This window comes from Vespa velutina, chromosome 20 (genome assembly GCF_912470025.1).
Source record: "Vespa velutina chromosome 20, iVesVel2.1, whole genome shotgun sequence".
In the NCBI taxonomy this organism is placed as follows: domain Eukaryota; kingdom Metazoa; phylum Arthropoda; class Insecta; order Hymenoptera; family Vespidae; genus Vespa; species Vespa velutina.
The window spans coordinates 561,671-633,759 of NC_062207.1; the positions used below are offsets into that span (position 1 = coordinate 561,671).

Consider the following 72,089-nt stretch of genomic DNA (forward strand, 5'->3'; position numbering starts at 1 on the left):
CTGTCCAGTAGGAACAAATTCAAACGAGGAAGAATTATCCAAGAATAAACAAGCGCACCCTCAAGATAGGAAAGCGAACGATAGGACACATGAAACCACTCAAGCCCCACTTGACGTAAACAAAGAAACAGACGACACGAACGACGAAACATACTCGCACGTCAATAGAAAAATTATAGAAATAAAGGATAGAATAATTATGCACAATGGCAACATTGCCTTCTTCACAACGACGAACAGAACATCGGTAGATATGTATATAGTGCAAAAGAACTCGCTGACAATAACAAGCTACCCACCATTACCGACGCAACTCTCGGTAGAGTGAAAATTACTAAAATGGGTAGAAGATATCTAATAGCATTACCTGTCAAGGAGAGAATATCGCTTTCAATTCAATTAGAAAACTTAGATGAAGTCTTTCACTCTCTTCTTGACGCGGCAATAGAATTACAGTTAAAAACCATTGCAATCACTAAAGGACCAATGAGTGATATACTCTGGGCCAATGTAAAACAAAAAATTCATTCAATCTTCTTAGAAAGCGAGACGAAAATTATTGTACTAATGCATGAAATAGTAATACCTAAGGAGATTGAACAAATAGGTATTATATATGATAACCACTCGACATCGTTAGGTGGACACAAAGGTGTTTCTAAAATTTATCTAAGAATTAGACAGAAGTATTATTGGCTAAACCTGAAACGGGACATACAAAATTTCGTACAACAATGTAAAAGCTGTCAAACGAAGAAACTTGTGAGACTAAAAACTCACCAACCAATGACTATCATCGATACGCCCGGGAAGGCGTTCGATAAAATATTAATGGATATCGTAAGTCCACTATCGACCACGAAATCCGGGAAAAGCTACATTTTAATTATTCAAGATCTTCTTGCAAAATATTCGATGGCAATTCCTCTTCGACAAGCTTCTTCGGAAGAAATAGCAGATGCGTTTATAAAAAACATAATATGCCGATTTGGCTCTCTAAAAGGCATCTTAACTGATCAAGGTTCTAACTTTCTGTCAGAATTGATGAAAGCAGTAGCTAAGAAAGAAATTTCAAATACATCAGTACCAGACAAGTAAGTATCACCCACAATCGAACGATTCAATCGAACGATCGCATCTCGTTCTTATTGAATTCTTAAAACATTTCATTACCGATAATAGTGAATGGGATAAATGGATTGAAATAGCTATATTTTCATACAACACGAGTGTATACAAAGGAACATTATACACACAGTATAAATTAATATTCGGTCAACTAGCATGAACACCTAATGAATCTACATATAACAACCTACAAAACGAAACTTATGCACATTACTTAGGGACTTTAAATGAACAAATAAATAAATCTCAAGAACCCACTAAACAAAATTAACGCTAAGTACAGGTCGAAAAAGTACTATGATAAAAAGCAGAGAGTCGTAGATTTCAAGGTATGAAACAAAGTGTATCTTCAAAAAGGGTCACAAATGGATAAATTCGACGACAAATACATAGGACCATTCGAGATAGTAGAAATATTAAGCAAGCATAATATAAAAATACGTACCGACATTAGCGACCGTGTGGTACACGCAAATAGACTTAAAGTCGATAAGTCGAAGTGGGAATCGACATCATGGAAAACTACGATATCGATAAACGGATCTTTTCAGCGCAGCATGGCGCAACGATCGCTCTCTCTTCCATGATGATAGTTGGTAAAGATAGTTTCCCACCATAAACTAAAAAATTAGAATATAAGAAACTGTGAATGTACCAACGGCATCAGTTGCCTTTTCGACATTCCACGTGATAAAATAACTCAAAGATCAACCCACAATGTACTCAATATGAACTTATATTCTTATACTTACTTTAGCGAGATCAACGCTAGGATATTAGTAGGATATGATTGCCCCACGCAATCCTTAAACATTATATCGTACTCTCTATTGGATATCATCGATACACTCATCCACGGTTATGCCCTGCATGACATATACGGATGGAGCTTACATCTCTTAGGAGCACTATGGAGCTCGGTGACACATCTTCTTCTCCACCTAGGAAAAAGAGAAAAGAAAGAAGAAACTCCAATAAGTACGGCACCCGAGGCTACCACCATCGACGAAAAAAGAGGAGGGTACGCTGCTGATGAAAAACGTAACACATTCTACGAACTAAATACTTATTTGAGTAAAGAAAGAAGTTAAAATGCACGTATAATTACACACATTTTTTAATAAGGGGGGAAGTGTTACATCCCGCCCCCTTCTCACACTTAACAACTAAAAACTGTAAATAAAACTTTCTTATATTATTAAATATAGGAGTAAATGGGGACACCTTACGCTTACGTACTATATAAATTTTTTTCAAACTTTTATTAATCAAGAAACCGTATAAACGAAGATCCTTACATATATATAACTAACACAATTATATGACACATTTGAGCCCGATGTAAAGGGAGTTTCTATTATCACAAACTAATACTATTATAGAGCACACAATAGCAAATAAGTAATAAACATGTAAGCGATAAAATAAGGAGACAAAAAGAAAAGTAAAAAAGTCATAAAAAGCGATGCCGAACTCCGAAGAAAGTAAAAGAGACGCAGGAGCTCAAAGAATTCGAAGAAGCGAAACTACTGCTCAACGTACGTGTTCTCCGGATGGTAATATCTAAAATTTCGTCCCCACAAAGCGATGCCAAACTCTGAAAAAGGAGAAGAAACGCAGAAATCTAAAGAAGTAAGAAAACGAAGCCACCACCCGTCGTACGTGGTTTCCGCATAGGAATCTCCAAAATTTCCATTCCCACCACGGGACCATGGCAGCGGCAGATTCATCCTTACTACGCACGGCGGCTTCATCCTGACGGCAGCGCCACTTCGAGCCGCCTACCGCAGATCGACGGACGATATAAGCGGCTACATCGCTCGTCTCCGCTGTTATATTGATCCGCCTCTCGACGCTATAACAACGGTCTTAACCGCGGTTATATTGCTTCATCTCTCAACGATTAAACTTCTCTTCGCGACTAAACATTGGTCTTAACTTCGATCACACTAATGCACTGTTAGCCTTGTTTTATACTTTAAAAATTTCGTCTACACACTGTACCTGACAATTTTAATAAATTAGTTTTGTTAAATTTTAAATTCAGTGTTCGTTCAATTAAACCCGGCTGTGCTTCCCAGGCAACCTCGCGTAAATCTAAATTAAAGTCACTAAATTCTCTCGCGAGTCTCAAGATCTTCCTACTACACAGTCGACAAGTTCAAAGCTAAAGCTTCCATTATTCAAATGAAAACCTTTTCACCTTAGTTATCCTTTACTAGAAGTGCGTACGAATCGCACGAGTAAAGGCAATAACATCTTTACCCGATAACTAGAGGTGCGTACGAATCGCACGAGTTATCATAACCTTGTCCAATACCCGACGACTAGAGGTGCATACGAATCGTACGTGTTGCCGTAACTTCATCCAATCCCCGATAACTAGAGGTGCATACGAATTGCACGAGTTATTGTAACCATCCTTTAAATAATAACTTAAGTTATTATTCTCCATTCCTAACCCTCATCTATCTTTATGCTAAGTACACGACGTGGTGGTAGGAAGTATCACCTACAGCGGATACTCGCGCATATTACGATCCGTCTCATTATCACGGAGACTTAAGAATCGCGTCATTCAAGAACACGGACAAACGCGTAATAATTCCATACCGTCTCGTGCCTATCACTACTAAAGAAATCATCTATATCCCAAGGGACTTAGCACCATCCGATCCGAGGGCGAAGAACAGCCTGGAGTTTCCTGTCAACGTTGCCGAGCCAGACGACGAAGGAGGAAGATTTACAATACTTTTTGGAATATAATGTAAACATATCTAGTAATTTTTTATCACTAAATAATATTATCACCAGTTTATTATTATAATGAATTGTTTCAAGTAGATGCAAAAAATGATGTACGTAACCTTTATCAAGAATGAAAAGAGTACCAACGTCTATTTACAAATCGCACGTTTCGTTTCTTTTACGGAATACGTATTCCACAATCCTTTATACTAGTTGTTCTGTAAAAATTAGGAAACATACATGGATGTTTCATTATCAGTTCTGCGCGCCGTACTTCTTATACAAACGTACATACCAATTCGATAATTCGGGAGAAACGTGAGTTTTCTTAATGCGCATTTTGTTCTTTTTTCGCATTATCGCTGAAGTCATACATCTTAAACGATATTGGACAAACAACTTTGTGTTTAATCGTTTCTTGCCATTATCTGGTAATTTTCAAGAATTAATTTCACACCGATACATGAAAGCCTGTTTTCTTTATTTTGCGATACAGTATGTGAATTGTTTGCAAATGTTTCTGAGGAGTAAGAAGAATTGCTTGTACCAAATAGATCACAATGACATATAGGGCTAAGAAGATGTGGTCCTATAACGTGGAAGGATTGTGAAAAAATATTGTTAACGCACCGTATCATGTTTTTGGCCATCATGCCACTTGCGTGATTAGAGAATATTTTTGCAACGGAAATTAATTTACTTTACGTGACTCATTAGTAGTATAAATTCGAATGGAGCACATAAATTATCAAATAAAGATCTGAGCATATATTAACACATAACGTATGAATATTTGTAAATATCTTTTTATAAGTAAATTTTTAAACATCTGTTTATATATCTTGTAATAAAGTTGTAAATATTTTTGTATTTATTGTATATAATCAAACTAACGTACGTTGTACATCTACATAGATTTGATTCTATAGTCTTAAAACTAACAGAAAATTCGTCACTTTAGCAGGAAAACATATTTTACAATATAAAACAAATATACCTATTAATTTCTTCAAAATAATGTATTGCAATAACTAGCGTAACTTTATTATTATATGTATTTGATAATAATAGCAATATGAGGGAAAACGAAGAATTACAATACTTTTTGCAAGTAGATATAAGTGTATCAATCAGATCATTCTAAATAATATTTTCACCAGTTTATTATTATAACACATTATTTTTGACAAGAAGAACAATATGATAAAATTAACGACGTTGACTAGATTTAACGTAAACCTATTTGTTCTTTGTCAATAAAACGAATAATTTTGAGTATATTTGCATTATTATTTGCGCTTATTGTATATATGAACTACTCACTTGCCAAATCGATTAACTCCATAAAACAAAAACTGGAGAAATATGGAGAAATAATATAAGTTGCTTTTTAAAATTTTCTTTGAAGTATACATTTAAATAAACATTGTAAAATGTATAAATGCAAACGTAGCTTTTATTTAACAACGTATAAAATGAATAAGATAGAACAGTCTTAGAATAATTGTTAAAAATAAATTATTTTTTATTTCAGTAATAACAGTATTAAATAACGGAAATTAAAGAAATTTATTATGAATATAAAAAATGAAGACTGCATCAAGTGCTTTAACACATAAATTTGAAAACATTCAAAAAGTGGAGTTAATCGAATTAGCTCGTATATATATATTGTATACATTAAGTTTATATTGTGTCAATGTATTATAATAAGATTTTTTCAATTTGATCCTGCGCTTTCATCAAACATTTTGTTCATTGGTCTTTTTTTTAATAATACTGCCTCTTGTCAATCGTTTGCAATTTGTTGACCAAAAATAGCCAAATTACATGATCTTGGTTACCAAATAATGTGATCACTTCGCAAAATAATGAATTCTTTGAATTTTTCAGCCAGTAAGTCACTTGACGATTGATGAGAGGCCAATATCACTCGTGTTATTGATGGAATTAAGTCCTATTTGTTCGAGAATGTAATCGAAAATTAGACTAAGAGAATGCACGTGATCATACAGAGCCAAGGTGGTCACTTGACCGTTATTATTTTTCATACATAATGATATCAGCTGAATGTATTTTAAAATGAAGTAAAAAATACTACAATGTCACAAATATAATTTGCTTTAATTTAATTCAACCCTTATCACTCCAAGTGTGTTTATCAGGCATTATACTGAATATTTTATTCTTCATTAACTTTACTTTTCGACCACTCAATTGTGTCTCTAAATTCCGTATAATCTTTATTTGTATCTTAGTTAATCTTTTTTTTATTTTATTCTAAATGCATCCATTTCACTTTAATGACAAAAAAGAAAAAAATTATTTGCTGCTAATTTGGGAAGATAAGCGAATTGTAATCATAGAAAAAGTTTCAAAATCAAATATGACTATTGATTATTATCGAAATTATATTTTTCTTGAAAATTGTTTTAAAATGATTTGAAGATTATTACTTGCGTGTTATGGTCGCATTTAAAGTAAGATATTCCAAACTTAATACGCAAGCATATATCAAAGATAAATTAGAGTTGCCGATCGTTAATTGCATTAAATAATCGGAGTGATAATAGTTAAAGTTTGTTATAAGTTCTTAATGGAAAATCCTATTTTAAATTATTACCTTTCTAATAGCCTCTGAATACTTTGCATAAAATAATGCTATCTTTAATTAAATTCCCTATTTTATAATATATATATTGTAAAATTTCGTAATATTTACAATATAATATATTGTATAACCCCTGTGTTACCACTTTTAAATATAAGTTATTAGAAGTGATAATACAGGATTTTAGATATAAAGATTTTAAATATAAATTATAGAAAATTGTTTATTATTTATAAAATATAAACTGTATTTATACAAAAAAAACCTATCAAAGCATAATTTTATATCTTTTACATTTTATAAATAAATCAAGATAAATATAAAATTCTACACAATATTTATATTGCCTATTTACACGATATAAATATAATAATAATATAAAAGATATAAATTATTTTTAATTGTCCGATTCTAATTGTTAATTTTCATTTTGAGCAGTTACACTAGAAATTTTTTGATTTATCCACGCTTTCGCTAATGCCAAGAAGTTAAGATTTGCTCTTTGGTATTCGTCTTCTGAGAATAGGAAGTCGAATTCTTTTTCCCGAAGCCAAATATCTTCTAATTAATATAGATTATTTTTAATACAAATTAAGAATACTTCTTTTTAATTTAAATTCTTCCAAAACTATTATTTAATGTTATTGAACTATTTAATGTATGTTATAAAAACTACATACTCCATCTTCTTCAACTATTCCTCTTCTTCGTTTAATTCTTCTAGGCATTTTGACAATAATTTTAATCTAACTCTGTCTCCTTTCTCATTTTCGAAATCTCTCCATGCTCCCAAAAGTAATATTCTCCTTTCTTTGTCACAGTTTGCAAATAATGCATAATTCCCAAGTTCAAAAATTCTACTAACTAATTCAAATTTAGCATAAGCTGTCCAAACGCGTGTATTATAATGTAAGAAGATTAATAAATTAAGTTTTTTATATACATATATATAATCATACCATGAAATCAAGCTTACTTTGACATGAACAATTCGTTCTAATAATCTCTCAAATAGTTGTCTAGTATTTTCTATTTCATAGACATATAGACATTATAATAATTACATAAATATAAGTACAATAAAACATAAGATAAATGTAACTATAAGAAAAGTAGTTTACTTTCATTCACGTTGTGCAGTTTTGAGGTGGAAATTCAAGTAATTTTTCATACAGAATCCTGCATCTGTCAAATTCTCTAGATTGTGTCTCTAAATCATTGTAACCACTATAGAATTTTTCTTTGGGATAAACACCCAATACCATACCTTGAAATAAATGAAATTAAATATTTAAAAATACAATAATTTAATACTTATAAAAAAAAAATTGTTATAATAATAACATACCAATGTTTTTCTCACCATAGTCAAATTTTTTTGTTGTATTTCAACAAAGCTATATTTTAGAAAATGTGAAATATTGAAATATGGAATAAGATCTAAACAGATTCTGAAAAATAACAAAAATATTATAAAGTTTTATTTTTATATGTAACAATAAAATATTATAAATTTATATCTTCATATATAACAATAATTTTATATAAGATAAACTGTATCTGAAATTTGACATCTACTTATAACTTCCATGTCAATTTCTTTGTACAAAGCATAACTTATCTACAAATAGATATATCGTTTCCATGCTCCTCCTGTAAAAAATTTATTTTATAGAAAGGAACTTCAATTTGACTTCAGAATTGTTAAAAAGTAAATATTCATTACCTTAGTAGGACGGACATTTGCTATAGCTCGTTCATACGCTCTTACAACATTGATTTCCTTCGGATTTTACTAATTTCAGATAGTCAAATCAAGCATCATTAGAAGGATTTTCCTTGACTTCTTTATTATTTATATATATGCATTATGTATTTCTTTTGTTCTTTCTTTTGAAGTATTGTTTAAAGCATACTTAGAAATTATTCTTGCTCTATCATGCTATCAAAGAAATATTAAAATTATACTTATTATAACAGAGAAACTGAATATATTGTTATCTTAAAATAATACTTCTCTCTGTCCTTCTTCAAATCTTGCAAATGCTATAAATAGCTTTTCATCTAAGTTCTTATCTCCGAAAAAGTTTGTAGCATCTTCATAAACTTTGTGTCCTCCATTTATTACAAAACTATATATCTCCCTAAATAATTATATATCTCTACCTTGCTCTTTGTATTTCTTTATATCGTAATTCAAATTTAATATATGTTTGCCATATCTGTTAGTCAGGTTCCCATTCCAACCATCGCTCAAAAACTTGACGTGTTTCTATAATAAATCTATAAAAAATCAAGTTACATAATAAAAAATAATCCCTCATTTTATATCACATCTTACCAGTAATATTTTCTAACATTTCTTCCATATATGTGTATTTGTATTAAAATTGATTTATTCTACGTAAAATTGTGACTGCACGATATAATAAATTTCTGGCATAATTTATTTACTTATTGTGCATTTTTATTACAATATGATATAGCCATAATGTAATGTTTCTATGATCAACATCTAACGCACGTTCATATACAGATTTAAAATAAATTGGACATATAAAACCTTGAAATATTTCTAATACAACTAAGACTATAAAATGTACTATTTTTTGTATTTAAAGTACCTTGCTCTCTGCATTGTTTCTGACTTTCTTCCCATCGGGCATATTTCATCAGATTCGTTATAACCATATGATTCTTACACATATTGTCGTCATAGATATTTCATTTTCCATGTTGATAATCAGCCAATTTATGAGGATTCTATATTTTCTGCTTAGGTGACTAAAAGGAAATACTTACAAATGAATTGTTCTCTATGAAAAATTATAGATAGGTTTAACATTATTAACATTATATATATATAAAGACTTTTTTTTTTGCTTCTCTTAATAGTTGTTTTGCTATGATTTAAATTTTCTCGGGTGCTTTGTTTCTCACTTAAAAAAATTTTAATTGTGAATAAATATTACAATTATAAGTTGTGTATGCTATAATTTATAATTATAAAATAAAATATACTAATGTATAATAATCATTTTACTTTAGCCACTTTGGACATTTTTTGTGATTTTTCCGTGACAATGGTTAATCGTTATTCTAACCAAATAAACACAAATTCGTCTACGCTCACGTGAAAACAGTCTGGCAACTGGTTTGTTCTACGCCGTATATACTGCATATGATCTTTTAACCTTTTAGCTACTAAATGCCATCGTGAAGAAATAATTTGGAAACAAATACGTAACGACCATAAGGTACTAAACTATGATAGTGGATGGAAACCTACTTTTCATGATATGTTGTTTTCTTCTCCACTGCGTTGTTGTCGCTGCGGCTTCAATTATAAACTATATTGTATTTTTATACATATAGGGAGATATTTTGGCATCTGCTTATTCTAATTAATCTGATGAAATACTCCTGAAGTAGGTGGTAGCTCATTGTAAAAACAACTTAGAATTGCTAAAAGGTCTTATTAAAAATTGCTTAAAATGCAAAGGGTTAGTCTTATCTATCGTTGGATAGTCTCGGTTGAAATTATCAAGGACAGGATTTGTTGAGAGTTCGCGCATAAAATCATCACATAAAATGACGTTCTTTATTCCTTTTGTTACCATAAATTACCGTCAGCATATGTGTCATGATGTATATAATATAAGTATATTTTTCTATTTTTTCCTATTACTATTCTTATTATTATATTATTATATTACATATTACTATTATAGTAATAGTACTAGTAATAGTAATAATATGAAATGAACTTCTACAGAGGGAACCATAACAAAATAGCACTAGGAGAAAAATCTTGTAATGTGCCACTCGTTACATTAACCACGAGAACAGGAATAATTTTTGACCAATTTTAATGAATGAGGTCTTATTTTAAACATGAATCTGGCATATATCTTTCTCGAATTTTTGGAAAATCTTTTTATTTGTTTATAAACTATTCTTAAAAAAATACTATTTTTAACACGATTTTCTTTTAATAAAATAAAGCTTCTTCAAAAATTCGGAAAAATTATGTCTTAGATTAATCCTTCGTCTTTAAAATGCGACCTTATTCATCGGTCAAGAATTACACCTGTTCCCATGGATTACGTAAATCATTATAATGTTTAATGAACATCCTTAAACTAAAAAAATGTATATCTATTTTATTACAAGTGCTTTTTTATCAAAAGAGCAATATTTTTATACAAAATATCTATTAATAATTGCAAAAATTTATGAGTTAGATTCAAGTACATGTCAATTAATAGTAAATGTAGATCATGTTAATGTATTTGGCAAACGAAAATAGGCATTGCTACTTATAGCATATGTAAAATCACACTAGGATAGATTAACTTGCAATTAAAATGTTCACTCTCCTTGTCGAGTCAAAAGCGATGTGTATATTTATTTGTTAAATAATACTTTTGAAACAAAATAAAGAGTTGAAAATTGTATATTATTATATGTTTTATATTATTGGTTACATTTGTTGTAGATGATGGTTATACCGTAATAAACAATAAACACAGATTTATGAGTGTTTTAAATGAAACTGAAAAATTTGAATACAAATACCAGTAATTCTGAAGACAATAAAAGTATTACATACATTTTATTACAAAACACAAAATATTACTCTTTGTTTTTATATCACTATCATCATATATTATCGTAAACAAAATTGTTAAGTTAATCTGTTATGGAAAATCTCAGTTGCATAAAAGTCATAAATAATTGCTTTTTATTGATCATCTACAAAGTAGAGTTTTGTCTGAGCTGGAAAGATTAGGTTTTGAACCTCAAAGTTTACATACCATATGTTCCGCTTCATATATGTTTTCTAAGATTGTAGATCATTATTATCATTACTATAATTTTTATTTATTATAAATAAAAACATGATAAAATATAAATACAATACATAAGTTACAAATTTATGTTCGTTATCATGAGAAAACGTGGGCTTTCCCAACAGACGGATGTATCTTTGAACCAGATATCCTTTGATTCTAATATAAGTATGTAAATGTTTAAAACATATTCCATTGCATAGAGTAATCTAATTAATACATTTATATAAATAATTAATATTGTTTTGAAATATCATCATAAATTTCACTTGAAAATAAATTAGATTTTTGTTACTTTGCGACTTATGCTACAGTTGTCTGTAAAGTTTCAAATTTTCTATAAGGAAATGTTAAAAAATATGAAATTGCAAGGCCAATACTTTGGCCCATATATTAAAACCAGAAAAGTCGTTTCACTGGTAAAAAAATAAAAACAATTTCTTATATAGCCGCATATTTTCTTTTTAACGTATTTCATTCCCTTTTTTAAATACAACCTTTTTTCCATTTTTAATTTAATACCACGTTCAGAATTATTAATTTTACTGTATTAATGATGAATATTTTATAAAATTATACGTCAATTTCATATATTAGTGCGCTGCGAATTCTTATACAGTCGTATTTTTATACTTTGAAAATTATCTTCTTAAAGATGTTTTGACAATATATAATCATAGGATAACTCTTTAACAATTTGTTACATAAAATGACAAATTAACTTTGTGTTCTTTAACAGTAAAATATATATAAATAAATAATCTTGTAAAAATGCAGAATTTTTGAAGATGTGTGTATATAGAGTGATTGATGAGTAAAAACTTCATAATTTGACAATAAAAATATCTCATCTATGAAATCACATAAGAAAATTATAAAATAATAATAATGATTGAAATAACACGAAATACAATTATAAAATATTAAAATGTTTTTGATGTGTCAATTGTTAAGACAATATGGACCAATGAGAAGATATCTCACATTTTCTACGTACTAAGCAAGAGTGGTATTATGAGTTAGTAGATTAGTAATAAAAGTTAATAATTAAAAATTCTGCCAGATTAATCGTAATATTTTTAATTTATATAGAATATTTCAAATGCGTGATATTAAAAATAAAATAACATATAAAGTTTTTCCTTACGAAGTTTCAAATATTGCTCTATGTACAGATCACTTACATTATAAACAAAAGAAGTGAAATGCGCTATGTTTGCAGGCTATGTGGAGTTTCGTTTTATTTACTAAATATCATATTTTAAAAAGATTTTAGTACGCACAATTTATATCAAAAACGCGTATAATTTTAAAATATTTGTTGAAAACAAATATTAATATGACGATGTTAGAGATTTAAAAATTTTTTATGCGAAAAAAGATGGTTAGTAATAAGATGTCTGATCCGTAATATGTTAAAATGATTTAATATTATGACATATTGTGTTTTCAATTTCTGATAAACAGATTTTAGTATAAAGTGTAATTGAAAATTTTAAACATTTTATTGTTAAAAATATTTTTATAATATCATTTAGAATAGAATAAAATAGTAAGCAAGTGTATAATATTAATTCTTTATTCATTCATATAATTAATGTTTTATAGTATTAGATAGCATTACGTAAAGCTTATACGAGAATATGTATCTTATTTTCTCCTTCGATTGCCGATTTAATGATGTTTTACCGATTTTTTTCTTCTTTCATATTTCACCTTCACCGCAGATTGTAAATAGCAATTTTAATTTCCTCACAACGTTCAAAAAAATGACCTATTTGATCTTGAGTTGTCATTGTATTATTTCTTGTAGACAAGGCGAAATTTTTTTACACTCGTGTACACGCGCGATGAGTGTATATATATATATATATATATATATATATATATATATATATATATAACATAGATTAATGAAGCCATATATGTAAATTCGTCTGCTAAGTCAAATTCTTGTCAAGTAAATTTTGCATTCTTTTCAAAATTATTTATTATAACAATCACTTTTTATTCTTAGTTTCTTTTATTGTATTTTTTTCTTAGATATGTTTATAACGAGTGTTTTATGAGTCAACAGGCATTTTTCTTTGTAAGATTTTTTTCTAAGTACCTAATGTGATTTAGAGGGCAATGAAGGATGGATTCTTCGAAATGGAGACTAATAGTGTAACAATATGAATATTTTATGTAATACATTATATACATTGATGTAAAAATATACAGAAATGAATTATTGTATGTGTGTGTGTATACATATATAATAAATCGGATAGGCAAGGTGAGGTAATAAACGAAAATAAGTTTCTCTAACAAAGAAACGACAATTTCCGTTTATTATTTACATTGGTTAAATTTCACAATAAACTCTCGTGCTACTTCTTTTGTGGCGTTCTCTTTCTTTCTGTCCGTTTCTCTCCCAAAATCTTCAAGGCTCGATTTGTAGGTAACAAAAGAATTTGTAGATAACAAAAGACAAAGGAAGGGCGGAGCAAATCTACCTAAAAAAAGTATACTTTCTTTACACACACATATATATATATATATATATATATATATATATATGTATATATATATATATGTATATATATATATATATATATATATATATATCTTTCTATTATATATATCTATATATATATGTATCTTATACTGTGACGTACACGTGTGTCCCTCAGTTATTCATAGTACTTTCTCTTAAGGGTCATATATACATATTATTATTCGAAATATCTGCTTTTGGGAACTCCTTGAATACTCCCTAAGAATAAACATAGATAAAAAAACATATTACCATCTTTGTTCGAGTTTTGACATTTTTAGTCAAGTACTTAGTCTTCAATAATATGTCGAAATGGGCAATAAATAACCTGTGGAAATAGACTTTTAGGTGCGACGAGTCAAGGGTTTGTCTGGCACTTATTCTTCAAATATCAATGCAACTCTCATGAGTCCACATAGTCACCAGGACAAAGGATCACACATGAGACTGTTTAAACATTTCGAATAAACTATCTTGACACGCTCACGGTCAATAAGGGTGTTGCTTTCCCTTTCCTAACATTTTTTACTTAAACTCCTTTCTTCCCATTTTCCTTTCCTAATTCATTAATGCGTTCGTGGATAGTTCGGAAGAAATCTACAGGCAATCACATCAAAGCATTTTCACTTAGCAGTAAAATAATCGAGTCTTATCAATATCACTGGCTATGCCTCAATCGGGGCTATCCAGCACAATCTAAACAGCAACAACATAAGTACACGTTATTATAGAAGAGCAACAACTGTATTTTATTTCAACAAATATACTGTGATAACTACAATTCACACTATATTTGTTATCTACCTCACAAGCTCCATGGGATCCTACAAACGAATGCGCGTTCTCCTATTAATTTGCATTAATAAACTCCGGTGATATCCTAGCCTTGTGCTGACTCTTATTCATAGCAACCAGTTAATCTATAACTCTGACGATTAGGAAGGACGGGGAAAGTAAGATTTGTAAGATTCTCCGTACAAATCAATTATTATCGCTGATCTAATCTCTGTTAGAGACGCGTATTTAGAAAAGCTCTCGTAATTGCTCCACACACGACGCAATATACACATATAAGATGATACATTTCTATATTGTATATATATATATATATATATATATATATATATATATACATACATACATACATACATACATACATACATACATACATAGAATGATACACACACATTTACATATATATATAATAAAGAACATACAAGTGACTGAATAGAACACGCGCGCGTGCGTGTACGTGCGGACATGTGTGCGATGTTGGTGCGCATGTGCGGCCAATCAGTTGGGCTCTTTGTTCTTCTCATCATCTGTTCATGCTTATTTTAGTTCTGAAGGTCCACAAGAAGTGTCGTCAGTACTGTCGTCAGTTACTATCAGTTGTAAGGACGAAGAAGATGGTAGAAGAAAGAAGAAATAATTTCATGATGTAACTTTGAACAAATAGCAGGTGTTTTATTTTTTTTTCTCTTCATATATAGTAAAAGCAGGTAAGTATATATGTATAAAAATACTGGTCCAAGAAAGTAGATTAGTTATTTTTTTGGGTAGGACATTAATTTATTAAAACTTTCTTTTTGCATATTTTTTGCCATTAATTCTCTGCAACGTTTTATAACTTTAAAATTATATTTAACGTTCATCTGTATTTTGAAAATTTCATTTTATTTCATCAGTAAAAAAGAAATTCTTACTTTATATGTAAAACTTTTCATATGTTTAATAAATATGTGTTATACTTAGTATATATATATATATATATATATATATATATATATATATATTTTAATATATATATATATATAATAATATAATTGTTTGCATATAATATTAATTGTGTATATATAATAGTATAGTTATAGAAGTAATATTATAATTTTTACATTACACAATTCTGTTTATATATACGAAGAAGAAATCGATTTGTAGAGGATGAAGTTAAAGAAAAAGGATCACAGTAAAAAAATTAAATGTCGAACAAATGCATTATATGTAATGAAGGTTTTGTGTAAGTCTTTATTCTTTTAGATTATTCTTTTAGAGAGACACAGTTATTTATTGAAAATTATTAATTCTTCACGAAAAGCATCTTTCTTTCAGAAACCGATTAAACATTTCTGATGATACCGAATTCTAATATTTTATTTCAATTATATAATATTTTAAATATAATATACAATTTAACTATACTATACTATTATAGCTATATTATTAAACCCTTATAGATAAAAATGAATAGATAGAGATATTGTTTCTTTAGAATATTTACAAGAGATTCAAATTTATTACATAGATAATTTTGTTATTATTCGATTTATTATTTGCTTGTATATTAGTATAAAATGTTTAAAAGGTGATGCTCCATAGATAGGTCTTCGTCATTCTTGTTGCCGAGATCGCTGAGATCAGTTTGGATCCGTATGTGATAACGAAGTTTTATCATCTCGTAATTACAGGTAATCAAAATTTCTTTTTCTAAGTTACTTATTCGTCCAATATACACATAATCGATCACCAAACATAAGATTTCTACGACATAGTGTTTGAAAGTCAAGAAAATATTGCGTTTTTGAAATGTTGGCGAAAATAAAATTACCGTTTACATGTTTTCATCGCCGTGCTATTGCGTCATATTTTTATCGAATTTCTGACCTTTATTTTTGTGGTATATTTGTTTTTCTTGTTTTAAGATAATTTAGTCCGTGTCCTTTTCAAAAAGTCGAATAAAAATAAACAAAACATTCGTTTGCTAGGCACGTGATAGATGCGATGGACAATAGCCATTGGCTGTTGAACTACTATTGATAGTCAATTGTAAAATTTAGGATTGAAAATGGATTTTTATTAGCTAGTTTCGATTTCTCGGGTTTACTAGACGGATGACGGATTACTAGAAAATTGTGGAAGAAGAATCTGAAAGTTGTAAATACGGTTCTGTTCTGATCACGCATGTTTATTTCTACTGATGACTCGTTGAACGGAATATAATTTATCAATTATTAATCTTGACTGATCGTATTAAGTGTTATATTTAATTTTTATCTAAATCGTATATATTCGTGTACATACATATGTGTACTTAATATATCGTACATATAATATATATACATGTGTGTATATTCCTGATAGGTACTAATATGAATACTAATACTATATATATGCATACATATATCACACGTACACGTTGTGTATATAACTCGTCATGGATAAATATATGTATGTTCATACATTTATTACAGATACGCACATGTACATATGTAGAATTCTCAAAATTAAGACATTTCTTTGTCATATCAGCGAACGAGTGACCTGTTTCGTTCGGAATTGTTATTGTCAAGCGCATGATATAATACATAGGACAGCGAATGCTATCTTATTTATAATATAAATTAAGGATAAATATATGTAAATAGGTCGGAAGAAAATGGTAGGATTTGAAAGACAAGAAAGGACATTTTGTAAGAGCTTGTGTTGTCAAAAGAATAGTATATTACTGTTTATAAGTTATAATACATACTACGTATATTGGGTACTATATGTTATATGTAACATACATACATATTTTGTATATATACAATAATACATAAAATTCTATGTATCTACGAAGTTGGAAACACAGTGAAGGTCGTGTATTATATTTTGTTGTTTTTCTTATGTAGCCGAGGTAAGCTAAGTGTGCTATTAAAAAAAAAGGTCAAATATGTTTTGATGTATGAGGGCACATTAAATATGAATAAATCTTCTATTACGTCCTAGGAAATGATATCAGTAATTGTTCTCGGAAATTTGTTTTCGTGTACAAACTTACGAGAGATTTGTAGCAGGGATGGATATAGGTGACCTCTCTTTCTCAGAATGATACGATACCTACTCGCAATAACATTCTCGGCTATTTTTCTGTTGTATAAGTATTTGCATGTTAATTATTTTGTTATCGTTACAATGTTTTTGTTTATATCATTGTTACTTTTTGTTAGTAAGAATTTAAGTAATCTTTTATTTTTTGACTTTATACTTTTAACAATTTTTTTGTATTGTACAATGATATTGACATTGTTTTTATTTTCAGATTATGATTGCAGTTGTTCGTGCAGCTATAGATGAATCGATCTTTGTTTCGATAAAATAAAGAAGGAATTGTGAAGTAGATTTGTTGTTAATGTTTTTCGGTTAATTTAAATTTGTTTGCGTTTTATGATGTTAAAAAGCTTTTAGGAATATCTGTATGAATAATTTGTTCAAAGCAGTCATAGAGTCAATATTTGTTCGTATAAAATTTTATTTTTCTTTTTTTCTACAATCAGATATACTATAGATACTTATATATAAAACAAGCAATAGATATTCGCGAATTAAATTCATTGTTTGCCTCTTAATTATTAAATAATTATTGCGCATTTGAGTCAGTGCATCATGGAAGATGATCAAGGACCTATTACACTTCTGTAGAAGAATATTGGTAAATAAATGTTTAAATTTAATAGCTAATATAATTCTACATTTTCTTTTATTACGATAAATTTAATAAAAATTGTGTTTAATCCTTTTTCAGATTTGCATTGTCATTAAGTCAATGTACTACAAATTCAATCTAATTAATTTTCCATCTACGTCGATTTATTTCATTTTGGACTTATTACGGAACAGTTTACATTAATTTCGAGCTACAACGGGGCGAATGTTTTGGAGTTACTGTGGATCTTAAGCAGTGAGTGAACAAATTTAAGTCCCTCCAGTATATATTATGTCGAGAATGAAATATTTGACTTGACATGAGTTACTAGTTGTAATTTTTTCTATTAATTGTTGACGAATAGCTATTAATAATTAACTTTTTGGATTTACTCTTGAATGGTACAGTTTTAATTGTTTTTTTATTGGCCATAGTCTAGTTTCATTAGTTTAGGATAGTATTTTCTTGTTTTATTAATGAGTCATTTAATTAATACGAGTCATGTAACAACTCTTTGCAGTGTGATTTAAATGCAATTGGTTGTCACAATTGGTGACGAAGGCGCTCACACGTTGGTTTCTGCAGTTTTTTGACTATGCGTACTTGAACATGTGCCAATTATGTGGATGTTAATGAAATTTATTATTATAAAAACCATATAATCTGATTAATTTGAATAAATATGTTTTTGCACATGCATTTAAACGTTATAATATAATCAAATATCATAAGACAAAAAGTAAGCCTTTTGAGATCTTCTTTAGATGCAATAATCGAGAACAATTTATCCAGTAAAATGAAATAATTTTTGGCCTAGAAGTACTAGTAACATTTTATTTCAATTTGTGAAGATAAGCTTATTTTTAATTTCTATCGTTTAGAAAAAATTAATAATCGTGTGATATCTTTCAATGCAGTATGGTGCATCTAGCACAATTTGGCATCTTTTGTATTTCCATGTTATTTCAATGCATTTCTTATATTTTTCACTAATTTTATAAGCTCTTATTTATTTTTTGGTATTGTTAAATTGTTTTTTATTTTCTTGTTTTTTTTTATTGTTTTTTTATATTCTTTGAAAAATGAGTCCAATGTTGCATCTATAGTTTTCGTGATGTTTATTGCTATTCAATAAGTTATTTTGAGTTGTTTTTCATAATCCACTAATTATGCAATTTTTAATAATAATTCTATAATATTTATTCTATATTCAGTGTAACTTGTTTTTTTTCTTTATTAATTGTTTCGTATAGTATATATCTATTAAAAAGTGCCTTGTCGAATGTATATAAGAAAAATTTTCTATATATTTTCATATATTATCTCATAATACGAAAAGAGATTAGCGATTAATTCCAATCATGCTTTTATAATATTCAGTGACATATTTTGGTTTCAAAATACGATTGAATTGAGTTTATTCTTGCCTATAATCAGTTATTCCTGCTGTTTTGTACTTTGTAGAAATGGCATAAACGTTTCATTTATTTTCTTATTTCAGTTAAATTTTCCCGTTTTTAATTTTGTACCGACAAAATCTCGGTATATTGGCTTTATTAGAACGCATAATTCCAGTGGCATGTGTTTTATTTTTAATTATTTTTAAAAACAGTTTAGGCGACGCATAATATTTTTCAACATATAAAATAATTTATTGAAAATTGATTGAGATAATTCCATAATTTTTTGGTGCGTTATTATTAGAATTTATTTTGTCATTACCTATATATATCATAAAATGATAGCAATAATTTCACGCTGATTCACATCATTTATAAATTATTATGCCAAATCTTTGTAAGTTGGATTATATTGTTTATATGGAATAAGTCTCTTAAATTGCGTTAATGATTTATTAATGGTGACATCCATGTGTATATATTTTTGAATTTATGAATAAACAAATTTATTATAACTTTTATTTTACATAATCAGTCTATATTGTCAACTATATTATTATTTGTTAAATGCAAAAATCTAATAATTTGTAAAAATCTTATGAATGGTATAATCTTTCCGAATATTGACTATTTTGCAATGACTCTTTCAGAGCAGTCATTTGAATTTTTATTTTTACTTTTTCTTCAATCTTAATTATTATTATACATAATATAATTTTATTTCATCACGATTTACAGGAACTTCAAGTGCGTTACAATTTTGCTAATTTTGCTTAAAATCAAAAATGAAAAATTAATTTTTATCAAATCTTCTATCTATCGATATATTGCACTAAAGCATTTCAAACATAAATGTAGCTGATCGTTGCAATCTGGGAAGTATATAGGTTTTTGTCTGAATTTTAGCACTTTTTGTTCTAAAACTTGCCAAATTTTTTTGCTAACATTGAAAAATTTTCGGATCGGGTATGCTAGTCCTACCTTCTTTTACATTTCATGGTTTACTCTTCTTCGGATAGATATATTTGATGGCCCTAATGTTCCTACATCATGGCACTGTGAGAGTTGAATTGACAGTTCCATTCTAGAGTCAGAGATCTTTATTTTTCTTTTTTCGATGTCAGTTTATATAATAGCGCATTTGTAACTGATGTATTTAATAATAATTCGATAACAAATTTCATATACCGCATGAGGGTTTTTCTGTGTGGTGTAGAATATCCTATCATCTGATTGGACAAATCTAAAGCACATTTTCCTATATTGTAATCCAAAACTACTGTTAGTTTTTCACGTGTGTAATTATTTTTGCATACAGTTACTGTTTCCGCCAAATGTTTTGTGGAAATTATTAAAATATCTCTTCTCTCTTTCCATTTAAGAACCATAATCCCTTTCCTATTTTGCATTGCAATCAATTTGTCTTGTTTTAATTTTTTTAGTTTAACTTCTACGGATATTCTTTTTCGGTTTTTTCTTATAGTTTCTACCAGATGAGTGTTACAAGCAATTAATTTTTCAACTAAATTGGTATTGGTATACCAATTGTCTGCATAAATTGTGTGGCCTTTATAGGGTATATTGTTACACATGCTCATTACAAGACTTGTTAGTGTTAAACATGGTGCGTTTGATTTTTTTCCGGAATATATTTGAAATTGGTATGTATATCCTGGATTATAAAATAATTTAAATAGTTTAATATTGTATTACTGACGCTTCTGTTTTAAAAAGTATTTGAGAATTATGCAATTCTCTTCAATGGTACTAATGATTCATTAATACATACATCAACTACTTCATCGAGATCGTAATATTTACAAAAATTTTGATTCGATACATCCCCAAGTCTGCTTATCTTATGTAACCTTCTAGTTATGTTTAATTTTGTTTGCTATCTGGTTATTATTAATTTTATACCAAAAATCTCGATGCAATTCCAGATCTTTGATTTATTACTTTTTCCTTGACTCAAATCCATTGTCTGATGATTGATGACTAGTATCTTCTTTATTATCGTTAGACTCTGGATGTTTATGCACGATAAATATGAAACATATGATATTTATGTACGAAAAATATGGAAATATTTGGTATGTAAGTATTAACAATATATTTTGCAATTATTGTGATATATTATATTTCGAATTATAATATATTACAAGCATCTTTCCCTTATTCGATAGTGTCAATTGGGGACGTTCATCTATAAAAATTAACATATTCGAAGAATGACCGTTATACCTTTTGATATTCTTTGATAGGTATAATGTTTTGCATTTTTGATTTTATGGGTTCTTTATTGTTCTTCTATATATTTTCACGTTTTCAACTTGAATTTTTTAATTATTATCTGAGGATCGTAGTGTATATGTATTCGATTTCAAGTTACTTTTAAGTATTTTCATTCATAGAACGCTTCAATACGAATGTTTTTAAAAATATTTTCTGCACAGGTAATATTAGTATATTAATAACTGGAAAACAGAATCGCACTCAGCTATCTTCAGCTGTCCTGTGTAGACTATACACTACATATATAACATGTATCATGTTTGCAAAAAATAATTTTGATTTCTTCCCTGCTTCTTCCCCATACAATGTATGGTGTTGCATTCATTGTAAGTAATTCACTATCGCTTGGTAACAAAATTCTTAAGACTGAATTTATAAAGTGAAATATAGTTGCATAATTTATTTCTTCTGTTATTTTAGAACACAGTAAGTGTAATTTTGTCGTTTCATCCTTACAAAGCTATGCTACTATTAAATTTATACGACCAATATATAATTACTACTAATAAAATTATAACGACCAATGCAATATATTGCCCTATTGCATTGGTCGTTTCGTTTACAGAAATCCATATGTAATATTCTCCTATATCTTCTCTAATGGCCTCAATACTTGAATTATAGCAATCATCTAAGTAATTTTTGCATAATGTAGATTCATCCGAAACCAAATAATCTATGTATTTTGCAAAAAAATTTTTCCATGTATGGTTATTTAAAGAACTTCACGGTATATTACCAGCAACCATTACTTGCATTAAATCTTTGTAAAATTCGATGTTATTTTAATTTGATGGTTGGTGTTCACTTCCTCTTTCACATGGATTATCTCATTTTTCAACATTTCTTTTATGTTTAAATGTATTTATATGTTGCACTAACTATGTTTTTCTTTCATATTTTTACTATAGATTTCATAATAAATACTTTTTTTATTATTTTTATGAATAACTTTCACTTAATGATATTCTATTAATTATATTAGTTTTTATTATATTATATTCTATTTATATTAGTTTTCATTTCAGGCCCTTAAATAGGATTTGAATATAGGATATAAATATATAAGTGGAATCTCATTTGATATAATCTTTATATGGCTTATTATCATTACCAGTTCATAATCTTTACTATATAATGTAACATAATATAATATATGTTTTAATATTTATAATATATGTTTTAATTATATAATACATGCTTTAATATTTATATATAATAATATATATAATATATAACCCCACTTAGCAAATAATGAGCATTATACTAAATTAAATTAAATTAAATTAAATTATTAAATCAAATTGAACTGATTAATTCAAACATCATATTTTCATTTCCACTATTATGTTAATATTCCGATTAACTTACATTTGCAATACTTCGTTAAAATAAATTATATCACTTCCAAATTAAGATCAAGTGTTTTGGCCTTTTCAATCTTTACTACACCCTGCACATCTTTTTATGAATTTGCACCTAGTTTTAGTTGGATACAGTTGTTTATTAATGGTTAGATTCATTGTCAGCTTCTAACAATTTGAGCTATTTTCAATAAATTTATTTCATACTTCAGAAATCAAAGAATATTTATCAGTTTGTAGACATTGGCTTCGGATACTTTTTTCATCAAATAAATTAAAAAATTTTTATAAAACAATTCTTGGTTGTCGTGTTTGAAAAAATGTAGTCTCCCATTTCTTATTCCACAAATATGAAATGTTCAAATTTTTTTCTTCATATACTCTACGTGCTTACAAAATAACAAGAAATGTATCTAATTCTGTTGGAGGTAGGTTCCATGTAATTCCTAACACTCGATTTGCTTCTAGTTCTGTACATTTTCGCATGAGTTCAATAATAATTATCAAGGCAAATATAGTTCTTACCTGATCCTTTATAATGCTTTTTTTGTGTATACCGTTGGATTTAGTAATGGCTGTACAAATCTTGAACCCTTTTATATTTCTTCCCATATAATTTCATCAATAGCAACTTCAATGTCCTGGTCATTTCCTTCAGTCTCGTTTTCAGAACTTGACGGAAATCCTCTTCCTTTTTATCTCCTGTTTGTTCAAAATGTTCCTTTCTTCATCCTCATTATTTAAGCATTTATTATCAGTTTCGAATAAAATATATCCAATTAAAATTTGGTCATCTTCAATTTTAAAAAATTTCCCTTCATCGTCTTCTAAACACCCCTCATTTATATCGTTTATCTCTTTCACTGGTATCTTCTTTACTGAACATCTTGTTTAGGAGTAAATATTAAAAATATTAGTAAATAATAGAACAATACAGTAAAATAAAATGTAAACTAACTATTAAGTTTTGTTCACTTTCTCTTTCCTTATTATTTTCACGCTGTAATGCTCTGTTTAGAACTTTCAAAATTAGACTTTTTTGATGTAACAGTATGTACGATAATAATATTCGAGGATAATTTGAATGATTTTATTTAGATCAAATCTCATACGTCTACTTTATTGTCGTTTTTTCAAATGGTCATTTAATTGGTTGCAGTAGATATGACAAGGTTTATATTTTTCTCAGAATAAACAAAACAAAAGCAAGTGTAAATATTTATAAATTTATTAAATGGATATTATAGAAATTATAATTATATTAATATAGGAATTATAATTATAAATCAAATAGAGAAAAACAATAACAGTAAATGCAGAATTTGTATTCAAAATCCAAAACCGGTTATTTGACAAACTGTGGTACGATTAGTATTAAAAACATTTAGACGATTATTACCTGTAATACTAACTTTTACTATTTTACTATTTGAGATTATGTCAGCACACTTTTCCTTACTCTTATTTCTTTTTAAAAAGATTACATCAGGCTTTTTCTGAAATGTATTTAAACACGGACAGTAGAGAGCAACAATAAGATTAATATTTTGCATCGGAAGATGGTATGGAAGCGCATTTGTGAAAATTAAATCACTGTTCTCACTCGTATTTCTCATGTTCGGCTTTTAAAGATCGATTTACATATTTCAATTCAATCGTACTTCTGTTTCCGTTCCGTCTCTGCTTCGTTATTTCAGTACGGAACGTAATTCCACTACTCAGTTCAGTTTCAGTTACATACATGTATTCATACATCAATAATATATTATATAATATACTATTTAGTATATTAGATTCTATTATATGGACATCTTCAACGTAAAAAAATAAGGATGGGCGAAGCCATCCTTATTTTTCTTGTAATATATAAATATATAAATTTATTCAATCTATTTTCTCCACTTGTTGACGAAAAATAACTTTTAAAAACTTTATCAACTTTACGTATGCAAATATTATTTTTCGTTTTATAAAAGTGAAATTTTTGGTATTATTTTAATAAGATTTTGTTTTGTGATCAGTTAACCATAATTTTTTTGTGAAATATTAAATATGTTAGAAAATAAAGGATATTTTCGTCAAATTTGCTTTTTCTATTTCCGAAAAGGCAAAAACCCGTGGTAAATTCGTGAGAAAATTTGTCGTTTATATGGAGTCATAGAATGCTGTAGATGATTCAACATACAAAAAGTGGTTTTGAATATTTAGAGAATAAATTTAGATGTAGAAATATTTTACAAAATACGTTAAGCCTAAGTTATCGCAACCAAATTTTATTGCCTTACGATTTAAGTGGCAATAATATATTGGCATAAAAACAAGATCAGTCACACATCGAGCTTTTTTACGATTAGGCAAAGCGTTCGAAGTTGTGCAAATTGTACATGTCTCTTGATATATAAATGTATGTGTAAGATACAACTAATTTTATTTTGCAAGATGTTTGATAAAAAATTACTACCAATTGATCATTGAACAAGAAATAATTTTACATTTTGTGCACTCCTACGTTGTTGGAGTTATCTCGCACGATATTATAGGTTAAGGAGTTAAAACGACTTCTAAATGAAAGATAATATTTGCGTGTGTGTAGATGATAATAGTGCAGACCTGATATGTTTTCAAGACCTACTTTGTGGACTTCCACAACGTTAAATGAGTGCGTGAAACAATCGAAAATCTTCTTCATCCATAGACAAAAGACGTTAATAGAATTCAGCCCAAAAGCATTGTTGACAAGCATCGTTGGCATAGTAAACAGTGTTATCTATCAATAATAACTTTCTCTCACTTGTCCGTTTTTAAGCGTTTGTTATAATACTGCTGTAATAAAAATCATTGAAAACCATTCAATAAAAATGTTATAATTCATGTAAGCACTTTTCTAAGACATATATGTAATAGGCATAGTACTTAAATATACATCTAAACATCGAGGTTTATTACTTTTTCCAATTAATAAAACAGGAATCTTGTCACAAGACAAAAGTCATGATTCGACTTTTACTGATTTTATAATCCGGTGCTAAGCATTCATGTTGACACATGCCCCTTACGAAAATTATTTCCATAACAAAGTACTTTCATCTGCGTTGTACACATTTTCCAACAGATAATTTTCTTTCCTTAGATATTCTATAAACTTTCTTTTAAAGCTGCAGATTTGTCCGATGAAGGTTTTTGCCTGACACATAGTCCACAAATATCGTAACGTGATTTGAAATTTGCTAACCAACCCGATGATGCTTTGAAATTACAATCTTCATTCAATTTTCGATTGTGCTATATAGTTTTTTCGTATGAAATTTGCTTAGCATTTGATCACCTCCATTGATTCCTCCCATATTTTTATTATAATCTAAATAGTAGACTTTGTAATTTTTCCTTTGGTTTTGTAATTAATTTTTCCCGTATCAGCAAACTCGAGAGAGTACATTGTTGATAACATTTCTACATCTTTTTCGTCATTCCATTTTATTGCTGATATGTTTTTACTTTGAAAAATAGCAGCTTATACTGTTAGGGAGTATGTTATTTTATTAATTAAATATTTGGATTCAATGCCAAATGCAGCCGTGTATATATACGCTCCTGTGATAGTGACCAGGAAAATTAAGCGTATATATACGCTTATGATGAAAATGGGTTAATAAATATAATAGTCTATTATGTTATTGTTCGATCTGCTGTAACTATCAAAGATGCTCCATCACGAAAATCACCTATAAGTTGTTCCAGCAATCTCCGGACAAACATAAAATGTGACATAGGCCTCTTGTTTTCTCTTATAACTGACACCTTATATTAGGTGTAGCTACTGGTTACGCATATCTCTAATCCCAAGAAAAAAAGTTTTCCCCGCCAATTACACGATTTTTTCATTAAACAATATGAACTTGCATATTGATTAGCCTTATCGACACCTTCTATATTTAAATTGTATTTTTAAAATAACTTTTAGCTTGCTAATGTTAAGAATGGTATCTTGTTTAATCTTATTTGTATATTTTTCATATCTAAGTTAAGATTACAGAAAAAAAATTGATTAATTAATGAAAAGACATTTTGAACAATCCGATAATATGAAATTAAGCATAGTGTAATCTTGCGTAAAAATTATGTTGTGTAGTAATAACACACTAATTATTGTCATAATAAAAAAGTATTAAAAACATTTATCACGTTATAATTAATGAAATTTTATGTAGAAGGTCAAAGAATATAATTTTCATACAAATGTTTTGTTAGAATTGTATTAAAGTCAGTTTGCCATTGATGATCGTAACAATGTAATATATAATGTTTAAAGGCAATGAATCTGATTCGGAATTAACATTTGATGAAATTCAATCAACTTATCAAAATATGAAATCTGAACGACAAATATTTTTAAGAAAATTGCACAAGTAAATAATAAAAGTAGAGGATGAACCGGGTAGATCCTAATGTAAATGTCTTGTCTTAATACAATTATTTCTGATGATATTATAATCTTTTTTTTAAATTGACAAACATTTTATAAATACGAACTTTCTAACATTCTTTGATTACATCAAAAATTCTTTCTATTTAATGATATATATGCAGGTACATATATAAATTCTTTTTACAAGCACAGAGTCAGCTAGATTTAAGTATTTTTCTAGTAACATTATTCGTACAACATCTAGTAACATTTCTAATATTTTATATAATAAATTATATATTTTAATTACTTATGTTAATGTATAATAAGACAAATGTAATTAACGTACATTTATTGCGAATTGTACTCAAAACAGACACAATTGCTGCTTCCTTCGTTGTAACTTTCCTCTTCGGACATTTCGGCATAATACGTCCAAACGCACGGCACTGGAAGCATTTGGAGTTCAGCTTCTTTGTCGGTCGGGTTGCACTTATGTGTTCTCACACGCCATACTTACAACAGCATTTATCACAGTTACATATTGCCATATCGCTGCTTCTTGCGAACCCGTCAGAACGAAGAGATAGTTTACCTCCCGTCGCTTCATCATTCCGCCCACTACATCAATTATTTCCCTATACGCTGCGATTTAATTAAGTTGTTTCCACGAATTTTCTCTCAAAATTCACTCACCCATTAAATTTTTTTCTATAAAAATGTGATGATCATGAACTGTTTCTTCGAGATAGTCCTATAAATGTTCTATAACTTTTAAGTCTGCACATTGCAGTGGGATTTTTAATTAATTTGATAATTTTCGCGCGGGATTATGTCGCGTATTCTAAGCACTTAGCTTTGGATCATTATGCGAATGCCCTTAAAAGTTGAGAGGTTATATTTATTGTCCAGAGTCTGATATTTTGAGTTTAGAACAAATGTTTATTATAGTGCGATACGGAAAGTGTAAATCACTTTTCTTGCTCGCCTACTCCCCAAAATAAAACAAAGAAATAAGATATAAAGGAAAACTGTATACCAAACACAACTCGGTATTTCTAGCTTATTATAATCAATGGTACTAGAATATGTGTCGAACACTTATCTAGTACTTCATTTCCAATAAAAGAAAATCAGCTGTCAGAGAACTTTGTATAAGTGCTTTATCGCCCAACGTAGTTTCCGGAATGCCATCTACTATGTGCTCGATCAACTCGACCTAGCCGGTTGGAACACTGTTATCTATCATTATTTTCGCAGGGATGTGTTCATGAAAACGTTCATTCTTTCTTCATACGCGATCCTTGAATTTCTTCCATATTATGGCTCTGCTTTCGTACTATGTATTTTATTTCACTCTTTTAACGGATCATTTTTTAAATATTTCTTTAAAGAAATGTGATAATCATGAACTGTTTCTTCGAGATAGTCCTATAAATGTTCTATAACTTTTAAGTCTGCACATTGCAGTGGGATTTTTAATTAATTTGATAATTTTCGCGCGGGATTATGTCGCGTATTCTAAGCACTTAGCTTTGGATCATTATGCGAATGCCCTTAAAAGTTGAGAGGTTATATTTATTGTCCAGAGTCTGATATTTTGAGTTTAGAACAAATGTTTATTATAGTGCGATACGGAAAGTGTAAATCACTTTTCTTGCTCGCCTACTCCCCAAAATAAAACAAAGAAATAAGATATAAAGGAAAACTGTATACCAAACACAACTCGGTATTTCTAGCTTATTATAATCAATGGTACTAGAATATGTGTCGAACACTTATCTAGTACTTCATTTCCAATAAAAGAAAATCAGCTGTCAGAGAACTTTGTATAAGTGCTTTATCGCCCAACGTAGTTTCCGGAATGCCATCTACTATGTTCTCCATCAACTCGACCTAGCCGGTTGGAACACTGTTATCTATCATTATTTTCGCAGGGATGTGTTCATGAAAACGTTCATCCTTTCTTCATAGGCGATCCTTAAATTTCTTCCATATTATGGCTCTGCTTTCGTACTATTTATTTTATTTGACTCTTTTAACGGATCATTTTTTAAATATTTCTTTACAGAAATGTGATAATCATGAACTGTTTCTTCGAGATAGTCCTATAAATGTTCTATAACTTTTAAGTCTGCACATTGCAGTGGGATTTTTAATTAATTTGATAATTTTCGCGCGGGATTATGTCGCGTATTGTAAGCACTTAGCTTTGGATCATTATGCGAATGCCCTTAAAAGTTGAGAGGTTATATTTATTGTCCAGAGTCTGATATTTTGAGTTTAGAACAAATGTTTATTATGATGCGATACGGAAAGTGTAAATCACTTTTCTTGCTCGCCTACTCCCCAAAATAAAAAAAAGAAATAAGATATAAAGGAAAACTGTATACCAAACACAACTCGGTATTTCTAGCTTATTATAACTAATGGTACTAGAAAATGTGTCGAACACTTATCTAGTACTTCCTTTCCAATAAAAAAAAATTGGCTGTCAGAGAACTTTTTATAAGTGCTCCATCGCGCAACGTAGTGTCCGGAATGCTATCTACGATGTGCTCGATCAACTCGACCTAGCCGGTTGGAACACTGTTATCTATCATTATTTTCGCAGGGATGTGTTCATGAAAACGTTCATTCTTTCTTCATACGCGATCCTTGAATTTCTTCCATATTATGGCTCTGCTTTCGTACTATGTATTTTATTTCACTCTTTTAACGGATCATTTTTTAAATATTTCTTTAAAGAAATGTGATAATCATGAACTGTTTCTTCGAGATAGTCCTATAAATGTTCTATAACTTTTAAGTCTGCACATTGCAGTGGGATTTTTAATTAATTTGATAATTTTCGCGCGGGATTATGTCGCGTATTCTAAGCACTTAGCTTTGGATCATTATGCGAATGCCCTTAAAAGTTGAGAGGTTATATTTATTGTCCAGAGTCTGATATTTTGAGTTTAGAACAAATGTGTATTATGATGCGATACGGAAAGTGTAAATCACTTTTCTTGCTCGCCTACTCCCCAAAATAAAACAAAGAAATAAGATATAAAGGAAAACTGTATACCAAACACAACTCGGTATTTCTAGCTTATTATAATCAATGGTACTAGAATATGTGTCGAACACTTATCTAGTACTTCATTTCCAATAAAAGAAAATCAGCTGTCAGAGAACTTTGTATAAGTGCTTTATCGCCCAACGTAGTTTCCGGAATGCCATCTACTATGTTCTCCATCAACTCGACCTAGCCGGTTGGAACACTGTTATCTATCATTATTTTCGCAGGGATGTGTTCATGAAAACGTTCATCCTTTCTTCATAGGCGATCCTTAAATTTCTTCCATATTATGGCTCTGCTTTCGTACTATGTATTTTATTTCACTCTTTTAACGGATCATTTTTTAAATATTTCTTTAAAGAAATGTGATAATCATGAACTGTTTCTTCGAGATAGTCCTATAAATGTTCTATAACTTTTAAGTCTGCACATTGCAGTGGGATTTTTAATTAATTTGATAATTTTCGCGCGGGATTATGTCGCGTATTGTAAGCACTTAGCTTTGGATCATTATGCGAATGCCCTTAAAAGTTGAGAGGTTATATTTATTGTCCAGAGTCTGATATTTTGAGTTTAGAACAAATGTTTATTATGATGCGATACGGAAAGTGTAAATCACTTTTCTTGCTCGCCTACTCCCCAAAATAAAAAAAAGAAATAAGATATAAAGGAAAACTGTATACCAAACACAACTCGGTATTTCTAGCTTATTATAACTAATGGTACTAGAAAATGTGTCGAACACTTATCTAGTACTTCCTTTCCAATAAAAAAAAATTGGCTGTCAGAGAACTTTTTATAAGTGCTCCATCGCGCAACGTAGTGTCCGGAATGCTATCTACGATGTGCTCGATCAACTCGACCTAGCCGGTTGGAACACTGTTATCTATCATTATTTTCGCAGGGATGTGTTCATGAAAACGTTCATTCTTTCTTCATACGCGATCCTTGAATTTCTTCCATATTATGGCTCTGCTTTCGTACTATGTATTTTATTTCACTCTTTTAACGGATCATTTTTTAAATATTTCTTTAAAGAAATGTGATAATCATGAACTGTTTCTTCGATATAATTCCATAAGTGTTCTATAACTTTTAAGTCTGCACATTGCGGTGGTATTTCTAATTAGTTTGATTTTAAGTAATATTGTAAGGATTGTGATTTGAATCATAATCTATAACTCATAGTTGCCTTGTAATCAAGTTTTATTTGCAATTGCTTGAAGATGTTTTCAAATTTATATATACAATTTTTCGTCGATGATATCACCTATAAAATTGAATGATCGAACTCCGTTTTCCTTTATGCAGCTCCAAACTGTGATCTACCCTTTTATCGTTCCAAATTGTTTGTCTCCGATTCGGTATTTTTTCCTCTATATGGTACATATCACATGCGAACCGAATGTGTTATATTTACTTTGAACACTAAATATAAAATGTTTCCATTACTTGACATGAATATTGACATTTTCCTTCGCAAATTCTAATAGTTCCTTTCTATTAACTTCATTTATGAAATATTTTGTACGGGCTACTCTCCCATGGTATTAAACAAACCGTAAAATATTACGTACTGTACTATTGCACACATTAACCCGTTGCAATCGCTTAGGCGAACTAGTAACTTAGGAAGATTTTGGTTATATTAGGTAAATGTTTTATAAGTACTTTCAAATGATTTATACTCAAACAAACGTATACAAATAATAAAATTTTATTTATACGTTTTACAAAACTTTAAATATTACATTCTTTTTGTTTTTATATAAAATTTTATAAAACAATCCCCGCGATGTATCCTCGGTTTGTTAGGGCACATATTACAATAATTTGAGGTTTTAGATCTACAGCCAGAAATACAGTCTTAATTCACTCAGAGCAGATCTTACAGTCCCTCTTCACTCCTTTCAGAACAACGTGGATCCTTCCATTTAGTCAGGGTTCATTGATGCTTGACGTCGATGCTCGATCACGAGGCTGGCGATAATTTTCTCTTTATTGATGAACAATTGTTCTTAGATTGCGTTAATAAGTAAGTGGTCTTTCCTTTCTTTTCTTTTTCTCAAGTTTATAGAGTATGTACGAATTAATCAATCAAACTTCCAAGCCCAAAAAAATGTTTACGATTTTTTTTTTAACACGGGTTTTCGGAAAAAACAATATGTCGAATCTTATTAATCTGCTCGATCAACACCACTCATATATTTTATATAATTTACTATAGTATTAAGTTTCTTGATGTTAACTTTCATACCACTTCGTTAAATCCTTTTTACGGAAGTCATTCCTAGTTGTCAATTCCTAGTTGTCGATCAAGTGACGGTTCTTTTATCTTTCCACGCTAAAAGTAGACGTGTTACATTTTCAATAAGGTACGATGAAAGGTACCATTATAGGGCATGTATTGAGTACATCTACACCGTGCTTTCATTGGAAACAATTGTTCATCTATTGAAAGATATTGTCTTGCTTTATTAGAGTTTTGTCTCCTCTCGATATACTTGTGCCAGATATCAAAGCAAATTTTTCGGTTTGTAGGAGTTGGTTTCGTTGATTTCTATTGTTGAACCGAATAAACCTTATAATTTATGTAGTTATTTCAACTCATAGTTGTCGAGAGAAATTTTGGATTCCATTTATTGTTCTATAAATATGATATGTCTTTAGCCTCATGTGTGCCGCGTGTATACAGAAGTCCAATAAATGCATATAATATTGCAATAGATAAATCCCATGTTGCTTTCAACACTCGAAATGCTTCTAATTCCATGCATTTTCTTATGCACACTAAGTCACTCGATTGATTGTTATGATCAATAATCAAGGAAAATGCCGACACTTTTCTCTAATATTTCATTTAGTGTAGCCTGTCGGTCCTGATGTTTCTCTGAAAATATTATAAATCCGCTATTAGACTGTTATGTCATTTTCCGAACAATCTTCGTCGATATTATATATTTCGTCGAATAAATTGACATTCCTCGATTGTCTAAACATTTTTAGGATGCATATACAAATAATAAAGTAAAAACTAAAATATAAAAATATAAACCGAACTGGTGGAAGGCAAAAAATGAATACATAAATAGAAAAAAGTTCAAATGTTAATCCTATTACAAAATATTGTTGGTTCTGTTCATTTTGTTGAAACCAGCATTTATAACACGTAATTCACTCTGTCATACACTCTGTAGACGTAATAGACTCTGTGGAAGTTTAATGCTTTATGACAGGATCCCAAGATTGTACTGTCGCACAAAGGCGGCTAGGTACTTTTTCGAATCGCGCAATTTTTTACATAGTGGATAAGATAATATAGAAGACAAAGACAATTTTAAATAAGACTTTTAAAATAATTCTAAAAATGCGTTTACAGATATTTTCGTTGTAAATAACATGAATTTTTTTCAGAAAGTGAACAATAAAAAAAGTTGCGAATATTAAAAAGTAGGTTGTACATATATTAATATAGGAAAAGTCATGAAGTTAAATGGCGGTACAATAACGTTGTATACAGGAAATCTTAGACGAAATTTTAAAAACGGTCATTTCACAGCATGTGGTAGGTTTAGTGTTAAGGAACAAATGAACGATAGCTCCGTAGCAGAGCCAACGAAGCAATAAGAGTTAAAGTAAGCATTATTCCAATATAAAAACCATAAATTTTTCATGTGTTACATCTACTACGAATGCTTAATTGATTTTTAGATAACTGTTTTTCACTTATCTTCTTTTTTGCATATTCTTTAGTCTTCTATTATTGTATCCATCAATATATACGATATTGTTTTATCCATCAATATCGTGAAATATAATTTTATAAAATCCAATGATTCTTTTATGTCCTAAAATACTTGTAGTCCTGCGGTTCGCGGAAAAGTTTTAAAAGAAAAGTTAAATCGTCCTTTTCTGCTATATCCTCCCATCCGTCAGCTTTACTTGAGTCCCCTATTTGTTCTGTATAGTTAGATATGGCATTACTTTTCTTTACGTTTTTTACGTTTCTTACATATTCATTTTCACTTTCACTATTCTCGCTATAATTTGCATACTACCTTCTGTTTCTTCGAAGATATTGTAGAACTATCACTAGTGTCATTTTCATAATCAAGTGTAGAATCATGTATATTTGAATTATTCATATTTTCATCATACATTTCAAATTCTAAGCAATCATTATTACTCTTATTATCTTGAAAATCAACGCTAAATTCGTCCATTTTCGGAAATCAGAATGTGTGCTCATTAAATTTTCAATACATATTTTATTATTGAAGACTGTTAGTGAATGGTAACAGTTCCTCGATAAACCAAGAGATAACAAATTTCTTTCGCAATATCCACATCTTAAAATAATAGACGTACACACAAAACAAAGATTATGCCATCATAGCAGATACATCGATTTCTAGAACAAAGCTGGTACGTCACTGATATGGTGGTACCGATCGAATAGGGTCAAAATCATTTAGTTTATCATACGATTTTACACTTACTGTGTAATTGTTTCTGATTACAAACTACTAGTAATAAAGATTTTTTTGAAGATTGCGAGTGAAGCTGGCTATTCAAATAAGTCAAATGTTGTTGCAAATAGTAGTAGAAGCTTTCTGTTTTCAGGTAAATTCTTAGAAATAACATTTTACAGTAAACAATGACCTATTGATCGTCAAATTAGAGTTTCACTGTAACAGTTTATGAGTTTGTAAGATGAAAAATATTAATACTGAAAAGAAAATTCGGATAAAGAGCTAGTGCTAAATTCAATGTTGTATATTAGAACATATCGCGCAAGTTGCATGATATATTGTATTTGTACTTTTCATAAGTGTTCATTCTGTAATAGTAGATCATCCTTTTGTACTAATTGAAACTATCACATAGAAAATAATTAATGTTATTATTATCAAAATCATCAGCAGATAAAATGTTTGTTAGTTACACAGAAGATAAATATCAAATTCTTTTGCTAATATATAATAAATTTTACGAATGAAAACAATTATCTATTAATAATAAGTTTTGAGTATTCTCTGAATGGGCAATTAACTGCTTATGAACATAGAAAACATTACAAAGCAAACAAGACTTTAAAAAATAGAAACTATAATTCTTTCTAGTACATAATTATTGAATAGCTTACAGTGCAAGCCATAAGAAAAAGAAATTAAAGATATTTGCCATAGTTAAAATATACACTCGTAGAAATGATCAACAGAATTTTTTTTTTTAAATATTTCTGCTAATGGCATTGCGTTTGCAAGAACTCATACCTACATTTTAGTAATACTAACTGCGTAGTTAAAACGAAACTGTTTTCATTATAAAGTATAAGTAATCCTCGTATAAGGCGGTACTTAAACAATACGGTTTGGATATAACGCTTGGAATTAAAAAATGTTAACTTGTTACTTTATATATTTTTAAAAATACTTATATGCATTAGTTTTTAATCTTTCCTATGTTGGCATAAAAAAATAGATGAAGTATTTAAAGATCGTGATCTGTTCATAATTTTTACAATTTTATATATGTACTATCATTTACTTTATAGTTTGTATGTTATCTTAGGTTTATAAATTACTGTAATTAAATAAGAATGTATTTTTCTTTGTTATCTCTGTGTTATAATTTAAAAAAATATATAAAGTATATAATTTGAAAAGAACTGTAAACAATTTGAAAAAGATTTGCAACGATTTTTTTTATTATATCCAAGTATATGGAGTATATCCAAAATGATTTATATGACACGACATTTCTATGAAATAGAACATCAGCGTTATACGAGGGTTACTTATAATCGAAAATAAAACTGATTGAAAATTCGGACTTATTAGAGTGCAGTGTTTAGATCACAGTCTCATTGAATGTAACTCTGCATTCATTAAAAACTATGCACAAATAAATAATACAAATTATTTATCAACAAATATCTTACAAGACAATTTCATCATCAATATTGATAATCGTCATTCTAAAAGAAAATATCGAGATAATTCAAGAGTCTTATTTTCATTTATGACAGAAACAAAACATATAAATGTTTCTTATCATGAGGATTAAAAGTAATTAAAAATATTAATTACTTTGCTTTTCCATATATGTCCACAGAAAAGTTCAATTCAAAGAAATAATGAATGACGAATAATTGTATATTCGTCAATGAATACGTACAAATATCAACACGAAATGTTTTTCGCATTTTTACAAGCTAAGCAGTCAATTATATTTGATGGAGAATTCTTTAATTTCTTATAAGTAAATCCTGAGAAATCTTACATAATTTGAATATTAGAACATTTTCCATAATTCTGATAAAAGTGATATGCATTCTGAAAAAATAATAAAAATGTAAAAAACCGAATCTGTGAAATATCTACAATATTATATATCTGTGTAATCAATTTGTTGATACTTCATTATTGTAAATTGTTCAGCGAATGTTTTAATTTAATGTTAACAATGGCAATAAGTAAATATAATTAGTATTATAAATTATTGGGAGACTGTATAAACAAATAGGGATACACAAAAGTTGATTGGTTTTTGCAATAATGTAATTTGTTAATGATTTCGGAAACAACATGATTTTATCCACGAGAATTAAGAAAAGTGAAGATTATAATCGTCTATAACGTTCTTATTTGGACAAAAATTAATCGATTTGAGCGCATTTACTTGATCAAATATTTAAGAAGTTTACTAAAAAATTTGCACAATTTTTAAATAATCGTTGATAAAACTGCATATTTAAAATTGAAACTTCATATTTAAAATATAATAAAATACATTATAAAAAATGCATTTTATTGTTATTTTTTTGCAGCTTTCCAATAATTTTATGAATTACGTTTGAATTTTATAGCAGAAAATGCAAGTAGCAAATTTGAAAAATGTTATTCATTTATTCTATATTTTATATTATTATGTTTTTGCAATTTGTAATTTGCAACAGCTAGTTCAGACTTTGAAAATCTTTATAATCATTCTTACATTTTTAATTTATTACATCGAATAAATTATATTTATTAGTGATGTGACAAATGTCTAAATACTCAGCTATATTCAGTTGTGTGAAAATTATTAGCATAAAAGGATTTCAAATAATTACATTCTGGAAAAGTAAATAATGTTTCATTTAGATGATAGATTCGAAGTAGTAGGAGAAATTAGAAGAAAAATATATTGTTTTTTACAATAATAAACAAATAACATAGTACTATCCGTATTTTTAACTACGGTCCAAGAGATATGCGGAACCAAGATTGTTGGCGAACTGACTTGTCAGAAATTCCAAGATGGCTGAAATAAATTCGCAACAAGATCGTTGCTATAAAATTTTGACAATATTGTATATGACGCATAGACAAAGCTCAAGCATAAAAAGCTGTAGTAGATATAATGATAGATCTTTATCAAAGTGGAATTAGAGAAAAAATTGACGGTTGAAGCTCGACAGGGCATATAATACTGAGTAATTCGTACGATTATAGCCTTGAAAGGATACTAACGCTTATCGGGAAATAACATCTAGTAAAGGTGCCATCTATCATGAAGTAGAGTTGTTATTTACTATGATTAAAACCAAATGATTACAGATGATAGTTATTGAGACAGCAGCAGGTGTAGCTTGCAGAACGGAAGCCGAATTGTGTGCAAACCAGATGTGCAAACTCTGGAGACGCGGTTATTCTGTTATGCTCCAGGAAGATTGAGTGATGTGATCAACGCCCTAATTCATGGGAATGCGCCTTTATCAACGTTATGGTGTCTGGAGAGATGATGGCAGATAAGTGCAACTAGGAGCTGTGTTGTAATAGTGTGCGGATTTAATACTTGCCGCTTCAGTTTTTCCAAAAGTCCTGTAAGACCATAAGTCCATAAGTCTCGTTTGCGCATTTGTTCGTCAGAATTTGTTACTAGATCTTTAAATTAAGAATTATGCCCCTACTCTTGATATGAGAACGAGATGAAAGTGCATGGAATTGAATATAAGAGTAGTCAGCTTCTGTTCGCCGATAGTTTTTCTAAGATTATATTTAGTTGATTTGATAGCTGCCTCCCGCAATTCATTTGAATGGAGATTGACTGGTGGAGGAATGGACTGTAAGTTATTATTGAAGATGGATGCGCTGTCGTTAAAAAGCTGTTGATGAACTGTGGTACTGAGCAGACGATCTAGCTCGTGCAGTTGGTGATGCGCTCTAAGAAAGTTAGTGACGTTATTACTGAAGATGACAGCCGAGTTTATCGATAGATAACAAAGCGGCAATGAATAAATAATGTTGAATCAAAAAACAGTAAGAATGAATTGATTCCTGATGCTCCTTTAACATAGGAACTTTGTGCACGACGCAAAGAAGGATAATTACAAGTTCAGAAATGGTTGGAGATGGTTGGAGTTTCTTCAATAAAATTTTTGTATAGCGATTTCTCTATTGGGGAATACTTATGCCTAGTTCTTTCCTCCTATAAGTCGTTTCTATAGATATTCTGTCGATTTATTGACAGTGATGAATTAATGTGGTATTATACACATAAGATAGTTATTTATCCAAATTCTTTATTAAAGAGAAAATATTTTTAAAAAACCGAGTCTAAAAAGAAAAGGACTAATTAGAGAGCGAGCGCAGCACATTGTCTGTCATATAAAATATATATTTATGAAGAAATTTATGCAAAGCATGCAGTCACCTGATAAGGAGTTTGATAATTAAGATAATACGAAGAATAGAATAACATAGACACTCTGTGAGGACCAGAGTAGAGTATTTTCAAGGGAATCTGATCAACTCACGTAAGCATATGAGAACACTTTCAACCTACAATGAATAAATTGTTTGATTTTGGATTAATTGGAAGTCGGGACAAATTTAATGGTATGAAAATGTTTATTAAACTTATACAAAAAGGAGTTGTGATACGATGATTCATCTTTGGCTGTAAGAAAATCTGCCGTAATGACTTGTCAAAGAGCATTTCTGATGAAGCGCTAAGGTTCTCTTTAAAGACTGTGTAAATTTAGGAGCATAGTCAAAAGAGTTGTATCCAGAGGATATTTGGCTTACATTAGGACTACCTTAAATTTACAACTTAAGTAGTTCCAATCTTTCCACTTTACTGGGAGTGATACGACGTAATCCTGATTTTTCGTGCTCCTATAATGTTTGCAAGTTTCGAGAAAAGTGATAATTTGAATTGTATACCTCTGTCGGTGGTGATAGCGAAAGTGGTGCTAAAGTGACAGATCTAGTGATGATAAAAAGCTTCTATAATTATTTCCACTTCAATTTAATCCCTTACAGAAACAACAAAGGGCCACTTGATAAATCGATCGAAAATTTGAGATTAATCTACTAGAAATAACGTAATGACATCCAGGTGAATGTTGAAATGGTTATTAGTAGCGATGTAAAAGACAATTTTATTCTGATATTGTGATTACATTGAAGTGTGTAATATTGAAGGTTAATGACATAGTAATGGTATTAATGTGAAAGAGAGATGAATCACTTGAGAATAAATTAATGAAATCCAGTTGACAAAGAAGTTTCCTTGGAGATACTTTAACTTGTTGTAACAAGCCGTAGATAAAAGGACGATGGTCAACTTTATTGATCAATTTCTAGCTTTCCAGCATGTTCAAAATTTGTAAAGTGCTGCTTGATGACGAGCAATATGAGAGAGACAATACCTGCATTAGTATAGCATCCCAAGAAAATACCTAAGATCAACGATAATCTTAGGTTTAGAATGGTTGAGAATTAGCATGATTGTGCTCTGAGATACTTAATAGCCTTACTGATGAATGGAGCAGTATAGATAGATGACCTTCTCTTTACAAAACTGTCATTTGTCCAGATTAGTACAGGGTTGCGTCAATTTTTTCTTAGGATATTGAAAACTGTCCTAATTTATTGTAAGTGTTTTTCTCGGATGTCTGAAGTTATTAAATCGTCGATATAGCACAATGTACAATCTAGGCCATATAGAAAATTATTCATGTGATGCTGAAAAGTTCATGTAGCAAAGTTTTGGAACATTTCAGTGTACTCGTATAAGCCAAGGTAACAGCTATTTTGGAAATATCGTCAGTAGCTATAGACTATCTGGTGATACAGGTGCAAATTTTTTATCACATAATTTCTTACTTTTCGTTGGCTTATTCGATGGTTTCGTTTGAATTTCTTAACCCACGAATAGAAAGCTTGAAAATAAATACTTTGGAATTGACTTACAACAGACCAAGTTTCTTGTTGCAAATTTCGTATTGCAAGGACATGTACAGGACAATGAAAAAAGTACAAGGTCAATATCAGTAGACAATTTTTTTTTTTATTAATAGAGGGATATACAATCAATTCTCGCAGAGAATTATAAGTACTTTTACTGACGTGATATATTGACATGAGTTGTAATTTCAAGACGGGTAGTAACATAAAAGTTGCGACCAAAAACATTTGCGATGTTTATCCAAGTGCATTAGACGTTCGTAAATGCCAAAGATGGTTCGCTAAGTTCAGATCCGGTAATTTTGATCTCTCTGACTCCTATCGATCAGGAAGACTAACAACATTAGACAACGACATGCTAAGGGCAGAAGTGGAAGCAAATCCATGTCAGACAATCGCAGAACAAACATTCTTAACCAACTTTGGTCGACCATCCAAGAATATTTGCAGCAGATTGGAAAAATAAGCAAAGCAGGTGTTTGGGTCCCCCATAATCTGTCCGAAGAGAACAAAGCCAACCGATCTATCACATGCAACGTATTGCTTCAACGGCACCATACAGAACCGTTTTTTGATCGCTTGATCACTGAAGACGAAAAATAGGTTCTATATGATAATCCAAAACGCAAAAAGCAGTGGCTCTTTCCAAATGAATCACCAAAATGAATCACGAAGTACTGTGAAGCCGGGTTTACATCCCAAAAAGATGCTTGTGTGTCTTTAGTGGAGTATACGTAGAATTGTTCATTTCGAAGTGCTGAAACCTGGACAAACTGTTAATGCAGATCTTTATTATGAACAATTGGTTCGAGTGAACCAATCTTTTATTGAAAAGTATCCGGCGATTGTCAACAGAAAAGGCGTTATTCTGCAACACGACAATGCAAGACCGCACTGTGCAAGACGAACCTTGGAAAAAATTAATGAATTGGGGTGGAAGGTACTGCTTCACCCACCATACTCGCCCGATATCGTACCCTCGGATTTTCATTTATTCCGATCGCTACATTTTCTTAGTGGCAAAAAATTTGAAAATTTAGATGATGTCCAAAATGTCATCTCGAGATATTTTACTCAAAAACCAATTGATTTTTATCGATCCGGCATTGAAAATTTGCACACTAGATGGCAAAAGGTTGTTGATAACGAAGGTGATTACATTATTGATTAAAAATAAACTTGTTAAACATTTATTCGTTTGAATTTAATTTAAGAAAGCGACATTACTTTTCGGTCCACCTAATAGTTTATTACATGGTCAACATCGTCATTCGTCACTAATGGTGATGATGCTACGGTATAGAAGTTGAAGGCTTCATGGAAATTATCCCAATTCGTGTGTCTATTGTATATGGAGATAGGAATGTTATTTTTAATGATGTTTGAATTTATTGTTGCTATGATTGGAGAATGATCAGAAGAAAGGTCAAGTGAGGAGTTAACCTGGATGTATCGAGGAGATAAATTTTTGGTAATAAAGAAGTCTAATAAGTCTGGGAGTTTATTGACATCAGTTGGCCAATATGTAGGCTCACCTGTACTAATATGTATCAATCTATTGATTTCTATACTTTTTAAGAAAGTTCTCCCCCTTGGGATTACTATTCTGCTGCCCCAACTATTATGTTTAGCATTAAGATCGCCTCCTGCTAAGAATCTAGAGCCTAAACTTTTAAAGAAATAGTCGAATTCTTCTTTTTGTATACTGTGTCTAGGAGGACAGTAAACTGCTGATATGCTAAACGGGCTGTGCCAGTCATATATCATAACATTAGTTGCATGGATGTGGTTTTGTTTGTATGGCGCAAGCTCATAATGTTTAATGTTATCTTTGATGATAATCGCTGTACCCCCATGTGCCCTTCCACTGAGATGATGCATTCAATACACCTTATACCCATATATTTTAAAATAAGTTTTATCGGTAAAATGTGTCTCAGATACCAGCATTATTTGAATGTCTTGATTTTTTAAGAAAGCTTCCAACTCAATTTTCCGTTGCATCAGATCGTTGGCATTCCAAAGAGCAATACGTAAAGTCCTCATTAATTTTTGGTGGAAGTCAATTTATTTATAATAGCCGTTAATAGAGAAAGAAGGTTATTTATTTGTTCCGTTTGCTTTTCGATTAGTTTTTCTAACTTACTTATATTTTCACAATTGCACGATTTATTGTTATTATTTTCTATAATAGGAGAAGTTGGACTAAGATTATTTGATGAATGATTGCTTCTTGTAATTGCTTGTGCATAAGAAAAGGATGGATCTGTAAAATATTGGTTATCTCCCATTGGGTTGGTCTGTGAGTTTAATTGTATATTTGGGTTTTTTCTGCGACTAGGTTTCGGGAATGTTTTTCCGAGCAATTCTTTATAATGAGGGCACCCCTTGTAGTTTGCGGTATGATAGCTGCTGCATAAGTGACAAGTTGGAGGAGTTTCAATGAGTTTTTTATATTTTACAGTTGGATGAGAACCTGCACATTTTACACACTTATATTGGCGATTACAGTACTTCTGTGGCCGTATCTTTGATATCTTTTGCATTGAACTATTTCTTTCTTTTTTATGGGTGGTTCAATTTTAACTATAGTATTATTCAGTCGACTTATGTTATATATAGATTTATTGTTTGGGTTTTGCTTAAGGTCAATATAGAACATTGACAGTGGCTTGTGTGTAACTCTGTGTCGAATGTTACTAATATTATTTACCTCATGCCCAAGCTCTTGTAATTCGTCCTTTAAATTATCCAAATCAACAGAGTGTTATAGAGTTACAGATAAAAATGTCTCTCCTTTTTATTAAATATTTTATTTCCTTCGTTTTTTCTTAACAAATTCGAATATAGCAGGTATTTTTTTCTAATCGAAAAGTTTCAAACTAACTGACTTTTACAATCGAACTCATTGCAGAACCACGTGTATCATAAATGGTACACGTTGTGATAATTACTCTAAACAGGCTTATGGATTGATGATGTAATGAAATATTGTGTGATAATATACCAATCTTTAGTCAAAAAATCAAATGGCCTGAACGACAAGTCGGGCAAAAACGACTTGCCACGGTACGTGTTAATAAAAGAATACGTTAAGAGCAAAAAGTTTAACGAACTTGAATGTGTTGTGTTAAGCGAATGCTTCATTGATGTTTACAACTAGAAAGCCACTCATGAATTACTTCGTGATAGCTGTTTCTTTCCCCGGATAATATGTAGTTATGAATCATATATTTTTCGAACAAGATTTCGACCCTCTAAGATTCGCGGAAAATACACAGCGTTAGCTGAATATTTTCGTTCAATTATTTGTGTAACTTGATCTCATTATCTGTTTTATTAACATATGATGCTGTTCCAAAATCATCGGATCTTTCTTATCTTGATTCTAGTATGTTTGTTTTCTACTTAAATGCCTCGAATGATCTAACAAGGAGAACCGCATTTTTTATGTGATTTAACTGATTGCTTTTTACACTCAACGTAATCAAAGCCAATTTTTTGTTTTTCAACATCCATTTGGTTAAATTTTGATTGGTTTTTACAGTTACTCTGTTTACATAGGACTGCAATTCGTTACAAATTAGGATACTCTTCCTTATTAACTTTCATGATTCCAAGTTCATTTCGTTCAGTTTTTTTATGTGCTGTATATTTGATACACATGCCATAACTATGAAGGTCAAAATTCCTTTGTTCTCTCTTAAAATTCCTTTGTTCACCTTTCTACTTATTCGCAATTTTGACGTAAACTTCGGTGTAAACCCGGACATAATTCTAAGCGTAATACTTGGCGTAACTAGGCGTCTCATTGGCCTTGTCAGGTTACATTCATAGTTCAGTGTGAGATATCCAGAAGTTAGAAAAGAACTATTACAATACGATATGAAAAGAAGAACTACCATGCTTGCTTGCCAATCCAAAGAAGAAGAGGCAAAGGAAACAGGAAGTAAGGAAGAAGAAATGTAATTGAAATATATAGCAATCATTGATTGGAAACTCTAACATATAATAACTAAATGTCCTAGAGGGCGTATTGATCTAGTACTTTATTTCCAACATCATTAATTGTTTGAGTCTCAAGTAGCACAGTCGCACTTTTTAGTTTTTGTGTCGAAAAATTCCAGCACATTCGAACGCTATGGACTATAAAATTTATAACATTAGTGTTTATGAAAATATATCGGATTCCTTATTTTAATGAGATCTTTTTATACTGATTTGATGCTACGCCAAGGGTCAAGTTACGTTGTGGCAATTTTACTAAACTAAATGTTTTTTTCTTTACATCAACACGTTGAAAAACTTCTGCTTTCTTTTCCTTCATCCATTCATACTCAATTTCAAAAATAATATTGGAAATAAAATCTAATCGATTTATAGTTCTATCGCCAACTTTTTCTTTGTAAATTATATATACATTTAAAACCATGCGACTGATTATATTAAAGACCACTTTATATTTAACTGTTTTTCCTTCATCCAGATAGGCATATATCATTTTATTTGATTCATTGACACCATCTATGAAAGTATTTTAAAAATGAATAGTAGCGGGTTTTCTGTACCATATCGTCCTTTTGTTATTATTATATTTTGTTCTACTACTTTCGTTCAAATTAGTAATATAGGATTCTTTACACTTTTCTTTTTATGGTACGCACAAAAAAGCATATCTTTGTTTCGAAAATACTTCATTTCATTTACCTTAGCTACTTTCAAGTAATTGGGAATAAATTTTTTATTTCTTCTAATAGTTTCGGTTAAATAGGTATCCGTAGAATATAAATCTTGCTAAATCGCTAATAAGCGATGAATAAGGGCGGCGGCACTAGGCTAGGATGCCGTTGAAAGCCATTAGTAAAATACCGCTCGCCGCATTCTCGCAAATTAATGGGAGAATGCGCCTTCTTTTAATGGATCTAATGAGAGGAAAACTTGTGAGGTAAATGCGCGATAATAAATATTGCGCGCATTGAAACTATCACCGTATAGTTGATGAAATAAGATGTATAGTTAGTTGTACTGGCTATTTCTGAAGGAGTGATAGCCAGAAACGTATAATAAGACTCAGAAGTCTAGATGTCGTGAGTTTAAAGAATGTAACTTGACTGACTTTTTGGCGTCTTTAGAACTATCCGCGGAGACTGTAATGAAATTAGAAAAGGGAATAAAAAGGGCGGAGTTGAAGTATGATTTGAGAATGGAAAGAGAAGGAACAGATGCCCATTGATCGGAAGTGGATCTGGATAGTTCATTAGAATGTTTAAACATTCCATGTGTACCGCTTTGTTCTAGTGATCGTATAGACTATAGGATGTCAATGGATATTTCAAGGCGAATATTCCGCCTATTTATTAATTTCTTTAACTGTTAGTGACCATAGTGTCGAATCAAAAAATAGTTCGAAGTCTTCGATGGATTTACTCTCTTTAGAAAAGTTGGTTTGTGGTTCAGAATTTTTGGTATGCTCAAGGAAATTATATTGAATATAAATTTCTTCGGTAATTCTTAAAGAGCTCATTGTACCTTAACGTTATGAAAAATCACTGTCGCTATCTGAAATATTCAAAATACGTTGTGTGTTGCTCTTGTCAACAGAAACAATGTATTCGTCATTTAGATAACTTAAGTTTTTAATTATGCTTGTAATTTTTCTTTCTTGATTAATTATACTTTTTTGGGGATATAATAAATTATAAAACTGAAATCAATAAGTTTATACTATATGTACCTTCTGCGTTGCTTCGTCTAATAATTTGGAAGGACATAATTGTTAACGATGATAAGCACTTATGCAATAATATAATATGTCTGATCACTTTATCAACTGCATTAAGTTTGTCGACGTGAAAAAAAAACATAATTTCGTTATTTGATATCAACAAACATAAATTAAGATAAGTGCTATTGCACTGACCGGCATTTTTCTATGGCAAAATTACTTTATATCTTTTATTTTATTTGAATATGACACGTGGATCATGGTTTATACGAGCATTATGCATGGAATTAAAAGAATTTGAATTGCAATATGTTTTGTTAACTTACTTTTGTCTGTCAATGAGTTGCAAAAAATTACGAATCTAACGCACCTAATAATATTACTATGCATTAACATAAACATATTCCATGCATTATTTCGATGTTAACTCGTAAAGTAAAATTCACAGCCCCTATCACTGGTGTTGAATTTAATGATATAATGGAAAACCTATTTTATAAATGATTAAAAATCCTATTCCAAAACTTATGGGAGGTTAGGATAAATATAATGATATAGAAGTAACTATTGATGATCCGTTTCTATGTAAAAGCAATGGTATTATTTCTCCTATATCTATAAATAAATTTCGAAAATCTAAGATAATAGTAAAAATTGGGATGCAAATTTGCGTAACTATTTACAGATAAATGATGAGAAATTTATAACATTGACAATAATTAACGTCTTGTGTTGTTTTTATACGGCATAGATGGCGTCCATATTAAAGATTGAGGTTGAACACGATTTGCTAACCCTTTGTGGACGAGTGTCGGCAAATAGCCTCCCATTCCTTTTTTCCGTTGCGGACTCGTTTCGACATATAGTCGCCCAATTCTTGCGCTGTGACTGGTGTTCTTTTGTCGTCCTAAACGATAAGATACGCATGGGTATACTAGCCTAAGAAGATAATTAGCCTCTCAATGAAATTTAAAACTTTGTAGTGATGAAGTCTTATCTTCCGTATAATGTAAACTTACGATGCGAGAACATGGTAGGGTCAGAACGAATTTCAGTTTTTCGAGTCATTCTTTCAGTGTCACTACCAGAGAAACCAGCAAAGTTTTTCATATATTTTATATTTTATAATATCCTATCCACGATTGCTAAAAGATCCAGAGATGATATGTTCAATAGTGACAGTACTGATGAATTCCAGTTTGAATCTGACAACACAGAAGATTACGACATTGTTTCATCTAGTGGAAATGAAATCCTTGCAACAAGGAACGCACTCAGACGTTTCAATGTGGGCAGTGATAGTAGCAGTAATGGAGAAACGTATATTCAGGAAAGTGATAGCAGTAGTGATAATAAGTGGACGAATGTTACAAATCACGATATCATTCCACAAAAAATACAATTTAGATCTGGATCACGAACGCCTGGTTCACAACTAAATTCGACTTATACAGAATCATTAGATTTCTTCAACTCGTTCTTTACCGATGAATTGATCAGGAAAATAGTTGAAGAGACTAATCGGTACGCAAATCATATAATACAAAGAAAACATATAAAAAAGCGGTCCATATGGCATAGATGGACTAATGTTACACCAAAGGAAATGCGAGCATTTCTCGGCATAATATTGTTTATGGGGACAATACCACTTCCGAGCCTAAAGGATTATTGGGCCACAGACAAGAAAAGTAGGATCCCATATTTTGGTGTAATATTCAGAAGAGATCGATTCCTACAAATATTTTGAATGCTCCATACAAACGAAAATATTGAAGGTACGCGAATCATGACAACAAGAACGCAAAAAATTAGCATTTTTTTTAAATACATTGACGGTAAATGTAGTGAAAATTTTGTGTCCGTGGTGGAGTTGTCCGTAGATGAATCAATCATTAAATTCAAAGGGCGAATAAGTTTTATTACGTACAACCCACAGAAACCGACCAAGTGGGGTATCCGTATTTATGTTCTTGCAGACGCCAATATTGGTTATATACAGACGTTTTTACCGTATTATGGCAATTTTACTACAGAGAAATTATTCAGACCAGACCTGCCAATAAGCACAAGAATAGTTCTGCAACTATGTCACAATTTATTGCAATCTAATTCTGGCGCTGTAAGATACCACATCTTCAACGACCGGTACTTCACAAGTATTCCCTTGGCAGATGCATTACTGAAAATGAAATGTTATCTAACTGGAACTATCCAGACAAATAGGAAATTTATTCCACCTCAAATAAAAAATCCAATGATTGCCAAAAATGAAATCATTGCCTACAGACGGAAAGATTTACTATTATTGGTTTGGAGAGACAAGCGTATTGTAACCATGCTCAACACCTGTGCTACCTCGTCTTCAAAAACCGTCACTAAGTCACGCAAAGAAGGAAGAACTGATATTGTAAAGCCAGATGTGATTATAAACTATAATAAATATATGGGTGGGGTTGATATAGCAGACCAGTACACAGGCACGTACTGTTTCATTGGAAAGTCTCAAAAATGGTGGCGAAAATTATTTTTTTGGGAATTGGAAGTTTTAGTCATAAATTCCTATCTATTATATCATCGCAAGAAATACAATATAAAAAAGTTAAAACATATAGAATTCGTGCGTCTCTTGATAAATCAATTGATTGGAGATTTTCGAAACGCTGATCCTAAATCTCCTTTGACATCTGGAATAGCAGAAAGATTCAACGACCTTCTACATATAATTCGGCGTGATGAGATAGGAAGAAGTAAAGACTGCGTCGTATGATCCAATCGAAAAGTAAAACATGAAAGGAGAAAATCCAGATACTATTGTGCTATTTGTTCGGCTAAGCCGGCTTTGCACATAGGTGATTGTTTCGAACTATACCATACAAAGCTCGAATATAAAACCTCTCATATGTATACAGGACTAAATTTGTATGTTTATGATATTTTTGGATTTTATAAAAAAATTATTTAAATAAAGCTTTAGTTTTTATAACGCAAACGTGCGATGTGGACAATTTCTTTACCACGCGCTCCAATACCTGTCGTCCACAGTGACGCTCGCCCATCGGGCGGCTCCGTCCGCAAAGGGCTAATCCTTTTCAGTCGTATGTCTGTTCTCAGCCACCAAAGGTTTTTTGACGTTCCAGTTATACATGTGCTCTTGCCCACCACTGCAAAGAATCATACTAGAATATATTTTATATGGAGCTGGATAAATGTCTACCGACTAAAACACCTCTCACCACAATTGGACACTAATCTGGAATCGTTTATCATATTACTTCGATCTAGATCTTTTTTCTTCGCCCTAAAGGCTCACTTCTATCTTTTTCTCAATATTTACTGCCTATATGTTAGATATGTTGGACTAGATCACCTTTTTGATGCGAAGGATGTCCTGCACGTAGTGGGTTATCAGGTTTTAAATGTCTTTTTCTCTGAGCATGATCACCACGACATTGCCGAAAATCTCTGACTGATCTCCGCCTTGAGCTTCCGTCTGCGTTGCGCCTTGCGGTCGCTATCAAAAAAGATGTGGTCAACGTCGTCAGGTTCACTTCTGGACAGTACAGAAAATCTGATGACACTGCCCGGCCCATCTTGTGCAGGTAAAATCAAAAGTACCCATGTCCGCTTAGAAACTGGGTCAAGTAGTAAGCGACTTCGCTCTGCCGCCTTTCAGTCTATAGTTTCATTTTCTGTATCAATTTCGCGGTCCAATGTCCTCTCGAGTCATGATCCAAAGATGTCTGCCAACTCCGGAATTTTCTCTTTCTTCTTGGCTCGCCATCTTCTTTTTGACCTCAGTTTTTTTAAGATACTGTACTTTACATTCTTTTGCCATGAGTGTAATGGGGACAACACCGGCGATGATCAGGACGGTTTGTTCGGAAACCGTTCGGTATGCGGAGAAGACATTAAATGTTGCTCTCTTCTGCATCTGAGAAGAGCAACGAAGAGAACATAATGTGGTCCCTTAATTTATCTAGATCTTGCTGAGTATATATTCCACTAGTCATGAGATGTTTAGTATTTATGATGACGTCGTTATAAGACGAAGTATTTGAGGGGGAAGAAATTCTATCGATTTTAGTGCAAGTCTGTATCAGCTTCCCTCTATTTGGAACATTAATGGTAATAAGATGTGACAACCCTTAACTGTTCCTATCTTTATGTTCCTATCTTTATTCCCTTGATTTTCTTTGTTAAGAAAATATTTGTATCTTGTTGACTGGTCGTTCATTAAAGCAGTACTCCGATAGTCTCATTTTTACGGAAACAAAAGTACATTTCACTACACAGATGACTTCTCTCGCGGTTACGGCCATATAACCGGCCTTCATGATGATACACGCAAATTCGTCCGACCGAAGAGTAGCGAGTGCTAGAGCTTTCTTGAGTAGTAGTCTTTCCAGTTTACATTTTTGCTTAATTACATCTCCGTACAAAGCAGTCATTTAGTTTCTCATGTGCTTTCCTAGATATACGAATTTCGAATTAATGCATTCAAATAAATCCAAATCTTCAACCGACGTCTTTATTTTACTTGTAAAGGTTCTGTTCTTGTGAGTTCCTAGAATGAATAATTTAGGGTGTTCTGTTCTCAGCAGTGTGTACCCACAGAAGTTGTATTCTGATTTCTTCTCGGGAGCGAAGGTAATTTTTTGAGTCGAGATGGTATAGCGCTGGAAAATCGTGCTGGAAAACCACAAGCCTCGTGCTCATCAGCAAGGGCAAGAGTTCCCTATACTTGCTAAATTCTTTTTCTTGCCTCCTTTTCGTGCTTCCAATGTAGTCGTCGATAGGAGAGCCGTGCAGAATGGATCTTCCAGAGTGAAATTTCTAAGTATAAAGTGAGACTTATATTTTTATTCTCGACGAGAAGTGATTAAAAATAACCGGAAAGAAGTATTCTCGACGAAGAATGATTCCAAATAACAGGAGAGAAGTATTCTCGACGAAGAATGATTCCAAATAACCGGAGAGAAGTCTCTCCGATGAAGAATACTGTCAAATAACCGGATAGTCGAGCGATGCAGCCGTTTTTATTCTTCGTCGATCTGTGGTAGGCGGCTCGAAGTAGCGCCGCCGTGGGGATGGAGCCGCCCTGCGTAGTGAGGTTCAATCTGCCCCTGTCGTGATGCCGTGGTGGGGATGGAAATTTTGGAGATTCCAATGCGGAGAGCACATACGTCAGGTGGTGGTTTCGTTTCCTTACATCCTTAGATTTCTGCGTCAGGGTTTTCCTTTCCTGGAGTTCGGCGTCACTTTCGTGGGGACGAAATTGGAGATATTTTCACCCGAAGGACACGTACGTCGAACAGTTATCTCGCTTCCTCGAATTCCTCGAGCTCCTGCATCCCTTTTACTTTTCCGGAGTTTGGCATCGCTTTTTATGACTTTTTTACTTTTCTTTTTGTCTCCTTATTTTATCGCTTACATGTTTATGACCTATTTGTTATCGTGTTCTTTATAATAGAGTTAGTTTGTACTACTAGATACTCCTTTTATATCGGGCTCGAGTGTGCCATATAATCGTGTTGTTATATATATATATATATATATATATATATATATATATATATATATATATATATATACGTAAGGATCTTTGGTTGTACGTTTGATTAATAAAAGTTTGAAAATTTTATATACGTAAAGTACGTAAGCGTATGGTGTCCCCTTTTTTTCTCCCATACATAATAATATAAAAAGAAGGTTTTTATTTACAAGTTTTTATGTTTAAGCGTGAGAAGGAAGCGGGATGTAACACTTCCTCCTTATTAGAAAATGTGCGTAATTATACATGCATTTTAGCTTCTTTCCTTACTTAGGGAAGTATTTAATTCGTAAAATGTTTTATTTCTTTCATCAGCATCGTACTCTCCTTTTTCTTCGTCGATGTTTTTAGCCTCGGGTACCGTACTTGTCGGCGTTTCTTCCTTCTTTTCTCGTTTTCCTAGGTATAGAAGAAGGTGAGTCATCAAGCTCCATAGTGCTTTTAGGGGGTGTAAGCTCCATCCGTATATGTCATGTAAAGCATAATCGTGGATGAGTATGTCGTTGATGAACTTTACCAGTCGTATTGCCAGGAAGATGGCTAAAACTCCGGCGCTTGCAGACCCAAATGTGATGAACGCGCCCCGTACTTGATGCGATTTTATTTAACGATTCTTCGTCCATTAAGTTAAATAGCGAAATTTTTCCGGAGGGTATGTACCTTCCGCTGATTCCTTTGGCGAGCGTATCGATAATGGCAGGTTTTTCGGCTGGTTCTATTATGTGAGATCTTAGTTTATTTAGGTCTTCATTGGAGTAGATTCCACTCGTTCCTAAGTGTTCTGGATCGATATACCTCTATTTTGGCTTTGTTAATGGTTAACATTCATCATTCATTTTCACAGTGGCGTTGTAGTCCCGTAATATGATCTTGACGGATGCTTTCACCACTACGTCATTCCATGTTCCACAAAAGTCACTATATTGTGAACCCTTACACGTGCCATCTGTTGTTGTTGTGCCACTCAAAGTGATGCTCATTGTACCAGTGCTGTTCTTCTTTATGCCAGAGTTAAATACATTTGGGCCAAGAGAGAGAGTGCCTGTAGAATGTAACTGTTGGCACAACTGATGCGTTAGCGTGAACAAATACTCTCCATTTTTTCTTCTCGTCCATTGTGAACGATGGATATGAGAGAATGCATGCCACAGTCGAATATTGTGCGATCTATTTCTACACGACATTGTAGAACTCCTACAGTGTTGTAGTCGGCAATTTGTAATAATTGTAAGTAAACGGTGATGTTATTTGGTAATAAGTTCGGAATCTCGCACTCTGCTATATCCAAGAGAGAGTACGAAATGATATTTAAGGATTGCGTGGCGCAATCATATCCTACTAATGTTAGCATTGATCTCGCTAAGATAAGTATAAGTATATAAGTTTTTATTAAATACATTATGCGTTGAGTTTTAATCTATTCTGTCGTGTAGAGTGTCGAAAAGGCAACTGATGCCGTTGAAACATTCGTAACTTCTTATATTCTAATTTTTCTTAGCCTATGGTGGGGGACCACCTTTATCAACCGTCATTATGGAAGGAAGCGAGATCGGTGTGCCATGCTGCGCTGAAAGAACACGTTTATCGGTATCGTAGTTTTCCATGATATCGATTCCCACTTCGACTTATCGACATTAAGTCTATTTGCGTGTACCACACGGTCGCCAAAGTCGGTATGTACTTTTACATTGTGTTTGCTTAGAATTTCGACTATCTCGAACGGTCCTATGTATTTGTCGTCGAATTTACCCTTCTGTGATCCTTTCTGGAGATATACTTTGTTTCCTACCCTAAAATCAACGACTCTCTGCTTTCTGTCGTAATACCTTTTCGATCTATATTTAGCATTAATAAGGTTTTGTTTTGCAGCTTCCTACAATTTGTTTATTTGTTCGTTTAAAGTTCCTAAATAGTGTGCGTAAGTTTCGCATTGTAGGTCGTTATATGTAGATGCATTAGGTGTTCGTGCTAAGTGACAAATACTAACTCGTACGGTGTGTATAGCGTTCCTTCATGTACGCTCGTGTTATATGAAAACATAGCTATTTCGATCCATTCGTCCCATTCGCTATTATAGGTAATGAAATGCTTTAAGAACTCGATAAGGACAAGATGCGATCGTTGCACTTTTCGGTTTGTAGTTTAATCCTGCGATTCTCAATCGATCACATAATTTCCGATATTTAATAATGTGTTGTGATAAAGCGCTGAAGTAGATAATTATGTCGTCTAAGTAAACAAAGAGCTCATTTCCTTGCAGTCCCGTGAGAATTGAATTCATTAGTCTTTGAAATGTGGAGGGAGCGTTTTTTGAACCGAAAGGCATTCGTGTGAATTCATAATGACCGTAAGGAGTCGAGAAGGCCGTTTTCTGAACGTCTTTCTTACTCATTGCGATCTAATGAAATCCGGATGCTAAATTGAACGTACTGAAGTATTTTGCGCTTTCTAATTGATCTAATATTTCCTTGATGTTGGGTAAAGGATAGCTATCTTCAATTGTTTTTTCATTTAACATTCTGTAGTCGATTACTAATCGCCATCGTTTCTTTCCGTCGACACCTGCTTTCTTTGGAACGATACATAGAGGAGAATTTTAGGGGGATGTCGAGGGCTGAATGACTTCATTCCCCAAGAGTTCGCTTATCTGTTTGTTTATTTCTTCTTTGTGAACGGGAGGGAATCAATACTGTCTAACGAAGACTGGCGTATAATTTACCGTTTCTATCTTATGCGTTATCGTATTGGTATAGATAAGCTTGTCTCCCGGTAGGTGAAATAATTCTAGTGATTCTCCTATCATCTATTTTGCCGTTTTGATTGCTTCCGCGTTCAATGATCTTAGATCTATGTTTTCCAATGCTATAGCGTAGCGTTCGCTAGTTGTGTTAATGACTAGCTTACAAGAGCGCTTGTGAGAGGAGTGGGAGAGGGAAGGATTCGTGGCGGCCTTTGTTAATTGCGTAATCTTGGTCTCGTGCGTAAGGCGTCTCGTGCGTCGTTATCTCGCCCTAAGGAAGATAAGGCCTGCATTCCTGACTTACTAGTCACGTTTGATGAATTTTTTTGACGGGGAGATAAAAATCTCTTATTTCTTCTTTCTCTCTATCCGTGCTTTCATGTTCCGGACTCAATATAATGCATGTATTGACCGCATCGAAATTCTGTAGTTCGACTTTCGGAATCACCACGTTTACCTCTTCCTCTTTTGTATTGAATATTTTGATAAAGACTTCTCCATTGTTACTATTTACAATGGCTTCACCTGCGTAGATTCCTTCTCCTAATTTTAGGTGAGGCACATAGCCTGTTTTATTTTCCTTCTTTAACGTTTTTATTTTTATAATATTGCTAGTTCGCGCCGGGATGGTAATCTGCTTCGATTTGACGAAGGGCATAGTCATTCCGTGCCATTCTACGTGTTCCTTAATGAAGTTTATTTTCTGAGCATACTTAAAAAAGTCTGACCCGATAATGCTGCCATGTGAGATGGGAAAGGAGTCGGAAACAATATGAAATTCTTCGAAATAACCATAAACGTCGACGGTGCACGTTCCGTACGTACCCACCGTTTCCTTTGTAATTCTGCTTAAGTTTATCTTATTTGCTTCATTACACTTCAAATAGTCGTCTGCCTTACGTATTTTTAAATTATTCGGTTCTGATACTGTGTCGACTAAAAATTCTATGTCTCCTTTAAAGTCGTTCGAGGAGATGACGATAGAAGGTGAGCTCGGATCACTACTTAATCGGACTGTGCAGACATAGTTGGTTCGTCCGTTCTTACATCATGATTTGACGCATTTCCGCGCTTACTCCCGAAGTCGCGTCTCTCGTCGGAGAATGGGTCGCGTTTTCCCACTGACGTTCCTACCACTTCTTTTTACGACATTCTTCGATTGTATGCCCGTAATTCTTGCAATATTTGCATTCTTTAATGGAAGAGCGGGATAGTACTACAGCTGGAAATATGTGGGTTGGACGAGTAGGAGGCGGAGGATGATGGTACGATCTGTGTGTAGAGGCATACCTTTGCGACTCCTGCCTGTTTCTGGAGCATCGGTCCCGCGTATGTCCTACTCTCTTACAATAGGAGCAGAGCTCACGTGTGTTGTTGATTCGTGCTACGTGCATATTAGTTCCTTTTGCTTTTCGCGATTCGTGGTAATACTGGTCAGCTGGTCGTTCGCTGTTATCTTTTAAATGCCAAGATTTCGCGGCTTTCCTTCTATTTAATTCGTATTATATTTTCGTGTGCAGCTTAATAGCTCTGTCACATGCTTCGGAAAGATTTCTACTTCGTTGATCTAACATATGAGAAAAGTATTCCATAGTAGGTCCGGCGCAAAAACTATCGAGAGCTAATTGGTTGATCTCGATTTTCTTCGCCTCAGACGCTTCTTTCCAATACCCTTCTTCATCCATGAGCACTTCGTGTAGGTCTTTTACTCTACTGATGTAATGTATTATGTGTTCATTCTTGCGCATTAAGATATTCCTAAGCTCGGCTCTGTAGAATTCTTGTGAATGTACGGATTCTAGTGTCTGTCTCTCTAATCCTAGAGTCTATTGCATAGTATATTCATGTTACGGAATTCTCGCTTCTCTATAGCGCGGTACGTGAATTTTATGTATAATAGGTTGGTTGAACAACTCCTCTGGATAATCCGGTATCATTTGACGAGCTCTTTTGCATGCCTTGATGAATGACGCAAGAGGCATATTTTTCTCGTCAAAACGCGGTATCATCCCTAACGCTTCGTTGATTGAATGTCGGATTTGGAGCGAGTCTCGTTCCTCATGACAAGTATTTCATGCATCATGAAGACGAGGGTATCGGTGTCTACTTCCGGTCGCTCCGATTCGCGTCTCATCGCGTCTTCGCGTGCACTTAATGCTTGTTCGCATGCTACTAACTGAGATTCATAATTGATCAATTTCCTTTGCGCGTTCTCTAATTCCTGGTCGTTTGGTCTCCTAGGCCTTGCACTACGAGTTTCCATCTTTTCGGGGAGGTTTGCCTTATCGAAAGACATCGCGTATATTTTGCAGATCCCACTGTTGTCACCGGTTTTATGTTACATCTCTCGATTCGGGCCTCAAACATTTTTTTTCGTTCTGAACTTACCTTGAGGAGCTCCAACCTTTGTGAGATTCGTGATCTTTTAGCCCGTTACCTGCTATGCGCAGTTCGTGGCACGGAATAGACACCTATACGTGGTCGTCTGGATCGGCAATGTTAATAGGAATCTCCAGATTGTTCTTTGCCCTAGGATCGGATGGTGCTAAGTCCCTCCGGATGTAGATGGTTTCCTCAATAGTAATAGGCACGAGACTATATGGTATTATTTCGCAGTTGCTCGTGTTCTTAGATAACGCGGTTCGTAAGTCTCCGTGAAAATGATAGAGATCGTAATATGCCGCGAATAACTGTCGTAGGTGATATTTCATACCACCACGTCGTGTTCTCGGCATCAAGAGTGACGAGAGATAGAAATTAGGAATAATAACTTAGGTTATTATTTTAGAGGATGGTTACGATAACTCGTGCAATTCGTATGCACCTATAGTTATCGGCGGTTGGATGAGGTTACGACAACTCGTGCGATTCGTACGCACCTATAGTTGTCGGGTGTTGGATGAGGTTACGATAACTCGTGCAATTCGTATGCATCTATAGTTATCGGGGTGAGGATGTTATTGCTTTTTACTCGTGCGATTCGTCGCACCGATAGTAAAAGAATAACTTAAAGTGAAAGGTTTTCACTTGAATAAAGGAAGCTTTAGCTTCGAACTTGTCGACTGAGTAGCAAAAGATCTTGAGACTCACGAGAGAATTTAAGGACTATTGTATTACGCGAGGTTGTTGCCTGAGAAGTACAGCCGGAATTCATTGAACGAACAATGAATTTAAAACTTAACAAACTAATTTATTAAATTCAAAGTACAGTGAAATAATTTTAAGTATAAAATAACCGTGGGGAGAGAAGTGTCCCCAAAGGAGAATGATTTCGAATAACCGGAGAGAAGTCTCTCCGATGAAGAATACTGTCAAATAACCGGAGACTCGAGCGATGCAGCCGTTTTTATTCTCCGTCGATCTGCGGTAGGCGGCTCGAAGTAGCGCCGCCGTGGGGATGGAGCCGCCGCGCGTAGTGGGGTTGAATCTGCTGCTGTCGTGGTCCCGTGGTGGGGATGGAAATTTGGAGATTTTCAATGCGGAGAGCATGTACGTCGGATGGTAGTTTCTTTTCCTTACTTTCTTAGTGTTCTACGTCTATTTCCCTTTCCTGGAGTTTTACGTCATTTTTGTGGGAACGAGATTGGAGATATCTCCACTCGGAGAATACGTATGTTGAGCGGTGACTTCGCTTCCTCGACTTCCTTGAGCTTCTGTATCCCTTTTACTTTTTTCAGCGTTCGTCATCGCTTTTTATGACCTTTTCAGGTATTTTTCGTCTCTGTATTTTATCGGTTACATGTTTATGTCTCATTTGTTATTGTGTTTTTTATAATAGCGTTAATTTGTATTACAAGATACTCCCTTTATGTCGGACTCGAATGCGTCATTTAATAGTGTTAGTTATATATATATAAGTAAAGGTCCTAATTTGTACATTTTGATTAAATAAAAGTAAAAAGATTTTTATAGTGCGTAAGCATAAAGTGTCCTCTTTTCTCCTATATATAATAATATAAAAAGAAAGTTCTTTATTTGCCGGTTTTAATTTTTACTTGTGAGAAGGGAGCGGGATGTAACATCATTTTTTCTTTTCCTAACTTCTTCTGGAACACATTTTATGATATAAATGACTTCTGGTGCAATGACAGCCATATATTCCGTTTGTTTCATTAGAACATAAGCCATTTCGTCGGGCACTAGCGTTGCCAGCGAGAGAGCAATTTTAAGTACTTGTTGTTCTAACATGCATTTTTGTCGAGTGATATCGATGTACAGAGCGTTCAATTATGTGTTGAGGTGCCTTTCCACGTAAATGAACTTCGAATTTACGTACGTGAAGATATCTAGATTCTCTACGGAGGTTTTCATTTTACCTTTGAAAGTTCTTCCAGGCGATGTTTCGAGTATGAATACCTTGGGATGTTCCATTTTTACTATTGAATATCCGCATAGGATGAATTCGCTCGTTCTGGTTAATGCGAAGGTGACATCTTTTGTTGTTACTGTGTACAATGTGGATCCTTGCAACGATTCGGCGGGTATTAGTTTCGTTACCGTCTCCTCGTAAAGGACATCGTATTCGTTAAAGCAACAGCTATCGATGGGTATATTTGACCAGTACATCTCCCTTCCGTTTGAGTCAAGGCAGGTTTCTTCGTTCAATGCAACAACGGTTCCTGTCTGTAGGTGTACCTGGTTGGCTTTTGGTTTTGCAGTGGCGTAGCAGTCCCGTAATGTGATTTTGACAAATGTTTGTACCATTACGTCATCCCAGGTCCCATAAAAGTCACTATACTGGGAGCCCTTACACGTGCCATCTGTTGTCGTGGTGCCACTCAAAGTGATGCTCCTTGTATCAGTGCTGTTCTTCTTTATGCCAGAGTTAAATACATTTGGTCCAAGAGAGAGAGTGCCTGTAGAATGTAACTGTTGACACAACTGATGCGTTAGCGTGAACAAATACTCTCGGCGTCCATTGTGAACGATGAATGCGTGAGAATGCATGCCACAGTGAAATATTGTGCGATCTATTTCTACACGTAGGAGTTGTAGAATTCCTACAGTGTTGTAGTCGGCAGTTTGTAATAATTGTACGTATACAGTGTTGTTAATTGGTAATAAGTTCGGGATCTCGCAGTCCGCTATATCCAAGAGAGAGTACGAAGTGATATTTAAGGATTGCGTGGCGTAATCATATCCTACTAATGCTTTTTTTTTGTTTCGTCAGGAGGGAAAACCTTCAAAAATTCACCCTGAGCCCGGTACTCAGGGGAATGTCGGATTCAACCCGCCTGAACATACACTCAGGTTCGGAACGCCTACCGACTAAAAAACCTCCCGATTCTTAATACTAACATGCTGAGGAGAAAGGGGATTGGGTGGGATCGCGCATATGCGTATTACAAATTCACCCAATCCCGTCCTCGGTGAGCTAGGCCGGAATTCGCCTTGCTCTCATTCATTCATTCATCTCCACACATACCAATACGGCGTACTCGACAGGGGCCCATGAGCCCCCGGAGACACAATTACTCCCTAACTATATACATTGTGGCCCTATTCCCACCCCATGGTGCACTGATCAGGCCCATTCAAGCCCGTATATAAAACATCTACAGCAAAGCGATGCTTGAGCCAGGCGCCGCCTGAGCCGCTCGGAGCCTTTCCCGAGGTGGCCGCACTGGAGCCATTCTCTTATGCGGCCTATTGTTCGCACTCCTTTCCACATATACACCCGCACGTTCACTCACACATCCTTGTTCGCGCAACCGTGACCTGCGCCTCTCAGCGTCCTCCTTTGTTCGCATGACCCGCTCAGCGAAGGTCCGAAAGACCGCTCATCCTCCCGAGACAGTCAGGGAGACCCTGACTATCCCAGGAAGGGTTAGCTGCCCTCCCCCCATCGTTTCGATCAACTCATTTCTGGCATCCGTCCACGCCGGGTAGTCGATAAGGGTGTGCTCAACCATATCCTCATTCCCACCACAGTGGAAACACCGTGGGGAGGGAATCTTCTTTATATTATTTAAGTACGCCGAAAAACAGCCATGACCGGTCATCAGCAGTGTAGTGTGGAATTCTCCATCGTTCCGATGGAGAACGGCCTCCCAATCCACTCAGCCAACCGTTCGGCAATATCCGCCCTCGTGCATACCCCCGTTGCTGCTGATGTCCCTGCTAACGCAAGATCCTCAGACTTCCATGCTTCTATTGCTCTCCTTCTGACAAGAGCACCTATTACAGCCTTAGCCCGCGGTGGAACAGGTTCTTCCGCGTCTCTAACAGCCGTATACGTCTCCGCCAGCTGGGGTGCCAGATGAGCGAGAAGAATAATCCCCGCAATCATTATAGCGGCATGGAAGGAGACCGTCCTATAGGCACAGCACACCAGAATCGCCACCTTCCTCTGGAGGCTCCGAACTGCCCGCCCGATCTTCGTATCCTCCACGACGGCGCGCCTCCACATCGACGCCCCATAAAGGAGCGCGTTGATCTCGCTAAGATAAGTATAAGTATATAAGTTTTTATTAAATACATTATGCGTTGAGTTTTAATCTATTCTGTCGTGTAGAGTGTCGAAAAGACAACTTATGCCGTTGAAACATTCGTAACTTCTTATATTCTAATTTTTCTTAGCCTATGGTGGGGGACCACCTTTATCAACCGTCATTATGGAAGGAAGCGCGATCGGTGTGCCATGCTGCGCTGAAAGAACCCGTTTATCGGTATCGTAGTTTTCCATGATGTCGATTCCCACTTCGACTTATCGACTTTAAGTCTATTTGCATGTACCACACGGTCGCCAAAGTCGGTATGTATTTTTACATTGTGTTTGCTTAGAATTTCGACTATCTCGAACGGTCCTATGTATTTGTCGTCGAATTTACCCTTCTGTGATTCTTTCTGGAGATATACTTTGTTTCCTACCCTAAAATCAACGACTCTCTGCTTTCTGTCGTAATACCTTTTCGATCTATATTTAGCATTAATAAGGTTTTGTTTTGCAGCTTCCTACAATTTGTTTATTTGTTCGTTTAAAGTTCCTAAATAGTGTGCGTAAGTTTCGCATTGTAGGTCGTTATATGTAGATGCATTAGATGTTCGTGCTAGGTGACAAATACTAACTCGTACGGTGTGTATAGCGTTCCTTCATGTACGCTCGTGTTATATGAAAACATAGCTATTTCGATCCATTCGTCCCATTCGCTATTATAGGTAATGAAATGCTTTAAGAACTCGATAAGGACAAGATGCGATCGTTGCACTTTTCGGGTTGTAGTTTAATCCTGCGATTCTCAATCGATCACATAATTTCCGATATTTAATAATGTGTTGTGATAAAGCGCTGAAGTAGATAATTATGTCGTCTAAGTAAACAAAGAGCTCATTTCCTTGCAGTCCCGTGAGAATTGAATTCATTAGTCTTTGAAATGTGGAGGGAGCGTTTTTTGAACCGAAAGGCATTCGTGTGAATTCATAATGACCGTAAGGAGTCGAGAAGGCCGTATTCCGAACGTCTTTCTTACTTATTGTGATCTGATGAATTGCGGATGCCAAATTGAACGTACTGAAGTATTTTGCGCTTTCTAATTGATCTAATATTTCCGTGATGTTGGGTAAAGGATAGCTATCTTTAATTGTTTTTTCATTTAACATTCAGTAGTCGATTACTAATCGCCATCGTTTCTTTCCGTCGGCACCTGCTTTCTTTGGAACGATCCATAGAGGAGAATTTTAGGGGGATGTCGAGGGCTGAATGACTTCATTCCCCAAGAGTTCGCTTATCTGTTTGTTTATTTCTTCTTTGTGAACGGGAGGGAATCAATACTGTCTAACGAAGACTGGCGTATAATTTACCGTTTCTATCTTATGTGTTATCGTATTGGTATAGATAAGCTTGTCTCCCGGTAGGTGAAATAATTCTAGTGATTCTCCTATCATCTATTTTGCTGTTTTGATTTCTTCCGCGTTCAATGATCATAGATCTATGTTTTCTAATGCTATAGCGTAGCGTTCGCTAGTTGTGTTAATGACTGGCTTACAAGAGCGCTTGTGAGAGGAGTGGGAGAGGGAAGGACTCGTGGCGGCCTTTGTTTATTGCGTAATCTTGGTCTCGTGCGTAAGGCATCTCGTACGTCGTTATCTCGCCCTAAGGAATATAAGGCCTGCATTCCTGACTTACTAGTCACGTTTGATGAATTTTTTTGACGGGGAGATAAAAATCTCTTATTTCTTCTTTCTCTCTATCCGTGCTTTCATGTTCCGGACTCAATATAATGCATGTATTGACCGCATCGAAATTCTGTAGTTCGACTTTCGGAATCACCACGTTTACCTCTTCCTCTTTTGTATTGAATACTTTGATAAAGACTTCTCCATTGTTACTATTTACAATGGCTTCACCTGCGTAGATTCCTTCTCCTAATTTTAGGTGAGGCACATAGCCTGTTTTATTTTCCTTCTTTAACGTATTTATTTTTATAATATTGCTAGTTCGCGCCGGGATGGTTATCTGCTTCGATTTGACGAAGGGCATAGTCATTCCGTGTTCCTTAATGAAGTTTATTTCCTGAGCATCCTTAAAAAAGTCTGATCCGATAATGCTGCCATGTGGGATGGGAAAGGAGTCGGAAACAATATGAAATTCTACGAAATATCCGTAAACGTCGACGGTGCACGTTCCGTACGTACCCACCGTTTCCTTTGTAATTCCGCTTAAGTTTATCTTATTTGCTTCATTACACATCAAATAGTGTGTCTGCCCTACCTATTTTTAAAATATTCGGTTCTGCTTCTGTGTCGATTAAAAATTCTATGTCTCCTTTAAAGTCGTTCGATGAGATGACGACAGAAGATGAGCTCGGATCACTACTTAATCGGACTGTACGGACGTAGTTGGTTCGTCCGTCCTTACCGTCATGATTTTAAGCATTTCCGCGCTTACTCCCGAAGTCGCGTCTCTCGTCGTAGGATGGGTCGCGTTTTCCCCCTGACGTTCCTACCACTTCTTTTTACGACATTCTTCGATTGTATGCCAGTAATTCTTGCAATATTTGCATTCTTTAATGGGAGAGCGGGATAGTCCTACAGCTGGAGATATGTGGGTTGGACGAGTAGGAGGCGGAGGAGGATGGTACGATCTGTGTGTAGAGGCATACCTTTGCGACTCCTGCCTGTTTCTGGAGCATCGATCCCGCGTATGTCCTACTCTCTTACTATAGGAGCAGAGCTCACGTGTGTCGTTGATTCGTGCTACGTGCATATTAGATCCTTTTGCTTTTCGCGATTCGTGGTAATACTGGTCAGCTGGTCGTTCCCTGTTATCTTATAAATGCCAAGATTTCGCGGCTTTCCTTCTATTTAATTCGTATTGTATTTTTGTGTGCAGTTCAATAGCTCTGTCACATGCTTCGGAAAGGTTTTAACTTCGTTGGTCCAACATATAAGGGAAGTAATCCATGGGAAGTCCGGCACAAAAGCTATGGAGTGCTAGTTGATTGATTTCGGCTTTCTTCGCCTCAAACTATTCTTCCCAATAACCTTCCTCGTTTATGAGTGCTTCGTGTAGATTTCTTACTCTACCGGTATAATCTCTCATATGTTCGTTTTCGCGCATTAGAATATTCCTAAGTTCGGCTCTGTAGAATTCCTGCGAGTGTACGGATCCTAGCGTCTGCCCAAGTCGATTACATAGCGTATTCATGTTACGAAATTCTTGCTTCTCTATGGCACGGTACGCGGTATCGTGAATTTTACCTAATGCAGCTTTAGTGAACAGTTCTTCGAGATAGTCTGGGATCATTTGACGGGCTCTTTTGCATGCCTTGATGAATGACGCAAGAGGCATATTTTTCTCGTCAAAACGCGGTATCATCCCTAACGCTTCGTTGATTGAATGTTGATCGGATTTGGAGCGAGTCTCGTTCCTCATGACAAGTATTTCCTACATCATGAAGATGAGAGGATCTGTTTTCGGTCGTTCCGATTCGCGTCTCATCGCGTCTTCGCGTGTGCATAGTGCTTGTTCGCGTGCAACTAAATGAGATTCGAAATTAAGCAATTTCCTTTGCGCGTCTTCTAATTCTTGTTCCTAAGCCTTGCACTACGCGTTTCCACCTTTTCGGGGAGGTTCGCCTTATCGAAAGACATCGCGTATATTTCGCAGATCCCACCGTTGTCACCAGTTTTATGTTACATCACTCGATTCGGGCCTCAAACATTTTTTTTCATTCTGAACTTACCTTGAGGAGCTCTAACCTTTGTGAGATTCGTGTTCTTTTAGCCCGTTACCTGCTATGCGCAGTTCGTGGCACGGAATAGACACCTATACGTGGTCGTCTGGATCGGCAATGTTAATAGGAATCTCCAGATTGTTCTTTGCCCTAGGATCGGATGGTGCTAAGTCCCTCCGGATGTAAATGGTTTCCTCAATAGTAATAGGCACGAGATGGTATGGTATTTTTTCGCAGTTACTCGTGTTCTTAGATAACGCGGCTCGTAAGTCTCTGTGAAAATGATAGAGATCGTAATATGCCGCGAATAACTGTCGTAGGTGATATTTCATACCACCACGTCGTGTTCTCGGCATCAAGAGTGACGAGAGATAGAAATTAGGAATAATAACTTAGGTTATTATTTTAGAGGATGGTTACGATAACTCGTGCAATTCGTATGCATCTATAGTTATCGGCGGTTGGATGAGGTTACGACAACTCGTGCAATTCGTACGCACCTATAGTTGTCGGGTGTTGGATGAGGTTACGATAACTCGTGCAATTCGTATGCATCTATAGTTATCGGGGTGAGGATGTTATTGCTTTTTACTCGTACGATTCGTACGCATCGATAGTAAAAGAATAACTTAAAGTGAAAGGTTTTCACTTGAATAAAGGAAGCTTTAGCTTCGAACTTGTCGATTGAGTGGCAAGAGATCTTGAGACTCGCGAGAGTATTTAATGATTATTGTTTTACGCGAGGTTGTTGCCTGAGAAGCACAGCCGGGGTTCATTGAACGAACACTGAATTTAAAACTTAACAAATTAATTTATTAATATTTTAAAGTATAGTGAAATTTCTAAATATAAAGTGAGACTTATATTTTTATTCTCAACGAGATGTGATTCAAAATAACCGGAAAGAAGTATTCTCGACGAAGAATGATTCCAAATAACAGGAGAGAAGTATTCTCGACGAAGAATGATTCCAAATAACCGGAGAGAGAAGTATCCCCGATGAAAAGTATTTCATAATAACTATGGAGATGAGCGATGCAGCCGCTTATATCCTCTGTCGATCTGCGGTAGGCTGCTCGAAGTAGCGCCGCCGTGGAGATGGAGCCGCCCTGCGTAGTGGGGTTCAATCTGCCCCTGTCGTGATGCCGTGGTGGAGATGGAAATTTTAGAGATACCAATGCGGAGAGCACGTACGTCAGGTGGTGGTTTCGTTTCCTTACATCCTTAGATTTTTGCGTCAGGGTTTTCCTTTCCTGGAGTTCGGCGTCACTTTCGTGGGGACGAAATTGGAGATATTTCCACCCGAAGGACACGTACGTCGAGCGGTAATCTCGCTTCCTCGAATTCCTCGAGCTCCTGCATTCCTTTTACTTTTCCGGAGTTCGGCATCGCTTTCTATGACTTTTTAAATTTCCTTTTGTCTCCTTATTTTATTGCTTACATGTTTATGACCTATTTGTTATCATGTTCTTTATAATAGAGTTAGTTTGTACTACTAGATACTCCCTTTATATCGGGCTCGAGTATGTCATATGTTCGTGTTAGTTATATATATATATATATGCAAGGATCTTAGTTTCTACGTTTGATTAATAAAAGTTTAATAATTTTATATAATACGTAAGCGTAAGGTATCCCCTTTTTCTCTTAAACATAATAATATAAAAAGAAGGTTTTTATTTACAGATTTTTATGTTTAAGCGTGAGAAAGGAGCGGGATGTAACACGCGCTAGCTCCTGATTGTGCAAGCCATAGTAAACAAAAAGTTCGGTCACGCGCCAACCCATTCAACTATTCAGCCGTGTTCTCGAACTTGCGCAAAATGTATACTTCTTATGACATGTATATTTCAGCGCAACAAAAGGAATTGTGAAATAATAAACAACGTTTCGGCGCAACTAGTACTTTTAAGCAATCTTGGCCGTAATCATGATAAATTCATCAGTAAACAAAAATAATTTATTATTTCAAAGTGGATAATGAATCAATAACAATTTTTTGTTCTTTTGGACAATAATATCCCAAAAAACATTGTTAAACATTAGATTAAAAAAGTCTAACTCTCTATTATTTTTACCTAACTGGTCTAAAATTGCTGTTCTTATGCAAGGAGTTTGCATATACTCCCAGATTTTTGGCTCGTTATTTTTTCTTCCCAAAACTGTATTGTGAATCGAGAACTTGAGGAGATTTTGAAGAAATCTGGAATTAGACACCAACAAACCGTCCCATATTCGCCAGAACAAAAAGGTTTGGCAGAAAGGATGAACCGTACCATCATCGAGAGAGCAAAGAGTATGCTCTTCGATGCTGAATTACCAAAGGAATACTGGAGAGAGGCGGTAGCAACAGCTGTTTACCTAATCAACAGATCTCCGGCCAGTGGAATTGGCGAGAAATCTCCAGAAGAAATGTGGACCGGACAAATACCGGATTTAAGGAACTTGAAGGTTTTTGGGTGCAAAGCGATGGTACAGGTCCCAAAGGAGCAACGCCAAAAATGGGATTCAAAGGCGGAAGAACTCGTCTTCGTAGGCTACGACGACGACACTAAACAGTATCGACTAATCGATCCGAACACGCACAAAATCTACAAACGAAGGAACGTGGTGTTCCTAGAAGAATAGAAAGAATTGGAAGCAAAACAAGAAAAGGACTTTAGTCAAACCAGAGAGCTCATCGAGATACCGCTCGGCGAAGAGACTGTCGAAGACGAAGAAAATGAACTCGGAGAAAAACCAAACGACAACGAGTCAGTGCAAAGCTTATCGCGGGACACTGAAGATCTCATACGGGTAGATTCAGAATCTGAATATCCTATCGATGAAAGTGAAGACATATCAACAGGCGACGAATCCACACAGCTTGATGACTTCCACGATGCTGAACAGAACGAGGCAGGTGGAGCGCTACCAAGGCGATCAACAAGAACTCGCAAACCTGTTAACATGGAGGATTTTGTGACCTACATGGCAGCCGGGGGGAATACCGAGGATCCACAGACGGTGCAGGAAGCACTGAGCGGTCGAGACAGCAGCCTGTGGAAGTAAGCTATGGAGGAGGAAAGAAAATCTATTCTGAGAAACGAAACGTGGGTGCTAACGGACTTACCTGCAAACAGAAAAGCTCTTGAGACAAAATGGGTGTTCAAGATCAAGCGAAACTCGTCCGGGAAAGTTGAAAGACATAAAGCTCGACTCGTCGTGAAAGGTTGTAGCCAAAAGGAAGGAATAGATTTCCAAAAAACCTATTCACCGGTGGTCAGGTATGCTTCTGTGAGATACCTAGCTGTAAAGTACGGGTTGAAGATGGACCAGATGGACGTCACTGCTGCTTACTTGCATGGAGAATTAGAAAAGGAGATTTACATTAGATCGCCAAAAAAACTCATTGAAGCGAACGAAGAGAATAAGGTATGGCGCTTGCGGAAAGCAATGTATGGGCTCAAACAGAGCGGAAGAGCCTGGAACAAGAAACTAAACGAAACACTCAAGGGTTGAGACAATCCAAAGCAGATCCCTGTATTTATTATCGAAAAACCAAGGAGTCGAATTTAATTCTAGGGATATACGTCGATGATATGTTCTTCTTGGCAAATAATGATGTAACGATGAAACAACTGAAGTCTGAACTGTTTGCAAAATTTCAAATGACTGATCTCGGCGAGGCACGACACCTCTTGGGTATCCGTATCACAAGGAACGAGGAAATGAGCGAACTATACATCGACCAGAAGACTTACATTCGAGGGATGTCGGAAAAATTCGAAATGACAGACTGCAAACCTGTGTCGACGTCATTCGATCCAAACCAAAAATTAACCAAAGAAGACCAACTAATGTCTGATGCAGAGACGAGTGAGATGAGAAAAATTCCATATAGAGAAGTTATAGGTAGCTTACTCTATGCCAGCCAAGGAACAAGGCCGGATATCGCATACGCCGTAGGCATAGCTTGCCGATTCTGTCAAGACTCAAGGAGATTACATTGGACAGCGGTGAAACGAATATATTCAGTACCTGAAGGGAACTCTCTCCACGAAACTAGTCTTCAACATTAAAGCTAATTACCTTGGGATGGCGTCACTGCATCAGGTCCCTTTACGGGACTCTCCCTTCGGCTCTACGGGGCAGAAGCCTGGAGCAACATTAGGGGAGCATCTATGGCCCGCCCATCTCCTTCTTTTTTCTGCGCAAGAAGGCCCTGACGTACCAGGCCGACTTGATCCACTCCTCCTGATCTCGGAACATTTTCTCGATAACGTTGTCTGGCGAGATGTCTCCGAGGTCCTGCTCCAAGGCGAGTCGTTCGACGTTCCACCGGGTATATTAGAAGAACGTGTGGCGGGTGTCGTCGGCGGTGGAGTCGCCATAGGGGCAGTTACCGTCTGTTACCTTCCTCATTTTTGCGATGTAGGAGCAGAACAGGCCATGCCCTGTCAAGAATTGGGTGAGGTAGAAGTCGACCTCCCCCGCCTCCCGGTTTAGCCGGTTGTCTAGCCGACTGATGAGTCGGCCAGTCCATCTGCCCCTAAGCTCCTGTTCCCATCTGCTTTGCCAGGCCTCGATAATGCTAGACCTGCCTCCTCCTTTCCCAGAACGGGCTTCTGCTGGCGGACGAATTGTCTCTCCTGGGCTAGTAGATCGATCGGAATTACCCCCGCGACTACTAGCACCGTGGGCTCAGAGACCGTGCGGTAGGAGCATGCGATTCGGAGAGCGCCCCTCCTCTGTACCGCAGCTATGCGCTTGCGATATTTCTCGTCGCAGCGCCTCGGCCCAGACTTCCGCGCCATACAGCATCACTGCTTCGGCGGCGCGCATCAGTAGTCGCCTCATGCACGGTCGGGGACCGTTGACATTGGCCATGAGTGTGACAAGCGAGGCTACTACTTTTGCCGTCTTGTCAGCTCCCCTAATAATATGCTCTCCGTAATTGAGATTGCTATCGAGCATTATTCCTAGATACTTGACAGCTAACTTAGTATAGATTGTTGCGTCCCCTACAGCGAAGCTGCGCAAGGTGTTGATGTGCTTCTTCGTAAGTAGCACGATTTCAGTCTTCTGAGCTGCTAAAGATAGCCCGTGATCTTCCATCCAGAAGATGACTCTGCGCATGACCTGGTTAAGCAGCAGCTGTGCCTCCTTCGTGTCTATTGCAGTTATGACACCTGCAATGTCATCGTAGGATACCGTCGTAGAAGATATCCGATCGCAGTCTGGAGCCCTGGGCTGCTCCCGATGTTAACTCCATGCTTTTCGGATCATCACCTGTATTGTATTCTAGGAAGCGCTAGTTCAGGTAGTCCCCGAGTATTCCGAGTAGGTACTCTGGGACACTGAAATTACGTTCAAGCGCTTCCATTGCCAAGTCCCACCTGACGGAGTTGAAGGCATTTCTCACATCTAAGGTGGCCAGCAGACACAAAGGGCGAGTTAAATGATTCCTGCGCTCCGTCACTTTAGAGGCCATTATATTGTGAAGGTAAACACCCCAAGGTGCCTAACCTGTGCTACCTCGCCTATTCAGGCATATGCTACAAAAATATCGTCCTTGTAGTCCTTCTTGACGTTCGAGTGGTACCTTCGTACCTGATGAGTGGTGCATTTCAGCACCTGGGTGAGAAACCACGCTTTCGATGCTGGACCTGGAAAAATCCCAGGACCGGGAGGACGAACCGGAAGGACAATTTCGCTATGTACCATAAGATACATGTTCACGGGAAACCACGTGGAGGTATGCCCCGTCGCTCGGCCTAGCGTCGTCCCGGCTAGCCCGTCAGCATTTAATAGAAGAACGCGCGTGGACGTTAATCTAACTCACATGCTAATCGTGCCCCGAAGATCTCGAAAGGAGTTCCATCGATCTCCGTCGGCCGTGTATCCAAAACCCATAGGGGTAGTGTCATTTCGATGCTCCTTGTTCCTAACACCAGGGACTATCCACCCATATTCGATGGTGCTAGGGGAGCCGGCACGACGGCAGCGGCCGTGACAACCTCCTGGATTGCGTGAATGGTGGAGAGGCCGGATCGAAATCCATACTGGCGGGCAGCAAGATCGCCCGCTGCCCTCACGGCCGCATACAGCCGTGGCCTAAACAGCTTCTCCAGGAGCTTTCCAGCCGTATGGTGCATACATAAAGGCCTGTATGACGAAGAGGCATCTGCTGGACTCTTGCCCTTGCTTATGACCACAAGTCTCGCTTTCTTCCACGGGGCGGGGAAGATGCCTTCCCTCAGGCACATGTTATACATGTTTAGCAAGAGCTCAGAGTGACTATGCGCAACGGCTTTCATTACTTCCGTTGGAAGGCGGTCTGGTCCTGGAGCTTTCTTGTTCCTCATGGAAGATGCGGCCCTAAGTAACTCCCCCTCCGTAAACTGTGGTGCTTCGAGGCTGCCAGACGCAACCGGGCCAATCTCTCCCTTCGGCTATGAGGGGAATAGGGTATGAACGATGTTCTACAAGGTCCTCGCGTCCTGAGGGATTCCTTGCGTGTGAGTGATTTGAGTCGACAATTGACAGTGACAATGACGATGGCGGTAGCAGTGATGGTGGCTGTGATCGAAAAAGTAGAATCATTCAGCTAGAAAAAGAAGTTATGCTATTGAAGATTAACAATCCCACGTTTTATAGACATGGCTACAATGGCATATTTCGCATTACTTATATTGCGGCCAATTGTATTGGCAAAGAGTTGTTTATTGTTCCATTGCGTGCATCGTGGGCGAGGACAGAGGATAAAGGGGGAAAGGGTGCATGAGTCGCGAAAGGAGAGAGAG

General features: G+C 34.1%; 2 long non-coding RNA genes across 4 annotated transcripts; one reads left to right on the top strand and one right to left on the bottom strand.

The window, feature by feature from the left end:
* Positions 1-7,447: 7,447 nt before the first annotated feature.
* LOC124956144 lies at positions 7,448-9,668 on the bottom strand. 2 transcript variants are annotated; one of them, XR_007103120.1, is made up of 7 exons: positions 9,531-9,668; positions 9,112-9,426; positions 8,502-8,770; positions 8,214-8,429; positions 7,836-8,140; positions 7,609-7,754; positions 7,490-7,516 (listed from the first exon to the last, which is right to left on the bottom strand). It is a non-coding gene; the product is annotated as an uncharacterized LOC124956144 (long non-coding RNA). The 2 variants fall into 2 exon arrangements; XR_007103119.1 differs by having other exon boundaries at positions 7,448-7,754.
* A 5,472-nt stretch (positions 9,669-15,140) lies between these two features.
* Positions 15,141-39,236, top strand: LOC124956146. 2 transcript variants are annotated; one of them, XR_007103122.1, is made up of 5 exons: positions 15,141-15,341; positions 16,245-16,347; positions 17,961-18,350; positions 18,444-18,599; positions 38,477-39,236. It is a non-coding gene; the product is annotated as an uncharacterized LOC124956146 (long non-coding RNA). The 2 variants fall into 2 exon arrangements; XR_007103121.1 differs by lacking the exon at positions 38,477-39,236 and adding an exon at positions 18,865-19,049.
* Positions 39,237-72,089: the final 32,853 nt, after the last annotated feature.